This window comes from Miscanthus floridulus, chromosome 14 (assembly GCF_019320115.1).
Source record: "Miscanthus floridulus cultivar M001 chromosome 14, ASM1932011v1, whole genome shotgun sequence".
NCBI lineage: Eukaryota > Viridiplantae > Streptophyta > Magnoliopsida > Poales > Poaceae > Miscanthus > Miscanthus floridulus.
The window spans coordinates 11,337,418-11,409,506 of NC_089593.1; the positions used below are offsets into that span (position 1 = coordinate 11,337,418).

Here is a 72,089-nt window from a genome sequence, read left to right on the forward strand (position 1 = left end):
CACAGGTGATTAGTCCACAGGTACATGTGTGTGAGCAACATATGCCATGAAGGTGAAAATGGCTTGGAGATGTTGCAAAGCTCACACATGTGATGATGAAGGAGCTTAAATGCACATGAGACATGACATTGAGTCATGTGATCAAGGTGGAGAAGATCAAGACAAGACTTGGCTTGATGGACTGGTTGCAAGCGTGAAGGGCAAGTCGAAGGCTTTGGAGTGATGGACCGCGTGGCGGTGAAGCTTGAGCAAGACTTGGCGCCGATGGACGATGGCAATGGTGAAGAGCAAGTAGAGTCAAGATCGATGAACCAATATGATCATGTGATGATATGAAGTGGATCATATCATTGTTGATCATGTTGGTGCATGTGTTGCATCAACATTGGAGGAGATGAAATGGAATGCGCAAGGCAAAGGTATAACCTAGGGCATTTCATTTCACCGGTCATAGGTGTGTAGAGAAGTTTATGACCGGGTTTAGGATAGATGGCCGTACTATCAAGAGGGGCAAACTTGTTTGCATATCGGTCATCTAGTGCCACTCGAGTGATCTAACTTTGCATTGTCGCTAGGATCGAGTGGCGTGGCAAGTTGAGTGGCTAACATCCTTTGGGAAATGATTGTGAAAAGCTAACACACATACACATGGTGGTGTACACTTGGTGGTGCTGGCACATTTACAAAGGAGGTGGTGTTTGCAGGGGTGAGATGGGTTTTGGGTCCCTCTCTCCCTCCCGCCGAGCTTGCGAGGCGGGATTCGGCGCTTTCGGGAAAATGGAATGCCTATTTTCTATTGCGCCGGATGCAAGTTCGTGTGGTTAGCACACTTGAGCAAGGGTGAAGAGAATGGAGAAGATGCTGGCGTCGGTCAACTGACCGGACGCTGGATCTGAATGCACCGGACGCTGGCAGGCTGCGTCCGGTCGCGCTGACGTACGGTGACGCAGTAGCTGGAGAGTGACCGGACGCTGGCTGCGTCCGATCGCGTTCGACCGGACGCGTCCGGTCATGCTCGGGAGCTTACTGGAAACGACCGGACGCTGGGGGTTCAGCGTCCGGTCAGTTGAAGCTGGAGCGTCCGGTCAGGTCAAGTGACCGTTGGAACCGGGACACGTGGTCGTCTGTGGGCGACCGGACGCTGAGGTCCAGCGTCCGGTCAACACGACCGGAGCGTCCGGTCGTCCCGACCGTTGCCCAGTGAAGGGGTAACGGCTAGTTTAGCCCTTGGGGCTATAAATAGAAGTGGCCCTCGGCCATGGCTGGAGTGGAGCACCTCAAGGGACTTAGTGTCCATGCTTGTGAGTGCTTGGGAGCCCTCCATCACACACATACTTGATAGTGATCATTCGATTGTGTGAGTGAGCGATTCTAGTGCGATTGCATCGTGAGGTTGCATCGAGTGGCACTAGGTGATCGAGTTGCAAGCCGGTGGTGCTTGTTACTCTTGGAGGTTGCCACCTCCTAGACGGCTTGGTGGTGGTCTCCGTCGAAGCGCGCAAGAAGCTTGTGCGGCGCTTCGGAGAAGTGCTTGTGAGGGGCATTGTGCTCGCCCCGCGGGAGTCGCGAAGAGCAACTCTAGTAAAGCGTGTCATTGAGCTACCCTCACTCAAGGGGTAGGTTCTTGCGGCGCCCGACGTGCGGGCTTAGCGGGTGATGCTAATTAGCCGCCGAACCACCAAGTGAGCGGTCGACACAACGGGGACTAGCGTGTTGGCAAACACGTGAACCTCGGGAGAAAAATCATCGTGTCAACCTTGTTCTTCCCGTTGGTTTGCATCCCCATTACACAAGCTTGCAATTACTTCTATACATATTAAGCTTGTGTAGTTGCTCTTGTAATTAGATAGCTTGTGTAGCTTGCTAATTACCTTCTTGCTTGTGTAGCATAGAAGTAGCTCCCTTGCGTGGCTAATTTGGTTTTAGTAACCTTGTTAGTCACATTGCTTAGTTTGTGTAACTAAGTATTTGCGCTCTCTAATTAGGCATTGGTTGCCTTGTTATTGAGCATTGCTAGTGAGCTTAGTTAGCTTTGTGCTTTTGCTTACTAGCATGTGTAGGAGCTCCCTTGTTGTTTAAATTACTAGTGGCATAGGTTTGTGTGACCTTGCTCCTAGAATTATTTAGGAGAGCTCTAGCTAGCCCGGCACCTTTGTTGCATAATTGTTATCTTTGCAAGGTGCTAGTGAACATATATAGTGGGGTGTAGTCTTGGCTAGACCGTTAGTTTAAATTCCGCATTTGTATCGGTTAGCCAACGCGATTAAGTTTTAGAAAAGACTATTCACCCCCCCCCTCTAGTCGCCATCTCGACCCTTCAAGTGGTATCAGAGCCCGGTCTCTCATTTGTGGTCTTTACCGACCCGAGAGGATGGCGTCTAATGGGCTAGATGATTGTGAGAATCACATTTTTAAAGGCACCAACTTTGCACTTTGGAAAAATCATATGCTTGATCATTTTCGTGCAAAGGGACCTAAATTTTGGTGGGTTGTCACTAGTGGTCTCTCCCATGTCTTGGATCATAGAACTCTAACCAAAGCTCAAAGAGTCCTCTATGAACTTGATGCAAATGCTTGTTGTTTTCTATTGGATGCTTTACATTTTGATTTGATGAAGCAAGTAAACTACAAGGGGACCGCTCGTGAGATATGGGACTCCATCAAGGACACCTTCGGTGATTCCTCCACATGGGATGATGGAAAATTCAAGAAGGAGGATGAGCCCAAGAAGGAGACACATGAGTGTGTTGAGCATAACCACAATTTGGTGATTGTGGAAGATTGCTCCACCTCATTGTCAAGTGAGGATAATGATGATCAATCCGCTACAAGTTCACTTGACAAGGTTGATGATGATGCCACAAGTGTTGCAAGTGATGATGCTACCCCATGCACACTTGATGGTGATGATGGTTCATGCTCAAACCATGATGATGCTACTACAAGCCCATCCACTACACCACATTGCTTCATGTCACAAGGTGACACTAAGGTATCAAATGATAATGTGGTTGATCATGTTGATTCATATGATGAGCTTGTTAGTAGACTTGCTAGCATGACCATGTCTTTAGAAAATGAGAAAGCTAAAACAATGAAATTAGAAAATGAAAACTCATTTCTAAAGAACTCTTGTGAAGAACATAAGAAGTTAAATAATGCTTATAAATCTTCACTTGATGAGCTTAAATTGAATCATGAGACACTACTTGCATCTCATGATGAATTATTAGAAAAACAAGCTTCTCTCATTAAAATATTTACAAAGAAACTTAAAAATAATGAGAGCTCATCACATGGGTCAATTGATCAATCACATACTATTGCTAACCCTTGTGATGTAGGCAAGAAGCATGTATCCACCTCTTGCGATGATTTATTAGATATGCCATGCTCTTCACATATAGATGCTTGTTCTACTTCCATGTCTTGTGAGACTAACCTTTTGAAGGAGAACAATGAGCTCAAAAATGAAGTGAAGAAATTGAGCAACAAGTTAGAGAGGTGTTACAACTCAAAAGTCACCTTTGAGCATATGTTGAAAACTCAAAGAAACTATGGTGACAAGTGTGGCATTGGCTTCAACAAGAGCAAGATCAAGGGCAAAAGATGGGGCAAGAGAAGATATGAAAGAGAGATGAAGAAGCAAGAACAAGAGAAGCTCTCTCATTTCATGTGCTTCAAGTGCCATGAAGTGGGACATCTCGCAAATGGATGCCCCAATGAAGAAAAGCTCAAGTTGAAGAAAGAAGAAGAGAGGCTAAAGCATGTCAAGTGCTTCAAGTGCCGCACTTGGGGTCATCTTACCTCAATGTGCCCAACCAAGGAATTGGTGAAGCAACAAGTAAAGCCTCAACCAAAGCCACAAGTTGAGCAAAAGAAGACACCCCAAGTTCAAATCAAGATCAACCATGAAGATGGTGGTGATTTGATGATCAAGAAGAAGAAAACAAGAAGGGGTGGAAAGGCAAGGCATCCAATGCAAACTCAAGATGCCAAGATGATAAGCAAGAATGAAGATGAAAAGAAAGTCTATGCTCACATCAAGTGCTTCAAGTGTGTAAGTACGGGACACTTTGCCTCTAAGTGTCCTAACAAGCTTGAGAAGAAGGCTCAAGCAATCCATGAGAGGCAAGGCAATGAGAAGCACCACATGAGCAAAGAAGAGAAGGCTCAATCAAAGAGAAAGTGCTACTCATGCCGGGAAAGGGGACACATGGCACATTCATGTCCCCTAGGTAAAATTTCTAAGCCTATTTCAATTGATGATCATGATATGCTTAGAAAGGATGGCAATGATACCTCATTGGTTGCAATTGCAAAACATCCCGCTATTCATACTAAGGCTACGCCTAAGTATGTTGCTCCTAACTTGAGAGGACCCAAACTTGTTTGGGTACCATCAAAAAGTGGATGATTGTTTGTAGGTACCATTGGCATTGGAGGCTTGATTCAATTAATCTCACATTGTTCATCATATGTTGAATCGAGTTATGAAGCTTAGTGCATATCCTATCCCAATGCCATGATAGTTGAATGAAGTCCAAGTGCTACAACATACAAGTGCTATAATTCAAGTTGTTGGTGATTCATTGGATATATTTGATGGCTTGCAAATAATTGAGATAAAGCTTACTAATTGGATGATCATGAGCTAACTAAGGTATATCTCTTGTTGATCATTTCATTTGGGTGCATATGAGTTGATTGAATTAGATAAATATGCAATGTTGCTTGCTATAAGATGTTTGAATGGATAATTGCTTAGTAATCAAGTTTGGATTGATTTGTGTTGGATAAATTCATGAGATGACATTTAGTAAGTGATTTGAATGGATATATGTCTTATGGAAGTATTCGAACAAGTTAGTTTCAAGTTTGATTCATATGTGATGAAGAATAGCTCAATTGCTTGAAATCTGTCCTATATTCAAAATCTGAGCTAGCTGTGATCATAGCCATGTTTGAGTATTGAAAACTTATTGGATTGGCATGAAAATTGGTGTACATGCTCTAGACTTATGGTATAAGATGCTGTAGAAATTTCATGAAAATTGGATAAGAAATGCTTCGGTTTTGGAGTGGTTCTTGTCAGCTATAGTGCAGCAGTTTTCAGCATGTAGCATTGGTGGAAGAATTAAAATTTTGGCAGTCATATGAGATCAAATGAAGCTAAAATTTTTATGGCTGCTAGATAACTTAGTGAAGCTCATCTCCACCAAATTTCGTGGTATTTGGATTTGTACTTTGAGAAATATGCTTAGTTCTTTGAAGAGTACAGAATCTGCCATAAAAGTGACAAGTATTGGATTGATCTAGAGTCACTTTGATTGAAAGGTCCTCAAGTTGGAAACATGTTTACAAGTGTTTGAGGTACCTAAATTTGGTTTTGAATTGATCTAGAAGCATTACAAGCAAAGAGTACAAGGCCATTTGATTGTGGAGTGTAGTTTGCACATATTTGGTACTCAAATTAGAAGATCAAGATAAAACTCAAGATAAAGATGAAGTTTAAGTTCTAGTGACTATTGGAAATCTTTTGGTAGAAAGAAAAGGACTTAAACAAGTAGAAAGAAAAGGACTTAAAAGAAGGAATCAAGTTTACTCATCAAGTTAAGTCCATCACTTGGATCAATCATTCAAATCATTTCAAGTGAGTATCAAGAATGGTTCTTGGAGAGAGGTCACTTCTCCCTAGTGTAGGGGCTTGCCGCCTATGTGTAGGTAAACCAAGTGTGGTACTTGGAAGGCTAACATGGAAGTGGTGATCCGAGGGACATTTAAGATGCTTAGTTGAGGCAATCAAAAGGATTGATCAAGAAAAGCAAGCAACACCCAAAAGAGAGCTAGTCATGATATTTCAAATGGTATTCTCAAATTGATGCTCTTATGCAAGCAAAGATCAAAAGATAAAGAAAGTCAACCACAACAAGAAAGTGCACTTGATCATAAGTGGTATTCATTTCATATGGGTGAAGAATGGAATTCAAAATTGGTATCTATTGGTCTTCACCAAGCTTTTAATTGGACTTCACATTGCTATTGGAGTAATGAATTGGAATCTATGTGACTATCCTCTACTCCAACATAGCAAAGGTATCATTGTAATGTGCATGATCATTTCATACCTTACTAGTATACGGTTAGTGCATATAGTACATGCTTCATAGGATCATGCATTACAAATGAAATGTTTGAAATTCATAGCCTACCACTATTGCTTGAATGATTACTTGATCTAGTGGTTAGTACATGAATTTGTTCATGAGCTAGTAAACCCAAGTACTTGACTTAAATTGGATTGCTAACAAGTGACAAGTACAACATTGGCAAGATAACCCTTGCAAGAGGTGTGAAGAAGCTTGTCATTGGTTCAAACCGGACTTGAAAGCTTAAGCAAATCAATTTAGTTCAAGTCACATAAGAAGCTCATGATAGTGATAAGAGTACAAGCACAAGACAACAATGCAAATGGATATCTAGTTAGTATGTTTCAACTCACATGTGATATCCTATAAGTGGTACTCATGAAGATAGCAAATGTTCAAGAAATGGTCTTTATTGATAAATCAAACAAGTGGTTCCATACTAGAAGATTCTTTCAAATGGTATTCACTTCCTACTAGTGATATCTATCATACAAATGATGGTTCCACAAGTGATCCTCAACTTTAAGTGATCATCAAATAAAGAATGCATCCCTCACCTACAAGAACTTAAGTGTATAAAATGGATGACCCATGCATAAGAATGATAAGATACAAGTAGTACAAGTTGCAAATTTTAAATGGTATCTACATGTGGTGTCATTCCAATATTCAAGTAATGTCCATCAAAAATACAAGTCTCAACCATCTACCCCAAAGAGCATACCTTTGCATCAATAAGAAGCACACCTTTTATGGAAATTGATGACAAAGGGGGAGAGATTGTACAAAGATATGAAGCTTGATTGAATGGGGGAGAGAATGTACAATGGAAGAGATGAGATACAAAAGAAATAGAGGGTGGACATGGACAAAGAGGGAGCAACATTGGAGAAAAGAATGGATCACAAGTCTTGGACAAGAGAAGCACACAAGTAGGGGGAGCAAGCTCATAAACTTTGATTGATTGCATTTGATATGTGCATAATCATGTGCTTGCTTGCATTGCATAAGCTTTTAAATTCAATATGCATGCTTGTGTGGTGTATGCTAGTTATAGAATTTGGATGATGATTTGATAACTAGCATGCATAGGATGATAGCTAGACACTTGTTATGCTTTTCAAGTAATGCTAGTACCATGATTTTAATATTGATCTCATGAGGTATCTAGTGCTTTTATTTCCAAGTGAAATCTAGCTAACCATGGTGCTAAGGATGAACTTAAAGGTGCAACTCCGATTGGTACACTCTTCAAAGGTTTATTCTATACACCTTAGCATCATTTTGTAGTATTTACTCTCCCACATTTTTCAATCTATGCATATGTGCAAGCTTCAAATTAAATACTTTAGCACATATGTAGGGGGAGCTAATACTACCATTTCGGGTTTATGGTACTTGTCCAAAATCATTTTGACATGGTAAAATTGCTTGGGCAAGCAACATGAATCCAAAAGAGCTTAATTTATATATCTTTGTAGAGTTGTCATCAATTACCAAAAAGGGGGAGATTGAAAGGTCCTTGTTTGGTTTTGGTAATTGAGTGACAACTTAGGTGGACTAATTGTGTTTATGTGAGATACACAGGTGATTAGTCCACAGGTACATGTGTGTGAGCAACATATGCCATGAAGGTGAAAATGGCTTGGAGATGTTGCAAAGCTCACACATGTGATGATGAAGGAGCTTAAATGCACATGAGACATGACATTGAGTCATGTGATCAAGGTGGAGAAGATCAAGACAAGACTTGGCTTGATGGACTGGTTGCAAGCGTGAAGGGCAAGTCGAAGGCTTTGGAGTGATGGACCGCGTGGCGGTGAAGCTTGAGCAAGACTTGGCGCCGATGGACGATGGCAATGGTGAAGAGCAAGTAGAGTCAAGATCGATGAACCAATATGATCATGTGATGATATGAAGTGGATCATATCATTGTTGATCATGTTGGTGCATGTGTTGCATCAACATTGGAGGAGATGAAATGGAATGCGCAAGGCAAAGGTATAACCTAGGGCATTTCATTTCACCGGTCATAGGTGTGTAGAGAAGTTTATGACCGGGTTTAGGATAGATGGCCGTACTATCAAGAGGGGCAAACTTGTTTGCATATCGGTCATCTAGTGCCACTCGAGTGATCTAACTTTGCATTGTCGCTAGGATCGAGTGGCGTGGCAAGTTGAGTGGCTAACATCCTTTGGGAAATGATTGTGAAAAGCTAACACACATACACATGGTGGTGTACACTTGGTGGTGCTGGCACATTTACAAAGGAGGTGGTGTTTGCAGGGGTGAGATGGGTTTTGGGTCCCTCTCTCCCTCCCGCCGAGCTTGCGAGGCGGGATTCGGCGCTTTCGGGAAAATGGAATGCCTATTTTCTATTGCGCCGGATGCAAGTTCGTGTGGTTAGCACACTTGAGCAAGGGTGAAGAGAATGGAGAAGATGCTGGCGTCGGTCAACTGACCGGACGCTGGATCTGAATGCACCGGACGCTGGCAGGCTGCGTCCGGTCGCGCTGACGTACGGTGACGCAGTAGCTGGAGAGTGACCGGACGCTGGCTGCGTCCGATCGCGTTCGACCGGACGCGTCCGGTCATGCTCGGGAGCTTACTGGAAACGACCGGACGCTGGGGGTTCAGCGTCCGGTCAGTTGAAGCTGGAGCGTCCGGTCAGGTCAAGTGACCGTTGGAACCGGGACACGTGGTCGTCTGTGGGCGACCGGACGCTGAGGTCCAGCGTCCGGTCAACACGACCGGAGCGTCCGGTCGTCCCGACCGTTGCCCAGTGAAGGGGTAACGGCTAGTTTAGCCCTTGGGGCTATAAATAGAAGTGGCCCTCGGCCATGGCTGGAGTGGAGCACCTCAAGGGACTTAGTGTCCATGCTTGTGAGTGCTTGGGAGCCCTCCATCACACACATACTTGATAGTGATCATTCGATTGTGTGAGTGAGCGATTCTAGTGCGATTGCATCGTGAGGTTGCATCGAGTGGCACTAGGTGATCGAGTTGCAAGCCGGTGGTGCTTGTTACTCTTGGAGGTTGCCACCTCCTAGACGGCTTGGTGGTGGTCTCCGTCGAAGCGCGCAAGAAGCTTGTGCGGCGCTTCGGAGAAGTGCTTGTGAGGGGCATTGTGCTCGCCCCGCGGGAGTCGCGAAGAGCAACTCTAGTAAAGCGTGTCATTGAGCTACCCTCACTCAAGGGGTAGGTTCTTGCGGCGCCCGACGTGCGGGCTTAGCGGGTGATGCTAATTAGCCGCCGAACCACCAAGTGAGCGGTCGACACAACGGGGACTAGCGTGTTGGCAAACACGTGAACCTCGGGAGAAAAATCATCGTGTCAACCTTGTTCTTCCCGTTGGTTTGCATCCCCATTACACAAGCTTGCAATTACTTCTATACATATTAAGCTTGTGTAGTTGCTCTTGTAATTAGATAGCTTGTGTAGCTTGCTAATTACCTTCTTGCTTGTGTAGCATAGAAGTAGCTCCCTTGCGTGGCTAATTTGGTTTTAGTAACCTTGTTAGTCACATTGCTTAGTTTGTGTAACTAAGTATTTGCGCTCTCTAATTAGGCATTGGTTGCCTTGTTATTGAGCATTGCTAGTGAGCTTAGTTAGCTTTGTGCTTTTGCTTACTAGCATGTGTAGGAGCTCCCTTGTTGTTTAAATTACTAGTGGCATAGGTTTGTGTGACCTTGCTCCTAGAATTATTTAGGAGAGCTCTAGCTAGCCCGGCACCTTTGTTGCATAATTGTTATCTTTGCAAGGTGCTAGTGAACATATATAGTGGGGTGTAGTCTTGGCTAGACCGTTAGTTTAAATTCCGCATTTGTATCGGTTAGCCAACGCGATTAAGTTTTAGAAAAGACTATTCACCCCCCCCCTCTAGTCGCCATCTCGACCCTTCAGGTGTGTTGAAGGAGCTCCTAGTACTCACAGCGGCTCTGGCCATGGTGGTGGGGCAAAGCGGAGGCGGTGGTGCTCCGACGAGGTGCGGTGCGGCAATGCGGGGCTCCGGTGGGCTTCATTCTCGGCTAAGGTGAGCGTGGTGTGTCTCCCGTCATGGCGGAGCCAGTTAGGGTGTCAACGTCGCCTTTACCGCGACGTAGAAGACGCGATGGCCTCGCCATGGTTGTGCTCTAGCCATGGTGAGCGCGTGCGTGCGTGCGATGCGTTTGCCTGGCATAAGCAGAGTGCTCGGCGCTGGCGTTCCCGAGCAGAGGGCTCGGCGTTGCCCCCTTTCTTCCCTTTGCTTTGCGTTTCTGTTTGGCTCAACAAGAGGGTCGTTGTGGTCCTTCTATGCTACCGGTTGGCTAAGCCGGAGCAAGAGCTCGTGCTCCGACGTGGTCCATTCATGGCGCCCGAGAGGCTAGGTGTGGTCGTGCTGGTGTTCCTGAGCTGCTAGGGGTCGGTGAGGTCAGGCCTTGGGCTGGTGCGCGTGTGGTGCGTGTGCAGCGTGTCCAGGAGTGGGAATGCTCCGCCTCTACGTTTCCCAGGCGTGGGGACGTGGTGGCGTTCATGGCGAGTACGACGAGTGACGAACGATGTGGCTCACCGTAGGGCTCATGGCGGTAGGATGGCGGTGCAGTGGCGAGGCAAGGCTGTGATGAGGCGATGCAGTGCCGTGCTGAGCAGCTACGTCTCCGCAGCCGATCGGGGCAGCGCTCCTGGCTTCGGCGAGGTCCGGTCCCACAGCGGCTTCCTTCCTCCTCCTTGCTTCTTCCCCTTCCCTCTCTCTCGGCTTGACGTGGTGTGGTGCTGTGCCACCAGCGGCGGCGGCGAACGGGTTGAGGGTTAGGGCTCGCGGGCGTTGGCTTTTATAGCCGAGCTCCAAGGGCTCCAATGGCGGACGGTGATCGGGCGGTGGTGATGCGTGCGACGCATCCAACGGCTTGCGTGTGGTAGCATAGGCGCGGCGCAAGGGGGAACAGGGTCATGCGATGTGCGTGACCCTGGGCCCACGTCTGCTTTGTGGTCGGCTCCCGATCGCGGAAGAGGTTGGCGTGGGGAGGAAGATGATCCTGTTGCTGGGTGGCTGACGCGTGGGGTCTGGTTTGTCAGCTTGTCCTGATGCGGTGGCGTGCGGTGCGTGACGGTTGACGGGCGGGTCCGGTTTGTTAGAGGCTGCACGCGTGAAAGGGTAGGCGAGGCTAGGCTGGGCTAACTGGGCCAGTCGAGGCAGGCTGGGCTAAGCTGCTGCCTCCTTCCTTTTCCTTTCTCTTTTATTTCTTTTCTATTTTGTTTGCCTTTCTCTTTCATTTGTTGCCAATTTGGTTAGGGTTCGATTTATTTAGTTAACATCACATAAGGCAAAAGAATCCAAATCACAAGTGGGGTTAAGGATGCATGCATGATTTATTTATTTAGGAATTTAATTACACATGTGGCATAAAACCAAGCTATGCTCATGGTTTTAACCTAGTTGGGTCACATCCAATCCAAAACTAGGGTTTGGCTTCTACATGTGTCACTCAACATCACATTGGGTTAAAAACAAAAATTTTGTAGTTGTGATTTTTTTGGTGTGTGGATTTTTGGGTTGTTACAGTCCTTCCCCTTAATAGAATCTCATCCCAGAGATTAAAGCGTAACGTACTCTTCGAAGAGGTAAGGGTATCGTAGTCGGAGGTCAGACTCTTTCTCCCATGTTGCTTCTCTTTCAGTGTGATTGTTCCATTGGATCTTGCATATAGGAATAGTTTTGCTTCGGGTTTCTTTGGTGTCTCTACCCAGAATTATGATAGGATGTTCTTTATACTCAAGTGTATCTTGAATGTCAAGTGTATCAGTTGGAACTACTTCATCGGGCACTCTCAAACACTTGCGTAGCTGTGAGACATGGAATACGGGATGTACACCCGCGAATTCCTCAGGTAGCTCAAGTTTGTAAGCGAGTTTTCCAATCCTCTTGCAAATCTTATATGGGCCAACAAATCTAGGGGCAAGCTTTCCTTTCACATGGAACCTAACGGTTCCACATAGCGGGGATACCTTGAGATAGACAAAGTCTCCCACATTGAACTCAAGTTCTCTTCTTCTTTTGTCAGCATAGCTCTTGTATCGACTTTGAGCAATCTTCAAATTCTCCTTCACTTGAGCAACTCCTTCTGCATCTTGGATCTTAGCGGAATCAAAGAATGATCTTTCACCTGGTTGAGACCACATCAAAGGTGTCTTACAAGGTCTGCCATACAGAGCTTCAAATGGCGACATCTTGATACTGGCTTGGTAGCTGTTGTTGTAAGAGAACTCTGCATAGGGTAGGCATTTCTCCCAATTAGAGCCATAACTCAGTACACTAGCGCGAAGCATGTCTTCTAAGATCTAATTTACTCGTTCCGTCTGTCCATCTGTCTATGGGTGATAAGCGGTACTGAAATCAAGTTTGGTTCCAATGGACTTGTGCAGGGCTTCCCAGAATCGGGACATAAACTGAGGACCACGATCAGACACAATTCTAGAGGGAGCTCCATGCAGTCTGAGAATATGCTCAACATATAGATCTACTAATTTTTCGGCATCGGTCTTGGTCTTAACGGGTACAAAGTGAGCAATCTTGGTCAAATGATCAACAATCACCCAGATGGAATCATTGTCTTTCTGTGAATGGGGCAACCCGACTATGAAATCCATGGATATGATCTCCCATTTCCACTCAGGAACATCAAGAGGCTTCAGCAATCCTACAGGCTTTTGATGTTCAGCCTTGACTCTATTATAGGTGTCACATCGTGCCACATGTCCCGCAATGTCTGCCTTCATGCCTTTCCACCAAAAGTGTTTCTTCAAGTCTTGATACATCTTTGAACCTACAGGGTGAATACAGTACTTAGAATCATGAGCTTCTGATAGAATTTCCTCTCGTAGTGCTGGATCAGAAGGGACACAAATTCTGTCCTTGAACCAGATGGTTCCTTGTTCATCTTCTTGGTGGTTGGTCTTGTAGCCTAGTTTCATCAGACCACGGAGATATTCGATCTCTTCACAACTTTTCTGAGCTTGACGGATACGATCTGTGAGATCATACTGTATGCGAAGCTCATTCAACAAGCCATGCGGTAGTATCTCAAGTTGAAAATCTTCAATCTCTTCCTTGAGCTCTGGTGGTACGGATTCAGTGATCAAAGTGTGACAGTAACTCTTGCGACTGAGAGCATCTGCGACTACATTAGCTTTTCTCGGATGATAGTGAATTTCCAGGTCATAATCTTTAATCAACTCTAGCCAACGGCGTTGCCTCATATTCAAATCTTCCTGAGTGAAAAAGTACTACAAGCTCTTGTGATCGGTATAGATATCACATTTGTTGCCTATCAAGTAGTGCCTCCAGATCTTCAAGGCATGCACAACTGCTGCTAACTCAAGATCATGAGTAGGGTAACGCTTCTCGTGTTCTTTCAACTATCGAGAAGCATAAGCTATAACTTTTCCACCTTGCATTAATACGCAGCCAAGTCCTTGACGGGATGCATCACAATAGACCACGAAATCTTTGCTGATATCAGGCAATGCTAGCACAGGAGTTGTGGTAAGCTTCTGTTTCAACTCTTGAAAGCTTTGTTCGCACTCGAGCGTCCATTCAAATTCCTTGGTCTTCTTTAGAAGATTGGTCATCGGATGGGCTATCTTAGAAAAGTTCTCGATGAATCGCCTATAATATCCTACCAATCCCAAGAAACTTCTGACTTCTGTCACATTGCGGGGTTGATCCCACTCTTTCACAGCTTCAATCTTGGTAGGGTCAACTGCAACACCTTCAGCTGATAGTACATGGCCTAGGAAGGCAACTTTCTATAGCCAAAACTCGCATTTGCTAAACTTTACGTAAAGCTGATGTTGGGCTAGTTTCTCAAGTACAGTTCTCAGATGATGTTCATGTTCTTCGACGGTGGGTGAATAGACAAGGATGTCATCAATGAATACTACCACGAACTTATCCAGTTCATTCATGAAAACCTTATTCATCATGTTCATGAAGTATGCGGGAGCATTCGTGAGTCCAAAGGACACCACAGTGAACTCATACTGTCCATACCTAGTCACGAAAGCTGTCTTCGGGATGTCACTCTCTCGAATCTTCATCTGATGATAGCCAGATCTGAGATCAATCTTGGAGAAATACTTGGCACCTCGAAGCTGATCAAGCAGATTATCAATCCTTGGCAGGGGGTACTTGTTCTTGATGGTGACTACGTTCAAGTTCCGATAGTCAATGCATATTCTCATCGAGCCATCCTTCTTCTTAACAAACAGAACAGGGGATCCCCAGGGTGAAGCACTGGGTCCGATATATCCCTTCGAGATGAGCTCATCAAGCTATTTCTTGAGCTCTGCTAGTTCATCCACAGACATACGATAGGGTCTCTTGACAATGGGTCCTATTCCCAGCAAAATATCAATGATGAACTCTACATCACTGTGGGGGTATGGCCCCCAAGACATGGGCCGCACTATCGGAGGTGGCCCGGCCCACAAGATCAAGGCATGCACGGCGCTGCTCGGCGTGCACCGCAAGACATTGTGTAGTACCAAATAGGATACTTTACTTGTAACCCTACCCCTCCAGAGTATGTAAGGAGAGGCAGGGGGCCTCTACTCGACATCATGTATTCAATACAATATACCAAAGACACAGGACGTAGGGTATTACGTTGATCAGATGGCCCAAACCTGTCTAAATCGCTGTCTCTGCGCCTTGTGTCACCATCCGGTTTCTGATTACGCGCACCCCCACCGACAAATCTACCATCATGGGATACCCCTTGGTGGACTGCCGATGATATTCTATCGACAGTTGGCGCGCCAGGTAGGGGTGTGCGCTTGATCCATGGTGAGCCAGATGGACCTCAAATCAACAACACGTTCTCGTCATCAATCTCGTGGAGATCCATCCCGGTCCACGACGATGATTCATCGCTGCTACACCAGCCCCTGCGACAGCAGATCCGATCTCAGAACCACCCCCGAGGTCGTCTTCACCAACAACTCGCCGCCGCTGCTCTGGTTGACCCTCATCGATGACTCGCCACCGATGCTCTCGTCAGCCCTCGTTGACGACTCGCCGTCGATGCTCTCGTCAGCCCTTGTCGATGACTAGCCGCCGCTGCTCTGGTTGGCCCTCGTCGATGACTCGCCACCGATGCTCTCATCAGCCCTCATCGATGACTCGTCGCCGATGCTCTCGTTAGCCCTCGTCGACGACTCGCCGCCACTGCCCTCATCAGCCCTCATCGACGACTCGCCGCCGCTGCCCTCGGCGGCCTTCGCCGGTGGCCCTCGCCGACATCTTTCGCCGACGTCCCTCGCCATCGACTCATCGTCACCGCCCGATGGCCTTCGTCGACATCCTTCACCGACATCTCTCGTCGTCGACTCATCGTCACCGCTCGGCGGCCTTCACTGACATCCTTCGCCGACGTCCCTTGCCGTCGACTCATCATCACCGCTCGGTGGCCTTTGCCGATGGCCCTCGCCGCCATCCTTCGCCGACATCGCTCGCCGTTGTCTCGTCGTCATCACTTGGCGGCCCTCACCGACATCCCTCGTTGCCGCCGAGCTACAAGCGAGCTGCCTACGTCACTGACCAGATAACGCCATACGCCGCCGACCAAACATTCTGTCTAAAGCTAAGTCACACTTTAATATTCTTCTAAATATTCTTCGATCTTCATATAACACCATAATGTTTCTCCGAACTGTTTTCTCCATGTTTGCTCTCCAAACGATTTTCCAAACCCTCGAACAGTCATGTTAATGCTCGAACGCCTCTAGAGACGGACCTGTCTCCGGCTCCTCCCTACACGTGCTACGGGCTCCGCGCTCTGTGTTATGGGTGGTCGGCAGCGGCTCCTTGGTCACGCCTGTTCCTCCTACACGTGCATGGGCTCCGCGCTCGACGTTATGTACTATGGGCTAGCAAGGGCTGGAGACTCAGCTACACACTAACTGTTCGGACGGTTTATATTAAACATAAATATATTTTCACACCAACTGATCGTTGAACTACATATGTCGTTTCATCACCATTGCTGATTTTTCTCCGGAGTTTATTTATTTTTACATCATGTACTACCCGTTCTACATGTTTGTATTGCAAGGTCATCGTCCAGGTGATCGGACCACCTGGTGTCCAGACTTCTCCACCGATCAACTAGTCGGACCGCTTGGTTCATGGACTCCGTCGCCGACCAGTTGATCAGACTGTTCGCCGGTCGCTTCTACTCAATGCTCACTTCGCCGCCGACCAGTTGACCAGACTGTTCGTCGCTCTTGCTTCATCGCCAGCTACGCCGATTACTCCTCGGCGCACGGATACTTCATGCTCGAGGACAAAGTGGGCACACTTCACCGCACGAACGTCGTCAGCTACATCGGTGCTCGGACCATCGCCGCCTACGCCAGGGACTCCTCGGTGCTCGGACCTCGCCGCCTACGCCGAGGACTCCTCGGTGCTTGGACCTCGCCGCCTACGCCGAGGACTCCTCGATGCTCGGACATCGCCGCCTATGCCGGGGACTCCTTGCTCCTCGATGCTCGGACATCGCCAGCGATGCCAGGGACTCCTCGCTCCTCGATGCTCGGTCATCGCCAGCGACGCCGGGGACTCCTCGCTCCTCGGTGCTTGGTCATCGCCAGTGACGCCGGGGACTCCTCGCTCCTCGGTGCTCAGTCATCGCCACCTACGCCGGGGACTCCTCACTCCTCGCTCCTCGGTGCTCGGTCATCACCACCAACGCTGGGGACTCCTCGCTCCTCGGTGCTCGGTCATCACCACCGACGCCGGGGACTCCTCGCTCCTCGGTGCTCGGTCATCACGAGCGACACCGGGGACTCCTCGCTCCTCGGTGCTCGGTCATCGCCGCCAACGCCGGGGACTCCTCGCTCCTCGGTGCTCAGTTATCACCCGCGACGCCGGGGACTCCTCGCTCCTCAGTGCTCGGTCATCGCCAGCGACGCCGGGGACTCCTCGCTCCTCAGTGCTCGGTCATCATCGCCTACGCCGGGGACTCCTCGCTCCTCGGTGCTCGGTCATCGCCGCCAGCAACGCCGGGGACTCCTCGCTCCTCGGTGCTCGGTCATCGCCGCCAACGCTAGGGACTCCTCGCTCCTCGGTGCTCGGTCATCGCTGCCAACGCCGGGGACTCCTCGCTCCTCGGTGCTCGATCATCACCGCCAACGCCGGGGACTCCTCGCTCGTCGGTGCTCGGTCATCACCACGACGCCGGGGACTCCTCGCTCGTCGGTGCTCGGTCATCGCCAGCGACGCCGGGGACTCCTCACTCCTCAGTGCTCGGTCATCGCCGCATACACCGGGTACTCCTCGCTCCTCGCTCCTCGGTGCTCAGTCATCGCCGCCAGCAACGCCGGGGACTCCTCGCTCCCCGGTGCTCGGTCATCGCTGCCAATGCCGGGGACTCCTCGATGCTCGGTCATCACCAGCGACGCCGGGGACTCCTCGCTCCTCGGTGCTTGGTCATCGCCAGCGACGCCGGGGACTCCTCGCTCCTCGGTGTTCGGTCATCGCCGCCTACACCGGGGACTCCTCGCTCCTCGCTCCTCGATGCTCGGTCATCGCCGCCAGCGACGCCGGGGACTCCTCGCTCCTCGGTGCTCGGTCATCGCCACCAACGCCGGGGACTCCTCGCTCCTCGGTGCTCGGTCATCACCAGCGACGCCGGGGACTCCTCGCTCCTCGATGCTCGGTCATCGCCGCCTATGCCAGGGACTCCTCGCTCCTCGGTGCTCGGTCATCGCCGTCAGCGACGTCGGGGACTCCTCGCTCCTCGATGCTCGGTCATCGCCGCCAACGCCGGGGACTCCTCGCTCCTCGGTGCTCGGTCATCACCAGTGATGCCGGGGACTCCTCGCTCCTCGGTGCTCGGTCATCGTCGCCTACGCCGGGGACTCCTCACTCCTCGCTTCTCGGTGCTCGGTCATTGCCACCAACGTCGGGGACTCCTCGCTCCTCGGTGCTCGGTCATCGCCGCCGATGTCGGGGACTCTTCGCTCCTCGGTGCTCGGTCATCGCCAGCGACGCCGGGGACTCCTCGCTCCTCGGTGCTCGGTCATCGCTGCCTACGTCGGGCACTCCTCGCTTCTCGGTGCTTGGTCATCGCCGCCAACGCCGGGGACTCCTCACTCCTCGCTTCTCGGTACTCGGTCATTGCCGCCAACGCTAGGGACTCCTCGCTCCTCGGTGCTCAGTCATCGCCGCCGACGCCGGGGACTCCTCACTCCTCGGTGCTCGGTCATCGCCAGCGACGCCGGGGACTCCTCGCTCCTCGGTGCTCGGTCATTGCGCCTACGCCGGGGATTCCTCATTCCTCGGTTCTTGGTCATCGCCAGCTACACCAGGAACTCCCTGGTTGGTCGGACATCGCTGGCTACACCGAGGACTCCTCGGTGCTTGGATCTTGTTACGTCTCGTCGATGTGCTATCAAGCTGCTCCATGCTGTTCGGATCAGGGTGCTGATCTTGGGCAGCACGTCTGGGGTCTTGATACATGCATGTCAGACGACGTCGGCAAGCTTTCAGACTTATTTTTCTTTGACCCTGCTACAAGATTCATTCTTTATCTTCTAGCAGGCTCGAGGACTAAGTGGGCATCCTTCACCTTGCGGTGAATGTGCTTGTTCTCATCTCGAGGCTACGCCCGGGGACTGGCTGCCTGCTCGACTGGTCTTCTACTTTATGATCCTGGCACCATGTGACTGCGTCACCTACAATCAGGCTCAGGGACTAACTATGGGGGTATGGCCCCCAAGACATGGGCCGCACCATCGGAGGTGGCCCGGCCCACAAGATCAAGGCGTGCACGACGCTGCTCGGCGTGCACCGCAAGACATTGTATAGTACAAAATAGGATACTTTACTTGTAACCCTGCCCCTCCAGAGTATGTAAGGAGAGGCAGGGGTCCTCTACTCGACATCATGTATTCAATACAATACACCAAAGACACAGGACGTAGGGTATTACGTCGATCAGACGGCCCGAACCTGTCTAAATCGCTGTCTAAATCGCTGTCTCTGCGCCTTGTGTCACCATCCGGTTCCTGATTACGCGCACCCCACCGATAAATCTACCATCGTGGGATACCCCTCGGTGGACTGCCGATGATATTCTATCAACAATCACGGTCTAGGGGCATACCCGGTAATTCTTTAGGGAATACATTAGGATAGTCTCTGACCACAGGCACATCATGAACTGTCTTCTCCTCTTTTTGTGATTCTGAACCGGCTTTAAGGGCACATAGGATAGAAGTGGACTTTCCGGACTGAGGTTCACACCTAATAGCTTGCCCTGATGGGTGGATCACTTGGACGTATCTAGGTGAACATGATATGATGCCTTGGTGAATGGTTAGTCAATCCATACCTAAGATGACATCTAGGTTTGTGGAAGGTAACAAGGTTAGGTCGGCTTTAAAGGTAAGACCTTCAATGGTAAGACTCACTCCCTTACAGATGTGGGTGCACTTTAGGTCTCCTAACGGTGAACTGGTGATGAAAGGCTTTCCACGTGGGGTTACAGGCAGGTCATGCTCTCGTGCAAACTTGGATGATATGTAAGAACAAGTTGCTCCAGAGTCAAATAGAACTGATGCAGTATTGCCATTAACTAAAAACATACCGTACACCACATCAGGGGCAGCCTGTGCTTCCTCAGCATCCAGATGGTTGAGACGTCCACGAGTAGCAGATCCCTTGAACTGAGACTTCTGAGCAGCTGAGTTCTGTGGGCACTCAGCGGCTTTGTGACCTGGTTGGCCACAAGCGAAGCAGGTGAAAGGCGTACCGCCTGTAGGGGTTGGCGTGGGTGCCTTCCAGTTTCCAGTGCCTGGTGCAGAGCGGTTCTATGCTAGGCGTTCATTCACAGAGCAAAAATGGTTGAAACGGTCCTGAGTGTTGCGGTCCTGAGCATAACGGTCCTGAGTGTAACGATCCTGAGTAGGGCGAGAGTATTTGGTGGTGTAGCCTCCACTACCCCTACTCGATCTAGGGTTGTCACCCCTGTTATGGCGAGAGCGTTCCCTGGGTGGTGCACCTCTATGGAACCTCTTGCGATCACGTCCACGGAAGGTCTCCTTAGGCTTATGCTTCCTCTCCCTGTACTCCTCTCCAGCTTCAGCATGGTCCTTCTCAATCTGGATGCAGCGATCCATCAGAGCACGCAGCGTGCTACTCTCAATACCGCCAAACTTCAGCTTGATGTGCGGGTTAAGTCCCTTGCGGTAATAGTACAATTTTTCCTTCTCAGAGTTCACAACATAGGAAGGTGCATAGCGCAGAAGGTTGGTGAAACGGGTAGTATACTCAGTCACCTTGTCCTTTCCCATCTGGATGTTATGGAACTCCTCGGCTTTGGCCTCCATAATACCCTTGGGAATGTGATACTCAGTGAATGCTTCGGCGAACTCTTCCCACATGATGTTGGTAGGGTCCTCATGGGAATCACTGAAACTGTTCCACCAGGCACGTGCTGCACCTGTGAGCTGGTGTGTGGTAGCTCCAACACACTCATCATCAGTGAATGTAGTGAGGTCAAGCTTCTTCTCCATCTCATTGAGCCAGTCATCGGCTACAAGCGGGTCAGGGTCGGTGCCATCATAGGTAGGTGGCCTTAGCTTCAGAAATCCCTCCAGCTTCCTTTGGAAATCATTCTGCTGACCTCCCTGGCGACGGTTTGCTTTGTCAACAAGAGCTGCAAGAAGTTGGGTCTATTGAGCCATCACCTCTGCCAGGGTCGGTGGTGGTGGTGGCGGAATGTTCTCCTCATCAAGCGGCAGGGTATTTTGAAGGGTATCCCTCCTCGTCCACGGCCACGGCCACGACCACAGTTGTTGCCACCACGCCCCCCATTTGGTTCAACTGGTTCAGGGGTGGGCGCACGTCCATGGTTCATTAGGCGATCAGATCGGCGGTTCGGCATCTGTAGCACGGATCATAGGAATTTTAGTGTTTGTGCCATAAGTGCTTATAATTTAGTATGATTACATGATTTTGATGATTTAAAGAAAATCATTTATTCTATCCAACACTCATTATAAAGAAGCAATAAGATCCATAAGATGCAATAAGATCCAAAATATTCATTACATGGGTTTTATTACATAGCATCATCTCCAGTAGCTACACTTGAAGATTTGCAAGAATCGTACTACGCACAGGGTCTCATATTACATCTCATAAGGGATACATCATGGGGTACAGCTTATGGAAGCCACTGACATGACTCATGATCACGTAGGGTCATCTACTCTAACTCGTACACTGTAGCTGGGATACGACTGTTCTCGATCTCGATCTCCTTGTCAGACTTGTGAAGTCGGGACACGTACTTCAAGGCCTCGGCGAGCTCCTCAGTAGGCTTGGCTCCAGGTAGGGTAGGGCAGGCGTCTAGGTTGAGGCGAGTCGGGGCCAACTCAAACTCCTCTATCCTAGGCTTCATCTTGCTGCGAATCTCCTTGGGTAGCTGATCCCACATACCCTTCATCTCCCTGAGGCGCTTCTTATCGGACTTCTGCCAAGCCTGCCATGTCCTCTCACACTTGTCCTGTAGGTACTCGTTCTGCCTAAGTGCCTCGATCAGGTGACCCTGGTTGCAGACGGCCTTCTTCCTGAACTCCTCTAGATCCTGAGTCATGGTCTTGTTCTGAGATTGGATTTTCAGCATATCAATCCCCTTGGACCTCTCTCTGTCTCCTCTATGGTTGAACTCGGCCTTCTTGTCGTCCAACTCTCTCTGCAACTCCAAGACCTTGCTGTCGAGGTAGCAGTTCCTGTTGCCTAGGTCGGCGGCTTTGTCCTGTAAGTCTGCGACCTCGGTTCTGTGGACTTCTTCACGACGGTTGAGCTCGTCCTGTAGCTTGGCAACTGTCTCAAGTAGACTAGCTCGCTCCTGTGCTCCTTGTGAGTCTCGCTCCTGGTTCTCCCACAGAAGGGCCCGGTCGTGACGTCTCCTCTGCTCCAGCTAGGTCACATACCTGTCCTGCTCTAGTAGGTGGATAGCCGAGACACGAAGGCATCTGTCCTCCTCGGCAAGGATAACTCTACCGGCTACGAAACTCTACTCACTAGGGGTAAGGCTGAGGTCGAGGGCCTGGGGAAGTAGATGGAACTCTGTTGTCTTTAGGTGCTCGTAGTGGTCCCTCATCACTCTGCGAAGTGCCTTGTGTGAGATAGCTTGCAGTCCCTCCTCGACTGTGTCCTCTATAGTCAACTCGATGAAAGCGAGGACTGAAGGTAAGGTAGTGCTAGCTAGGAACTCGACTGAGGTGACAATCGGTCCTTCGATTCCTCCTTCCTGAGCTGGCTTCCCAGTGCAGGTGACCTTGACAAGCTCGTCAGGGACTCCTAACGTGATGAGAACTCGGCAGAGGGTCTGTGCAAAACCCCCGAGCTCACGTAGGTTGAAGGTAAGCTTGGCGTGGTCCAGAGGTAGCGGTCCTAGAGGCGGCCAGTCGACGTTCGTTGCCATCTGCATGTTTTTAAGGGACAGGTGTTAGCAGGTCAATAATAGATAAGCCTTGCATAAAAGTAAATGCAGGGTCAGTATATAACCGAAAGAAGGGCTGTTCACGTCCTATTCTATCGTCCATTTCTGAGGGTTTTGTCCTATGGTCAAGTATGGCTCTGAAACCAACTGAAGCGACCTGATTTCCGTGAAGGGAAAACCACAGAGTCGAAGTATAATAAGACCGTGGTAGATCATATTACCCAAATTCCAGTCGAATATCACATCCATACAACGTAATATCATAGTACAAATAGTGCGGAATTACATAAATTATTACATTGCCGCATTGGCGGAATCAAAAGTAGCATTCATTCAGAACAGCTTGAAGATAAGATCGCCAAACTCGAGCGTAGGCACGAACCCCTCAACCATCAAACTCCTCGGAGCTATACTCCTCAACAGAACATGTGTGCCAAAATTTATCAGTACGATGTGTACTGGCCACTCCCACCCTATGAGCATTGCTTTGTGGAAATTGGATGCAAGTTGGATATAATCAAAAGGAACCTATAAGGCTGGGGTTTCCTATGCAATAGCATATCAAGTATATAATAATAGTCGGTCAAGTTTTAACACCATTCCCACACCCATTCCACCCCATTTCCATCCAGAGCCAGGTTTCGATCCTGGGATCGATTTACCACCATCTCCACACCATCACCACATCACACCCATACCATCGCTCAGTCGACAGGCCAACTCCCTCTCGGCACTGTCTCAAGGCCCATAGCCCCTAGCTACGACTGACACTCTCTCCCAGGGAAAGAAGAGGACTCATCTCTCTATCTAGTTTAAGCGAAACCTAGGAAAGGTCCATAACCGACAAGTCGGCATATGTATCGATCGATCAACCAAACACTCTGCAGAGGTTTTACATACCACAAGATTAGCCATCCTCGGAGCCATGTATCTCCTAGGTAGAATTCCGGTCGCTTGCTAGCCTAGAATGATGCCACCCTACCTCTCAGCCCTGGAACATCCCAAGTCTAGTCTGGATGGCTGATACTGTGAGTCTAGACGAGCCGGGCCCTCCGGATGCCAAGAGCTAGGTCCACAAGGCCTCCTAAAGTCTCGGAAGAGTGTGGGGGAAACCGCGCGCCCCATACCTCCTTGCACATGTTCGCCTAGCAGTAGTGGCATCGTCTACCAAGTAGTCCGACCGTCCCGCACCATATAGGGTGAGTGGGATGTAAAGGATTCCTGGTGAGTCTGAGTACTAGTAAGTCCTTAGGGATGACCAAGCCAGAATGTCTCCATCAGGGTTTCCATTTACCGTACCACCACAGCACCTCTACCCCGGGCTCCACCTCTCCGAGGTTCACACCCAAGGCCACCTCCAATTACCATTTACCCGCCACAGGTATTCCATATCCAAGTGCCCAGGTAGCACCACATGGCAAGACTTGCCCTAGGCTCATCATATACTCCAACTTGGTCGACACAACCCTCACCCTCCACACACCCAAGTCACACACGCAGCACTCTCCCCATAGTTCAGATAACGCTAATTTCCACCATGCATCAATGTAGTACAAGCGTAGTAGAAATAAGTAATGAAATATAGCAGCAAGCGTGTGACTAGTCTAACGGCAGGGTGAGCAGGGGTAAGGTTGCGTCAAGGTAAAGGCCATCAAGAAAGCATACTACCATGCAAGTCCTATCATAGTGAGATCATAACAATAAAGTAAAGCAACAGCAGTTCTATATTAGCCATGTGTAATAGGTGCTACGAGGTTGGGTGGGATGTGGCACCTTCAGTGCAGTCGTCTCCGTACTCCTCACGGTACTCTCGGTCCTCGTCCGTCTGGTTCTCCTCCGAGTCTACAAACGATCGCATTATAGTCACGTTAGCGACGTCTATTGATTAGCACAAAGAAGCAATGAAAATTCAAAAGAGCCAAATGCACTCAAACATAGGTTCATTGCGTAGAGCTTGATTTTAGATGAATTTTGGTCCTAGTCTTGTATTTTTCTGAGGTCGTATGAATTAGTTATGTATTTCCGAAGATTAAATTAAGGCTGATTAATTCAGGGCTGACACGTGTCACACTGTGACTGGTTCTCGTGGCATGCAGGGATACAGCTGGTGTGGTGGTCAGAGTGGTCGCCGAAGTGGTCAGAAAGGTTGCAGCGGTGGTCGGAGATGTCACCGAGGTGGTCGGTGAGATCACCGTCGTGGTCGGAAGGCTGGTCGAGGTGGTCGGAGAGCTTCGCCGATGTGGTCGGTGAGATCGCGGAGGTGGTCAGAGTGGTCACCGAGGTGGTCGGTGAGATCATCATCGTGGTCGGAAGACTGGCCGAGGTGGTCAGAGAGCTTTGCCGACGTGGTCGGTGAGATTGCCGAAGTCCCCAATGCTGGCGTGGTCTCATCATCGGCATGACGTCAGCATGGCGCCATCCGAGCTAAACTATGGCTGACAGGTGGGTCCGGGGTCAAATGGTGTCTGCCAGGTGAGGCGCGGTTCATGGTGAACCCGCCTACATTGGTCCATAGACCACAGAGCTGGTCTATGAAGGATTTGTTCCACTTACTCCTTCCCAGTGTTCGATTTACGTGCACCAAGTGCACGGACGTGTGGCCGGCGAGGGGAAAATCCCAATCTTCTTCCCCGTCGTGCTCCCGCCGGTGGTGAGCTCATCGGCGAGCCCCTCCAGCGGCGCGGGTGTGCAATTAAGGTGGGCAAAAGCTTGGCCATGCCATAGCGAGTGTCTCGGTGAAGTTAACGTGGTGGTCGGGTGGCTCTAGTTGGCTGGCCGCGGTGAACGGCGGCGTGGGTTCATCGGCATGCATGGTCAGGGCTGCAGTGATAGCGAGGGCCCAGTTGGAGGAGCGTGTGAGCTCCATGGTGCTTCTATGACCATGGTAGGTGTGTTGAAGGAGCTCCTGGTACTCCTAGTGGCTCCAGCCACGGTGGTGGGGCAAAGCGGAGGCGATGGCGCTCCGACGAGGTGCGGTGCGGCAACGCGGGGCTCCGGTGGGCTTCATTCTCGGCTAAGGTGAGCGCGGTGTGTCTCCCGTTATGGCAGAGCCAGTCAGGGTGTCAACGTCGCCTTTACCGCGACGTAGAAGATGCGGTGGTCTCGCCATGGTTGTGCTCTGGCCATGGTGAGCGCGTGCGTGCGGGCGATGCGTTTGCCTGGCATAAGCAGAGCGCTCGACGCTGGTGTTCCCAAGTAGAGGGCTCGGCGTCGCCCCCTTTCTTCCCTTTGCTTTGCGTTTCCATTTGGCTCAACAAGAGGGTCATGGTGGTCCTTCTATGCTACCGGTTGGCTAAGCCAGAGCAAGAGCTCATGCTCCGACGTGGTCCATTCATGGCGCCCGAGAGGCTAGGTGTGGTCGTGCCGGTGTTCCCGAGCTGCTAGGGGTCGATGAGGTTAGGCCTTGGGCTAGTGCGCGTGTGGTGCGTGTGCAGCATGTCCAGGAGCGGGAATGCTCCGCCTCTGCGTTTCCTAGGCGCGGGGACGCAGTGGCGTTCATGGCGAGTACGGCGAGTGACGAACGACGTGGCTCACCATAGGGCTCGTGGCGGTAGGATGGCGGTGCAGTGGCGAGGCGAGGCCATGATGAGGCGATGTAGTGCCATGCCGAGCAGCTACGTCGCCGCAGCCGATCGGGGCGGCGCTCCTGGCTCCGGCGAGGTCCAGTCCCGCAGCGGCTTCCTTCCTCCTCCTTGCTTCTTCCCCTTCCCTCTCTCTCGGCTTGACGCGATGTGGTGCTGTGCCACCAGCGGCGATGGCGAACGGGCTGAGGGTTAGGGCTCGCGGGCGTTGGCTTTTATAGCCGAGCTCCAAGGGCTCCAATGGCGAACGGTGATCGGGCGGTGGTGATGCGTGCGGCGCATCCGATGGCTTGCGTGCGGTAGCGTAGGCGCGGCGCAAGGGGGAACAGGGTCATGTGATGTGCGTGACCCTGGGCCCACGTCTGCTCCGTGGTCGGCTCCCGATCGAGGAAGAGGTTGGCGTGGGGAGGAAGATGATCCTGTTGCTGGGTGGCTGACGCGTGGGGTCCGGTTTGTCAGCTTGTCCTGATGCGGCGGCGTGCGGTGCGTGACGGCTGACGAGCGGGTCCGGTTTGTCAGCGGTTGCACGCGTGAAAGGGCAGGCGAGGCTTGGCTGGGCTAACTGGGCTGGTCGAGGCAGGCTAGGCTGAGCTGCTGCCTCCTTCCTTTTCCTTTCTCTTTTATTTCTTTTCTATTTTGTTTGCCTTTCTCTTTCATTTGTTGCCAATTTGGTTAGGGTTCGATTTATTTAGTTAACATCACATAAGGCAAAAGAATCCAAATCACAAGTGGGATTAAGGATGCATGCATGATTTATTTATTTAAGAATTTAATTACACATGTGACATAAAACCAAGCTATGCTCATGATTTTAACCTAGTTGGGTCACATCCAATCCAAAACTAGGGTTTGGCTTCTACATGTGTCACTCAACATCACATTGGGTTAAAAACAAAAATTTTGTAGTAGTGATTTTTTTGGTGTGTGGATTTTTGGGTTGTTACATGGTGGAGAACCGATATAACAACGGGGGGCTGACAGATGAGCCCTAGGGGCCGGTCGGCCTACAGGTGGGGTTGGTTGGCTCCATCTGGTGGTGTCTCGCTTTCCGCTTCGGTGTGGTGTCCTCTCGAGTCTTCTGGAACCTTCTGGTGTTCGTTTCGCCATGGATAAGCGCATTTAAATCTGACATCTTGGTCCACCTTGACAGTTTTATGGATAAACCCTGCAGAAAATACAGATTCACCAAAACTCATGAAATTTGTTAGTTTAAATCCCTAGTCCTTCGTTGGTGATTATATTTATGCCCTTCTGCATATTTTATAATGGTTGTTAACTACCGTCAACAGACATCAATGCTACAACGACTTGCCTACATCGCCAAGTTAATTTGAAGGGCCACATCAACTCCTTTGACACCAAGTTCTACAACACCTTTGTCAGCGTCTACATCGGCACTTGGGTCTGAACATCTACTTTGACTAGTACGACTACATCGACCGCACCAAGAGCGGCAGAGGATTCAGTCACGAGCACCAACCAAGAGGGGCTAGGGGATCACACCGGAAGGACCAGCCACTCCGAGGCACGAAGTCTTTTTTGCCCGGGGGCTCATAAGCGAAGATTGAAGGCCTCACAACAACCTTCGACCATGACTACTTCGACTACATCAACTACTCGAACCATGACAACTACATCCATCTCCAAAGAGAAGACACATCATCAAGTGAAGCTCCCGGCATGAAGGTCCTGGAGGCGAAGACGTGCGCGTTGAGAAGGTACTAGAAATGAAGGCTTATGCATCAAGAAGACCTTAGAGACGAAGGCCTACGCGTTGTGAATATGCCAGAGGTGAAGCCTAGGAGACGAAGACTTGCACCCCGAGAAGACAGAGATGAAGACCCGCGCATCGAGAAGGTCATAGAGATGAAGACCTGCATGTCGAGTAGAAGGAGCCGAAGCCCGAAGATAAAGACATCCGAAAGATGAAGGCACTCGGACCTTGAAGCCTCAGGGATTAGAACATGTATAGGTTTGAGTCGTGCACGTGCTCTTTTCTCCATGCCTTTTTTTCCCACGGGGTTTTTGGGATGGAGTTTTTAGTGAGACGTGCACGTGTGGTTTGCGGAGGATAGTCCTGCAACCACGGTTTGAGTTGTGTTGTGCCTCTTCTAGTATGAGCATCTACTAGGTCATGTAGTACCGACCATAACCTAGTAGATGAGGGGCTACTGTTGAGAGATGCCATATTCATATGGGCCAAATCCCCTAGAAGGGGCCCAATTAGTGTCATTGGAGTGGCATGTGAAACCCACCCCCACCGGGGGACGCTTGTAAATTTTTGCTTGCCTATATAATGCTTGGAACATGAGGGCAAGGGGGGCTCTCCCTTCCGACTCTCATCAACAAACCCTAGCCGTTTTTTTCACTCTCCTCCCCTAAACCTGTTCGGGAACCGCTTTCCCAACATCTTGCTTTTGTATTTCGAACCATTGTTGGAATGACATGAATCCGGGCTGATAAAGCTGCTAAATCTTGTACAAGGCAGAAGTAATTATTTTTTATAAGCATGCATGGTATGTTATAATGTATACGGAGTCTAAATTGAGAGGAACAACCAGTACAAACAGTATGGAGACATATTTTTTTCCGAATTGAGCCAACTCCAGCTTGTCTCCCAACAGTGATTATAGCAGATTTCTTTTCATCTTGGATATACATTGAAACCTTTTTTCCTTCCTGTTCAATATTATATTGTTCATCAACCAAAGAAAAGAAATAAGCTGTATTGAATTGAATCATGATATATAGCTCTTGCTCTAATTACCTTTTCACCAATATTGTATGCTGATTTTTTTGGCATGAGCCATAACATTAAAGACCATTTTGTGCAGTCATATATGATATATTGGTATCCTTGAAAAAGTAGGAAATAATACCAATGAGTTAGTGGAGACATAAGAAATAAAGAACGATTATAGATGATGTTAATATTTGTTTTGAAGATTACATCACCTAATTAATTGTTGAGCACCTCTTTGTAGACAATATTTTTCGTGTATGACTCACTCATACCAATCTCATTTTCCATCTTCTCCTCATCATGTGTACCTATTAGTATCTTTATGTTCTTTGTCGCGGTCGCTCTAGAAAGTGCGACATATAGTTGGCCATGAGAGAAAACTGGTTCAAGTAGGTAGACACCGACATTTGATATTGTTTGACCTTGTGATTTGTTTATTGTCATTGCAAAGTTGAGTTTGACCGGAAATTGTCTTCTCTTAAAACGGAATGGGAACATCTCATCTTCAGAGGGACACAATAGGATCAGAGGCAAGAAGACTCGCATCCCAGAATGGTGTCCTACTACAATTTCTGCATCAATTGTATTTTTCTGAAACCCACGTACCACCAACCTAGTGCCATTAAAAAGGCCATTAGCAAGATCGATATTCCTGAGTAGCATGATTGGACAATTAATTTTAAGCTTCAGTATATGCAGAGGAAGTCCGTTCGGTGTAAGGGTGTTTAGGAATTCTTCAGGATACTAGTTATGAGGGTCATCTTCTATAGAATTGAAGCTATGATATACCATCTCCTCTCCTTGTAAACGCTCAATCATTTTTAGGTTGATGATGTCTACACAAGCATTGTCTATTTGATAGACATTGTCGATTAGTCTATCAAGGCTACTGTCATTTGGCATATGTTGCACACACATATTTTTGGGTAGACGTATTTGTCCATTATCATTGGTCTCCTAGGTGCCATTTCCAATACGTAGTAGGTATTCTGCAAACCATGGATCATTTTGAACCCTCATATTGCCCGATGCCCGGTGCCCGAGCCCATGGATCATTTTGAACCCTCATATTGCAAACCATGGATCATTTTGAAGCCGGCCCGGTGCCCGAGCGGTCAAATCCAGGCCCGGACGACTGGATCTAGCTAGGGGCCGACGACACGTGCGGGAGCGGCCGGCCGAGGTTGTGGCTACGACGGCGGCGATCGGGCTCGTGAAGGCGCTGGGGGCGGTGCTCTCCTTATCTGCCTGCCCCTCCCTCTCACGGCCTGGGTTGCTGCGGCGGCGTCCTGATGGGCTGGCCTGCCCGCGGCGCGGCCGGGCGACAGTTCGCCCCCAACGCCTAGTAATGGCCAGGGTGGTCGCGGTTGCGCCGGGCTGGCTACGGACGGTGCCGCGGTTGTGGTCAAGACGGAGGCGGCGGTATCAGAAAGGGGCGCCGGGCTGATAACATGAAATTAGAAGCTGCCACAACATGGCTATCCTGATTCCTGGCCCCTACTTTCCTCTTCAAGGAACAATTGCTCCAGGTCGCCACCACATTCCCCATCGTTAGCAAAAATTTCTGAAACATAAGACAATAACAAGCACCTGAGATCAATGAACAATCAACTAATAATGATAACATGAATCCTTCACAAAAAAAAAAAAAGAATAACATGAATCAACCGGGAACAGTGAGTTACTAATTCTGAAAATGTTTAGAAATTTTAAATCAACTTCAAAACCACTCACACTCTGACAGTGACTTTATAGTGCTAGGAGCCATGCAAGAATATAAAATTCAGAAAGACAACATTTTTACCATATCCACCAGAGATCTTGTAAAGAACAAAAGGGTATCTTTGGGATCAATCAAGATCACATTTAATTGGAAAAGGTGATAGTTGACAGGTCCGACTTTTGGGGTACCAAGTTACAACCAATCACAGTCCATCCACAATGATGCTTTCGGGGAGGCAGGAAAATTAGTCCAGGAATGAATGCTCAGTAGCTCACTGTCATGGAGTAAATGAAGCATGAAAAAGATATATCAAAGTGACTCGCTTGGTTGGTCACAAAGAAAAAAGGCAGGGTAGTTTTCAGCATCACTCAAAGACAGAAACAATGCCTAATTATGTGCATATAATAATAGTGAGTGAAGATAAAGAAGAGTTCAACGAAACACTCACTTAGGCATAAAGTTGCATTGGCATGGAGTCAGTGACAGTGGGGCAATCATTTATTCATTTCAATGTACTAACCTAAGAGACTGAAATCCAAGCTGTTGACATCGCCTATTTTGCTACAATCTCCTTGTGGGCTTTAAAGGACAAAATCACATTCCATGCAAGAGCTACGAAGTTAGCAGCAAGAACCTGAGAAAAAAATGGAGTGATTTAGGTGAGATCCAAACATACATACATAATACAAAAACAAAAGACACTTTCCAGAACACTAAATACTATATTCTAAATATCTCAATGTGCATTTTAAAGGACCTGAAGCTTTTGTGGGACAAAATAAAAATTCAGAAACTGAAAGGATATCCACAATTGCTTATTCGCCAATACTGATGACAACCATTCCTGCAAATATTATTAAAAAATTAGGTAGCAGAAAAAGAGACCATACCCAATTGCCAAGTATTGTAAACATGAGAGAGTGTACAAAAAGGGTTCATCTCACCTGCTTAAGTTTTGGCACTACAAGTGATGGATTTCCCTCCAATGTGACCAGTAAGCTCATAAAAACTCCAATAAAAATGGGAGAGAAAATAAACTGCACAGAAGGAGCAGTTAGAAGATATGTTAAAAAAAACAGATGATGTAAATGTGGAAACTAGGAAGAGCAGCACATGATATCTATCCTTGTGGTTTGGAGAGAGAGACAGATATGACGCATAGTCACAAACCTGGTCAAGTAAAAGGCGAGCTATAGCACCAGATGCTCCACTGATTGCCACTAATTTACTCAAATACAAGTACCTGCAAATGGAAACTTATTATCTACTACTGGAGGGGGGTGGGACAACACTGACTTTCTTTTCTTTTCTTTTTGAAACAAAGAGAACACTGACTACTAGTAGCCATTACTTCTGAAGGTGGTAGCATAGATAAGATTACCAGACATGTAAAGTTGGTCCAACAAGGGCAAGCCCCAAAAGTGTGAATACAAATGTTCTCTTCAAATCGAGCTCTGGCACTCGATCAACAACAAGCTGAAACATAATACAAATTTGGTTGTAGGATTACACATTAGGTAAGTAATAAACAGTAGCAAAATAGCAATATCTTCAAACCAAAACAGTTAAGTGAACTAATTGCCAATATATGAAGAAATCCAGTTTACTGCCAACAAGCTGAACTATATACAAAAGAGTATGACTGCACAAATTTATTGTCAACTAGATGTTCAGACCATACATAGTGCATAGCAAATACAAACATTAACGAACTAACGGTCACTATGAAATTCAGTTTATTTTTGCAAATGGTCTTAACAAGGTCCGATAGCACTGTCAGAAAATTGCAACACCAATCATACTTAAGTTAAGTGATCTCTGCAGCTCTAAGCTCCTGTCTGACCTCAGAGTCAGCAGGGCTTGGCAGTGGGTTAACTGTTCAGTGAGCACAACTAGGAGCATCTTGAAAAGGAGTATGTAAACAAGCCGAGCATGCCTCAAAACCATGGTTCACTAACTTACTAGTACACGTTATGAATTCCGTCCCGCATAGAATAGTATATATCAATGCCATGTGCCACAAATTCAGAATAGAGTTTTAAGTGAAAAAATAAGTGAGGCACCTGGCAGATGAGGTCCCCGGCTAGGGTGAGGACAGCAGAAGTGACGGCCTTAGTTGCAATCGGGTTCTTATCGAGAGCCATCAAGTACCTGTTGTTACAATGCACAAGCGCGATTCGAACGGAGTGAGGTACAGTTGGATCGGATTCTCGATTTCACGCGGAAAGTACTGAAGCGTGGTTGAATCACCATGCCAAGAAGACCCGCCAGCCTTTGGCGACGCCACCGCTTCCTGCCGTTGCAGCAGGCGGCGGCACGGAGCAGGTGCAGGCTACCACCGTGTTTGCGCGGGCGGGTGGCGGCTGGGGTGGTGGTGGTGGAGAGGGCGGCCGGGCGGGGAGGACGAAGCGCGAGGCGGCGGGAGTGGAAATGAGGCGGCGTGAGGTGGGCCCTCGCGGAGATTGGGATAGGCCGGGGCGCCGGGAGCAGCATCCGGAACCGGAAGGCGGAGGCCATCGCCATGGATGCCGGCGAGCTCTGCTGCTGCAACGGAAGAGGACGGGGGTAGAGGAGCTTTTGGGCTTTCCTCGCTGGGTTTCTGCGATGGGCTCTCAAGCCCCGTGCCAGCAATGGGCTCGTTTGGGCCTTATCTACTGCGGCCCATTTACCTGCACACATCTACACCCAGCAAGTGAGACTTGCCATCCATTCCATTTTGTCGCGGTTCGTCTCAGCGGCGGCGGCGGCGGCGAGGCCTCTGCGAGACTTCCAGATCTCTCCGACGGGGAGGGAGCCCGCAGCGGAGCGGATCGTCGGAGATGTCGTACATGCGGGGGGACCTGCTGACGAAGATGCGGAAGCTGGTGAAGGGACTTGCCAGGCCCGAGCCCAGGTGGCTCAAGGCCATGGAAGAGTCGGTGCTCTCGCTACTCCAACCTCTGTTTTCCCGTCCCTAGCTGTGCCCTTGCACTTACATTTCTCGATTGGTCGATCCATCCGTGATGCCGTTAGGGTCAGGACAGCGGACTGTTGATAGCTCCTCTTAGGGTTGTTTGGATTCTGTGAATAAATGACTTCTCTACGAGCAATCGTGTAGGCCCCATTTGATTGCTCATCCATGGACAATGGATCTATAATTTGTAGTGATGTAGTAATAATTACATGATTTTGTGCTGGAACCGCTGTGGTGGTTCCTATATGTTCTCCAAATAAAACCCTGAGCCCCATGGTATTGCATATAGATGTGATTCTCGACTGTAGTTTCTGTTGCCGTCAGCTGGTTTCCTATGTGTTATGGTGCTTCGTTTGGTTCAGTTGTGCTAAATTTGTATATTTGCATAAACCGAAGATGGCTAGTGAGTCTATATATGCTTAGTGACTTAGTGACTTGTTTAAAAGTGTCTTTATAATTTGTCTCATGTAACATTTCCGTTCTTTTTCACCATGCTGCTTTCTGGTTAACTGAAACAAGTGGCGCTTGTTCATTAGGGCACCGCCAGTGACATTTCCTCGCCCAGAGGGGAAGATCAAGAAGATCGAGTTTCCTGAGGATGTGTATGTTAGGAAGTTCAACAAAAAACATCCGGATTCGCTCTACCATGATACAATCAAGTAAGATCCTTCTCTTTTCTTATGTTATTTCCTTATAGAAACGTGATCCGGCAACGCTGTATAGTTAAAATAGTATTCGAGTTTTAAATTTTCATGTTTTCGTTCCGCTTTTCTGTTTGGAGATTTGCATGGGTTCCATTTGTGTTGTACATCCTTATATGGGGCATGCTTGGCCTTCTCATCGAAGCCTGATTGTATCACTCAATTTCTGAATGCTGTTATATACTTGTTGGATTAGTGAAAACAGTTGATTATTACGAAGGATGCACAGTTGCAAATAGATTAATGAGGTTCTTGAATTTGTTGAGTAGCGTGGTCCTTTTGAACATTCTAGTATTAGTTTGGTACCTTGGCGACTATCTTCAGCTTCCATCTGTAGGCTACCGCTTGATAATTCACTCTTTTTCGGTCCTACTACTGATGGCATTACTGTTTTGATCCTATTCTCTGGAATATTTCCTCTCTATTTCTTGGACTTGATTTATTTGAGTTTCTCGCTTTGAACACAAGATGTATTGTTTATCCATCCTTTTCAGGATAAGTGGATTTGATCCCCCACCAGCTCGAGTTTTTGCTTGGCGTGTCCTGGAGCTGAAAGAGCAAGGAGTCAGTGAAGATGATGCGATGGCTGTAGCCGATGTAATTTTTCTCCTCTATAACCCTTTTGCTTATTTTTATCAAACGCCATTAAACAGAAAATTCAATTCTGGGCCTCACTGTACTTAAATTTGAAGTTACGCTACCAGTTTTATTACATATATCTATTGTATAACCACCATCTTTTTTCTAGATGGAGTATCGGACACAGAAGAAAGCAAAGAAAAAAGCATACAAGGAACTGAAAGAAATCGCCCGCAGTGAAGGAAAGAAGCCACCTCCAAATCCATACCCAAGTGCCATAAAAGAAATACAAGCAGAGGAAAAGAAATATGTTATGGATCGTTTATTTAACCCGAAGGTAATTGAGATTGCGAACAAGATGAAAGAGGAGAGAGACAAGTTGCGTCAAGAGAGAGCAGCAGGTCAATGGTAGTAGCAGGTATTATTTGGAGTTTTGGACTGGTCGACTAGGTATGTTTATGACATTGGTCAACTGGCATCATACATAATAATTGTTGCTTATTTGAAATGGATATGGCAAACATGAAACTCTTTTTTTTATTCGTATTTTTGCGATTGTAGATGGCCTCTGAAATGAAATATTTGTCCATAGTAGCTCATTCCTTTTGGCTCTATTTCCTTGTATCTTGTTTTTCAAACATCATTTTCAGTATTTTCTTAGAAGTTCGTGAGTTCTGCCCTCCATTTTGCTACAATGCAATGGTCTGATGCTATTTGGATGGTTCTTGTGCACTTAGCATGACTGGTTGAGAAATACTATGATGCTGTGGAAGTTTAATCTGATCATAATCCAATTGTGTCAAGATTAAATGGCATCTTTTTTCTACAGTAGCAACTAGCCATAATATGAGCATATAATCCTGGCCTATCATTTGGAAATTCTCTAGTTACAGACGGGGAAAAAGTTTCTTAGCAAGCTGATAAATTGAGATGTATTTTGCTTGCTTCGGGAAGTTTTGCTTATAGCTGATATAAGACTAGATCAAATCAGCAGTTGCATTGTGACATGTTGGCAGAATGTCAGTTTCCCTTTTTCTTGGCTCTTGTATATTGTGCGTGTAATTTCTGCATATCCCTGTGATGAACATTTTAGTAATCTGAGTGCTCATTCAGTTGGTGCTCCCTCCTCATCACACTGATGGGAGGTTGAAGGAACCAATATGTCTGTATACACTGTTGAGACGTGGCATTCTGAGGGATATGCTTGATTTGTTGATTGCTCTTAACATTCAAGACATTTTTTTTTTCATTTTGACTTTAAGAATTTTGCTTAAAATATGGCATAAAGTTTGCTCATGTATTGTACCTCGAAGATGACTATTTCTTGATTCTGGTGTGACCTCCATATATCTGTATGCTTAATTGCTTATATCTTGCTGTAATGCTGACATGATTTGGGTGTACTATGTGCAATGGATGCTGATGACCTTCTATTTAAACGACTGACATACAGCGCCAAACAGATGTTTAAACATAAATAAATGGCTGATTAAATAAAAATGACTTAACAACACATAACGTTTAAATTAGCGAAAGAGCTGCTTGGGCAAACAGTGGTGTAACTGAGGAGCCCAGCTTGGTAGAGCTCACTATTCCAACCGGCCTTAGTATTCAGCTAGTTAACTGCATCAATTTGTAAACGTTAATGCTATGATTAGGGCGTCTGTCCAGACGTGTGCATCTGGACGCGCCCCATTCTTGGGCTTGCGCAGCGAACCGGGCCAACAGCAATCAGCCTACTTCCCTATATCATCTCTCCTTTATCTCTACCAGTGACAACCCCCATCACTTCAACGCATTGGACGTCCGCCCCACTTTGCTCGGCGCCCCCATCCCTCTCCACGCTGCTTTTGCCTCCACACCGTGCCTACTCCTCTAGAACCTCGTCGACACCGGTGTGGTTGACAAGTCGGACGTCTTCGGCGTCGCGGGGGACGACAGCGACGAACTCCTCCGGGCGTTCATCAACGCGGACCTCCCTGGCGGGGACCTCGCCCTCGGCGTGTGAAAGCTCCTGGCCGTTGCGACGCTCTCCTTCGCCATGCCCACGCTGCTCGAGTACCTCGTCCAAGCAGCAAGGTGACATTGCGCAGCGCATGTTGCAAGCTTACATTTCAAGTGTTTCAGATGTTTTATCTGGATGTTGCAAAAGTTTCATCTTGATGATGCAAAAGTAGATCGTGATATTGCACATGTTACAATTGTTATAGACGTCCGTTTCAAGCGTATGTTCTAAATGTTTCATCTGTTTTTTTTAGACGTTCATTGCAAGTGTTTCAATTGAATGTTGTATATGTTTTACACGTATGTTGCAACTATTTGATCTGAATATTGCATATGTTTGCAAGTGTTTCACACGCTTGTTGCAAGTGTTTCAGCTGTTTCGTACGAGTGTTGCAAGTGTTTTTTTTTGGATGTATCAAAAATAGATCGTGATGTTGCACATGTTGCAAAGTGACTCACCTATCACAGCCGCCTATCGCAGCTGCTTGGGCGCCGTGCATGCGCGTGGGGGAGCGGAGGGATGGAGCGCTGCTCGGCAGCTGGTGCGGGAAGCGAAGGGCGATGGCGGCAGGGGCACAGGCAGTCCTTGCACGGCATGCGGGTGCGGCAAGCGAAGGGGGCGCGGGCAGGAAGCGGAGGGGGTGTGGGCGGACAGAGGCACAAAGTGGGGGCACAATTTCTTGGGAGCAGCAGCCGCCACCGTTAGGCGCAGAAACATACTGCAGCCACGGGCAGACGTTCGGACGGACGTCCGGGCGCTTGTCATGCCGATTTGTAAACAAGATTGCGGCAAACACACATATACCAAGGGCAATGTATAATGTTTTTGCAAAAAATTGCACTATGTGATTAAACAATTACAGTATATATTTGATAAAAACAGTCTTCAAGTCTTGTAACATCTGTCATTCCCCCTCGCTACAAATGATTCTGATTCAGAGAGCCAAAAAATGGAGTATACCTGTAACTATAACAATGCTATGTTTCTAAATGGGAAGAGTTCAGCTGCTGCGGTAGAGCCTTTCCACTTTTGTTCCGTCACCTGAAATTTAGTTTCTCATCTATATCCATTCCAACAACAGCTAGGACGGCCTTCCTTGTCAAAGAAGAGAAACCCAAGGGACAGAAGAAGCACGGTCTTCATGTGGCCCAGGACTTGGAAAGATACTACACCAGAAAACCGCCCGATGCAGATGAATTGGCTCAGATTGACGCCAATGGCGATGAAGCATGATAGTGTGAGGAAAAACTGCAGAAAAGCCGCTCACAGTGAGGTCTCCGGTCGGAGTTGGTACGAACAGCCAGACACACACGCCGATGAAGTACAGCCAGCCCCCTTTTCGGATGGCTGAAAAAACGTCCCTGTGACGAAGCCAGAAAAAAATTTAAGAAGAACTGAGTAAAAGAATAGAGGTTTTTTATTTTCTCTTAACCTTAGCCCCTTCTACCTAATACATATATGCATAAAATTTTAAGAGATGACTTAGGAGGGCTCCACGTGTTCAGGATCGATGAGTCCCCTTAGTCCCACCGCTGGCTTAGTCACTGCTGATATATTGTAAAAGAAAAAACAGACCAAAATCAACGACGGGCTGCCGGCACGGGCAGCCAGACAGAGCAGCAGGGAACAGAACACGCCCGCCATGGGTCAGTGTTCACTAGTACGGAGTACTAATCTACTTCTACAGTCGAGTGCACGCAGACGACGACTCCCTCCCCCGCTGACGACACTCTCACGTTACAAGGAGCATTGCAACATCATAAGAAAGTACTTGCAACAGTACAATAATACTAGTTCAACATGGTCCACCCGACATTCTCATGTTATAAGGGGCATTGCAATATCATAAGGAAGTATTTGCAACCGTACAATAAGGGAGTGTTTGGTTCGAGCTACTAAACTTTAGTAGCTACTAAATGGTTTAGTCATTTTTAGTAACTCCAAAGTTTCTAGAGAGGACTAAAGCTCTTTTAGTAGCTTTTAGTCATAGCGTTTGGTTGAAAAGTTACTAAAGTAACTAAAAACTACTAAATTTAGTAGCTACTAGTCGAACCAAACAGGCCCTAATACTCGTTCAACATGGTCCATCAGACACTCTAAAGTATAAGGAGCATTGCAACATATTATTTTGGAGCATAGCAAACATAAGATGGAGGTACTTGCAACATATTATTTCAAACCACTGAAACAACTTAACTGCAAAAACGTATTAATCTGGATTTTCAGCATTGCAACATATGATTTAAGTAGTTGCAATAGACCATACCAGTTCAACATGGTCAATTACAGTCTCAGAAAATGGTATAATAGAAACTCATGTGCTTTTGCCATACTTCACACGCAACTGTGTAGTACCCAAAACAAGATCCAGAGATGAGAAACCCAACTACAATGAACTCTAGTATCACTAGATGAACTACACACTAGAAAACACAGGGCGCGGCAACAGTCCAGTGTTGATTAAATCAGAGAGAGAAAAAAACTGTGAGGCTCGAAACTAAGTAAATATACTCTCCATCTATCATGTCTTCTTTCATCCGTGGTTTACCTAAACTTTAAATAAGGACCGTAGATAATTGTTGAGCATCACTTGGAGCATGCAAAATATATATCAGTTCAGACAGGGCGGACCAATTGGACAGCTCAAGAGCATGGATCAATTGAACAGCTGAAAAAAGGTGCACATCATTAGAAAATAATCCAAGATGTGAGCCGCGACTACAACTGGTTGAGAAGGCATAAAATTGTTATCCATGAAACTGAAACATGTGCTAAACTATTTGGCAAAAGGCATTCGAACTATTACCCATGAAATATATACTAAATTATTACTGAGGTGGTAGATATATAGAAAATATCGTTAAAACAATAACATATCTATTCATTTATTAAATACTTCATATGGCTAGCTAGAAATCTTATTTTCAAACTTACAATAAAGTTACAAAACTAATACAATGAGAGTGTCAGGAAAGCTCAGCACTAAGCTATGTCATCTTAAATGTCCCTATAGTAGTGCAACAGGTTCACCTGCGGCTGAGTGTATGAGCATAGGCTTCCTCTTCCTATGTTTTAGGCAGCCATTAAGTGTGGATGACCTAGAAAGTCAAGGCATGATTTGTGGAGAAACGCAGTTCGAGCTGAGATGAATCATTTAAGCAATTAAGGAATGATGAGTCTCTTAAGATTCCAATCACAGTAAGGAAACTTTGTTCAAATTCTTCCTCAAAATAACATTCTAATGATGCCTACACAGGTAAGTAGCTTGTCCCATATATGCAGTGATCAATGCTGTACACAGCATGGATCATGGATGTAAAAGCAACCTGTCTAAGAAATTTTATCAGAGAGAATAATTTACCATATATTGCTTGTAGGATGAAATACAGGGAAAATGAGTTTGCATTAGATTTTATTCACCTATATGAACAGCTGAAACCTAATAGTAAACAGGTACCCCAAAGATGAAGGCATATGAAATTATGATGTCAAAGTTGTCAAAGGTAGATAAAGACAGCGTCCAAGGGTAACACCATCAATGGCACCACAAATAGTATTAGAGTAAATATAGATGATACTGAACAGTGTGGATTGTGGAGCATCCTAAGTAAATTCTGATGGCAACTACATAAGGTGTTCCAAACGCAATAAGGACAGAATCCTGATGTTGAAATGCAGTATATAAGAACTCATCATCACTAATGAGAACACATGTTGCATTTGCAGGGTATTTATCAAAATAAATTTTGGAACACAATATTTAGTAACTTATTCAACACTAAAAGTAAATGCAGGTAATCTGTAGCAACAAATCTAGGTAAGTGCAAGTAATTTGTAGTGTAAATAATTTCTCTATGATAGCAATTCCAATAAATTGAGAATAAAATACCCAATACTTTTAAGAGAAAATTTGACGTGGTGAGAGTGTTGGCAATCTCAGCGCAGAATCGCAGTGGCGGCGACGACGACGTTTGCATAACAATAGAGATGGGATTCTGTAAAGGAAAAAGGAGGAAAAGGAAAAAAAAGATACCTTGTGCTCATTTTATCGAACATATTCACTACAGCTTCATGGAACAAAGCCTGTTCGTTTGGCTGTGGCTTGTCGTAAACGATCGTAAATTTCCAGCCGGAACAGTATTTTTCTCTCACACAAACCAGCCAGCAGTACTTCTTCACGAACCAGCAACGATACGAACCAGCCAACCGAACAGGCTTGTAGACGCCGGCACTGAATTCGATGGCCGATGGCAACGTCGAGCACATGGGAGCAGGAGGAGGCATGGAGGCTGCAGATGCCCCGCCAGAGTCGGCACTGTTTTCTTCCCCATCGCCGCAGCGGGATCCATGCGGACTGGTGCCACGAGCGGCAAGCGCCGGGATGGAGATAGCACGGGTGCGGCGGCGACCGCAGGCGACCATTTTCGACGTGGCGTCGCGTAGGCCTGCACGCCGCCGCGGTCGAGGTCGAGCCACGCCACCTCCGCGTTCACGCACCGCCGCAGGCCCTGCTGGGATCGCGCGCCGGGGTACCACGCTCGCCTGCGCTAGGTCCAGCACGTGAACCAAGGACGCCGGGCTTGCCCGCGCTGGGTCCGGCTGCACCAAGAATGGCACACCCACCTGTGCCTGCCGCCTGGAATGCTGCCGGCCCTACCGACAACGGGGACGCCCGTTCACACGCTCGCCCACCAAGCTGCCGCCCGGCCATGGCAGGGCGAGGCGCCCTCTGCCACCGGCGCGGCGGTGAGGCGCCCGGCGCCCCCGAGGTTGGCCTCTTCTCGGCCGGAGGGAGCCAGCGGCGCTGAGCGAGCGAGTTGGGGCAAGGCCGGCGCTGAGGATAGTGAGCGCCGCCGTGCGCGGAAGGCCGAGGCCCGAGACACGAGGCGTAGCGTAGCCACGAGCTCAGGGGAAAGCTCTGGAGAGGCTGGTTGCTGTGCCTGTTTTAGACGTCAGATCAAAATCGGATGGACCAAAACTTAAGAGTGACGTGGGCCAATCACGTGCTCGAGCTTGTCTCAGGATTAGAAGTAAAGAGATAGAGTAATGATATCTTTCGGCTAATTCATCAATTCTCCTTGATGAAGTCATCAATTGAGATTTGGTTCATCGGCGATTGGAGGAGGAGGCCAGCCACATGCTTCCTGTAGTGGACCATCATAACCTGAAAAAACCATGAGGCTAAAACTTAAGGTGGTGCCAAATGTGAACGAGTGAAATGAAAAAAAGAAATGGACATTGGAAAACACGAACCATATCAAATTGAATGGTCTTCTTCCCATCCCAGAAATCCATATAAATCATCACACAAAGACCACAGCCATACCTTGAAAGGAACCACAAAAGAAATAAATTATAATGAGGTAAAAATAACAGTAGGTCAATGATTTAGAAAAAAAAATTATATTCACACATTGCCAAAGAGGTGCAGCATGCACTTATAGTGGCCCAACATCACACATGCTTGATCATTTTCGTGCAAATGGGCCTAAGTTTTGGTGGATTATCACTAGTGGTCTCACTCATGTCTTAGACCATAGAAATCTTACCAAAGCTCAAAAGGTTCTCTTTGAACTCGATGCACATGCCTATTGCTTTCTAATGGATGCTTTGAGTTTGGAGATTTATTATAGGTTGGATTACAAAGGAACCGCCCGTGAGTTGTGGGAGACAATCAACCGCCTCTATGGTGACTCCTCCACAAATGATGATGACAAAGTCAAGGAGGAGGTGCATGAGTGTCTCGAGCATGACCACAATTTGGTGATTGTGGAAGATTGCTCCACCTCATGGTCAAGTGATGATGATGATCGATCTACCACAAGTTCACTTGACAAGATTGATGATGATGCCTGAAGTGATGCAAATAATGATGCTACTCCATGCACACTTGATGGCGATGATGATGGATCATGCTCGGATGACATTGCTACTACAAAGGTCACCCACTACATCACATTGCTTCATGTCATAAGGTGACACCAAGGTATCTAATGCAAATATGATTGATCTTGATTCATATGAGGAGCTTCTAGATAGGTTTGGAAGCATGATCAAAGCTTTAGAAAAATAGATGGCTAAAACCGAAAAATTAAAAAATTAAAACTCTTTTCTAAAGGAAACATGTGAACAACAAAAACATCTACTTTATGTTACTACTTGTTCACATGAGGAGTTAAAATTAGCTCATGAGGAACTTAGTGTTGCTTATGGTAACTTGGTACAGGACCATGCTTTTCTCACTAAAGAGTTTTTTAATGGAAAAATTAAAACTAGTGAGAGCTCATCATATGGGTCAATTTATCAATCACATATTGTTGCTAACCCTTATGATGTAGGCAAGAAGCATGTATACACCTCTTGTGATGATCTATTAGCTATGCCATGTTCTTCCCATATAGATGCTTGTTCTACTTCTATGTCTTGTGAGACTAACCTTTTGATGGAGAACAATGAACTCAGAAGAGAAGTGAAGAATTCACTACAAGAGATGTGTCGGTTTATGATGTTTATGGCATGACATCTCATCAAAAGGTCACTAAATCAATTAGTTTATGACTTATGTTTTGAAGGTGAAAGCATCTAGGCCCCTAGTTGGATTTCGGTGATTAATGTCAATACAAGATTACTATGACTAACGTGTGTTTTGCAGAGGCAATTAAGTTAGGTCATGGTAATGGAGATCGATTGGGCAATCGAGGTTGTCATACCCCTACGATGGAAATCGTTTCGGTTTTTAAAGGATGGACGACAAGGTTAAGGATAACTAGTTCTAAGTATCGATTGGAGTTGGAGAGACACTTAGAGTAGTTTAGGACTTTGTTTTTCCTTTGGCCGTACTATTAAGGGGGGTATGAATGGGTAGCTTGACCTAGTTGAGTCTAGTGAGTTAGGTGTGGTGCACACTTGTTAAAACTAGCTCTAGGTAGCTCCTATGAATGCCTAAGATCCTTTGGAGCAAACTTCATTCACATATGTTCGAAAGTTGGAAGTGAATGGAGGGTCAAACACTGACCGGACGCTGGCTCCGGTGCGACCGGACGCTGGCCGTAGGGTCCGGTCAGTTCATTTGACCGTGAAGAACAAGTCTGGTGTGACCGGACGCTGGAAGGTCGTGTGACCGGATGCTGAGGGCTAGCGTCCGGTCAACTCCAGTAAGGGTCCAGACTTGGGAAAAAGTGACCGGACGCGTCCGGTCAGTGGTGACCGGACCCTGAGTATCCAGCGTCCGGTCGTTTACAGTAAGCATCCAAGAGCGATCGAACACGTCCGGTCGGTACTGACCGGACCCTGACAGTGTCCGGTCATCACTTGAAAACTGTTCGCGGGTTGAACTGACCGGAGCATCCGGTCAAAACGATCGGAGCGTTCGGTCATCCCGCAGAAGCTCATAACGGTTCGTTTTTAGGCTGCCTTATAAATAGAAGCTCCACTCGTGAGTGGAGTAACTTTTGCTCATTCCAACAGCTGAGAAACACGTTTATGAATGCCAAGAAGAGCAAGGTCCTAGTGAGGTGTTTGTGATTTGAGAATCCAAGAGAGTAGCCTCACTAGCAAATCAAGAGTAGCAAAGTGTGCATCCATCTTCTCATTAGGCTTCGCATGGTCAAGTGAGAGTTCGTGCTTGTTACTCTTGGTGATTGCCATCACCTAGACGGCTTGGTGGCGATTGGGAGTTTGGTGTTCACCCAGCGGAGCTTATGGGTGACCCAACTCAAGTTGTGAGCGGTTTTGGGTGATTCGCCGCGACGGAGTGTCGAAGAATCAACCCGTAGAGAGCACTTGATCCTTACGCGGATCAAGGGGGAGCTACACCCTTGCGCGGGTGCTCCAACGAGGACTAGTGGGGAGTGGCGACTCTCCGATACCTAGGCAAAACATCGCCGCGTTCCTTTCTCTCTCTATTTACTTTGAGCACTTACCTTGAGTATTTACTTTGAGCAATTCAATACTTGTTTTACATCCATAGAATTGCTTGCTAGAGTAAGTTTGGAACATAGGTTGCGAGTTCGTTGTGCATTAGTTTAATAGAAACATTTTTCTAGGCACAAGGGGTTAATTGGGCTATCCGTAGGATTTGATTATTGCAAGAGAATTTCGAATTAGACCAATTCACCCCCCCCCCCTCTTGGGCATCTTGATCCTTTCAGAAGGAATTTAAACTCCTTGACAGAAGTTGGCTGATCTCAAGGCTTATCGGCGTGCCCATGGATTATGTGATCACTGTGGAGAGAAGTGGAATCATGACCACAAGTGTGCGCAGCAAGTGGGACTCCATGTACTGGATGAGCTCTACGCTCTTTTCTCTGACGACATGGTAGACTATCCGACACCAGATGGCGATAATGGGCCAGAGCCAAAAGAAACCTGTTGTTGTCTATCCTCTGACACTATAGCCCAATCTGGGGTAAAGACATTGCAATTCCAAGGCATGTTTCAGCAGCAGCCGGTCTTGATCCTACTGGACTCAGGTAGCTCCTCCTCATTCATCAGTCAGCAGTTACTGTCTCAACTGTATTTCAACCTAGTTCAGTGCCCTTCACTAGCTATTAAGGTAGCCAATGGTGAGCTTATGCAGTGTTCTGCTCAATTGCCGGCAGCAGTATGGAGTATTCAGCAGTATCAGTTTACTCATGATTTGAAGGTCTTGCCCATCACACACTATTGAAGGGAACTGTGACGCCTAAGAGGGGGGTGAATTAGGCAACTTAGAAAATCTAACTCTTAAACTATGGCCTCTTTTTCTAACCTTAGCAAAACCTATGCAAAAGATAAACTATCTAAATATGCAACTACGGTTTTGCTAGTGTGTTGCTATCTATACCGCAAAAGAAGTAATACAATCAATGTAAATGTGGAAGCTAAAGAGCAAGGTAGAGATATGCAAACTCTCATCGATGACTCTGGTATTTTTACCAAGGTATCGAGAAGCGTGTAAGCTTCCCCCTAGTCCTCATTGGAGCCCCTCGCAAGGAATCCCTCACAAGGGCCAAGCTCTCGGTCGAGTAACTCCGTGGATAGCCTCGGGCCTTCTCCGCGCACAAGTGGGTCTCCGATGTGCCTTCTAGCAAGCCTCTCCTGGATGCTCCCCGCTGTCTTCACTATCAAGCTTCCGGTCGAAACACCGTGGGTCTTGTTCCCCCCGGTACATGGTGGCGCCCACACCACAAACACGGTTGGTGTGATCTCGCAAGACTACAAGCCCCTCCGATGTACAACAATGGTGCGAGCAAGCACCGAGTGGTAAGAGGTATGCAAACCTCACTAAACACTAGGCCTAAACCTAGAGCAAGCGCATAAGCGGTGGTCTAATCAACCTAAGCACTTTGCATAGCACCTATTCTAATCACCTAATGAATCACTAAGTACTATGCAAGTGGAGATCACTAAAATAGTGTATCAACACCCTTGATATGTTTCCTCAGCTCCACTCATCTCAAATGGCCGGTTGGGGGTTGTATTTATAAGCCCCACTGAGAAAGTAGCCGTTGGGGACGGAATCCCACTTTTCTGGTACTGATCGGACGCTGAGGTCGTCCTGATCGGACGCGTCCGATCATCCCTACCGTTGGAGCCACGATCCACTGATTGGACACTGCCAGTGTCCGGTCATATGCCACCGGACGTGTCCGGTCGCATTTTCACCGCTCTGGAACCTCTCTGTACTCGACCAGACTCTACTGTCCTACGTCTGGTCGATCTACCACCATCGTTCAGTCCAATGTTCGGTCGCTGCTGCTGACGCCTGTTGTCGAGCCTTTTGATCGGAGCGTCCGGTCGCTTCTGTGAGCTCGTTTCTTTGTGATCTTGCGTACGTCTTGGTTCCTATCTTTGTGCTTGGACTTTGCTTGATATCTTGGGTCTTTTCTTGTGCTCCTAGGGTCTTGCTTATGGTGTTGATCATCGGATCATCACGTCGCCTTCGTCCAAGTCACGTCTTGCATCCTATTGAACTATAAAACAATCACTTGCAAATTCATTAGTCTAATTTGGTTGTGTTGGTCATCAAACACCAAAATCCAAAGTAAATGGACCAAGGGTCCATTTTCCTTACAATCTCCCTCTTTTTGGTGATTGATGACAACACAACCAAAGCAAGCAAATAATAAAAATTTGGAATTTAAAAACTATCTACTTGCTAGGATGCAATGCAAGGGGCAAGGTTATACGACGTTAAAAGATACTACATGTAAGACTAAAAGATACTACATAAAAACTTATCTTGCCCTTGCAAAATGTCCCCATGTGGTATTATGGATTTAAGCCTTGTTTCTTACAAATTCTCTCCATTACATAGGCAATCCATAATACACTATCCTCCATTTCTCGGACTATTACCACTTGTAAATTATTAATGCTTGCTTTTGGTCCTCTAAATTCTCCTCCTTTGGAATCAAACGCCAAAAAGGAAGATATTAGTAGCACAAGGGAGGGTCAAACTTTGTGATCCTTTATGTGGAGGGTGGAATAGGTCATAAAATTTGACTCTCACATTATATAGACTAAGCTCTCCCTAAATATATGCATACATATGGTAGAAGGCAAAGCATATGCATAGTTGGCAAATTATTGCTTAAGGGAATTTAATCCATATAATGCATGGAGAAAGCATATAAATATCAAAATGAAATCAACATGATGATATCGGTTTAGAAATACCACATGTGGAAACCAATTTGATTTCTACCACTTGCAATAGATGGTGGATATTTGTAGTATGATGCTTAACTCTGGGGACTCCATTTTCCTTGCAATGAGACTACTACACACATGATAAGCTTGGAAATATGTTAGTCTCAAAGCATCCAACTTGTAGAGTAACTTCCCCCTAAATTTGTGCACACAAGTATGGAATACTTGTAGGAAACATGCACATTGATTTAGAATCAAAAATACTACTTGAAAGATGACATCACATGAATGTGAGAGTCATTTTCGAAGGCAATATTCGGGAGAAACTATCTACAAGTTGGACTATGGCACATATTAGATGAACAATCAAAAGATAAGCTATGTGACGTGCTCCTAAACAATTTTGAACCATGTAGGTTTGCTCCAAGGGTTAAGAATAAAACCGAGCAGGCCTACCATAAGATATACCTAGTGTATGCATGACAAAAGATATAAGCATGCAAATGCAAACATAGGCATGAAAAAGTAACTAGATGCTTAAAGATACCGATTTGTAAGAAATACCACTTATAGGAAATGCAAATTGATACTACTTGAAGGAAATTGAATCTAGTTACCTAACATGGGAAGAGAAATTTGGGTCCATAGTATTCACTAACCCACTTGACAATGTTTTTGTCCATCATGATGCACCCCATGAAATGCACCCATACTTTGCCAAGTCTCCAAATTCCCCGAAGTCCATTGGACTTCTCACTTTCCTTTCGGGATCCAAACCTTCTTAGTGCTCTTCATATTGGAAATTATTTCCTTTGGCACCCAAAAGCATTTGACCCCATTGTTGGCTTGCTTGTTCACCTTGATGGCCACCACCTTGTCATTTTTCTTCTTCTTTAACAAGTATGGTGTGGAGGCCTTCTTGTCCACCTTGTTGGTGTAGGTGTTGGAGAGCTTGCTTGTTTGCTTCTTCTCTTTCTTCTTTGCTCCTCCCCCATTCTTCACCTTGCACTCATAGGAGTTGTGACCTTCCTTGTGGCACATGTAGCAAACCACGGGCTGTCCTTCATCAAGCTTCTTCACTCCCTTTATGGTGTTATCTTGATGAAGTCGGGCTTGCTTCACCTTGCCTTTTACTTGAGTCAAGTCCTTAGTGAGGTGAGCTACTTCTTGCTTGAGTTGCTCATTCTCCTTTGCAACCTTTTGTGTGCATGTGTCTACAACAACTTTCTTAACACAAACTTGGTTGCACAAAGATGAGTCTAAACATAAATCATTGCAAGAAGTACAGGCATCCTTTTTAGACATGTTTAAGATAGAACTTTTCTTTTTAGATGCCTTGGTGGAGGTTGTACTAATGGCTTCAAGATTAACAACTTTATTAGTTAGCTCATCATAATGTTTGCACATGGTTTCCATTTTAGCAAGCAAACTTTTATAAGCATCTTGTGAGCTAGCTAACTTTTCTTTTAAGTTTTCATTTTTCTTTACAAGTTACTCATCATTGATTGTGCATGCATTTGTTGTTGCACTAGCCTTAAGTTGCTCAATTTTAGTAGATAGTTCAACATTGAGATTTGCAAAGTTCTCATATTGTTCAAGCAAAGTTTTGTTTGCTTCTTGTGAACTATCTAGCTTTTCTTTTAATTTTCCAAGCTTCTTTTGTTGACTAGTGCAAACTTTAGCATAATTAAGATTTTGTTGCATAATTTCATCATAAGAAGGCATTTCATCATCACTATCACTCTCACTAGAGGATGAGCTTTTGTTACCTCGTGCCATAAGGCACACACGAGAAGAGCTTGATGATGAGTGCTTGCGGCCTCGCCTCTTGTGATGGTGTTCTTCTTCACTTGAAGAATCATCCCATGACCTTATTGATGTGAGGGATTGGTTCTTGCATGTCTTCTTGTTTGTCTTGGGTGTGGGCTTATTTGGACAAACTTCCACAAAGTGCCCTAACTTGCCGCATCCATAGCATCCTCTCTTTCTTTGCTCATTTCTTTGATTGGTGAAAATGAGATCTTGAATTTGGATGGGTACACCCTTGACATTGAGCATTTGGATCATCTTCTTCACCTTGTTGATTAGTTTGATTGATTCTTCATTAAGGTCAGAGGTGGAGGAGGAAGATTCATCATCTTCACTTGAATCTTCATCATCATCCTCATCTTCTTCTTCATCTTCACTTGAGGAGCTTGAGCTTGAGCTTGTCTCAACTTGCTTGCCCTTCATCATCTTTTTCTCGCTACATGCAAGATCTTTGCCTTTGCTCGATGAAGAGGCTTCGCCTTGACCCATCTTACGTGACATTTCAAATACCACTATCTTGCCAATGACTATGCCCGGGGTCATGGTGCTCAAGTTCTCCATGTTGTGAAGGATGATGATGATGCTTGCATATTTCTTTTGTGGTAGCATGGAGATGATCTTCCTCACGATGTCCACATCATCTAGCTTTGTTAATCCTATTGAAAGGAGCTCATTGATAATTAGATTCAAATGAGAATGCATATCACAAACAAGCTCATCATCATTCATTGTAAAGGAATCATAATTTTGTTTAGCTAGACAATGTTTTTGCTCATGGACATTAGATGTGCCGTCATGGAGCTCTTGAAGTTTTAACCAAATTTCATGTGTCGTATTTAAAGTGAACACTTGGTTAAACACATCCATACTAAAAGATTCTAACAAGCAATTTTTAGCTCTAGCATTGAAGTGCATTTCTTTTTCATCACTCTTTGTGGGTTTTCGGGATTCTTAATGGGTTTCATCCCATCATGAGTGACTCTCCAAACATCTAAATCAACCGCCTCAAGGTAGCAAGCCCTTCTAGCTTTATAATAGGGGAAGTTAGTGTCGTCAAAGTGTGGAGGCCTAGAGGTATCCACTGTCGACAGAATATGCTCGGTAGTCCACCAAGGGGTATCCAGCGATGGTAGATTTGTCGGTGGGGGTGCGCGTAATCAAGAATCGGATGGTGACACAAGGGGCAGAGATAGCGATTTAGACAGGTTCGGGCCGTCTAATCGACGTAATACCCTACATCTTGTGTCTTTGGTATATTGTATTGATCTATAGTAGATCCGATCTGATAGATCCTATCCACTAGGGGACCTCTACCTCTCCTTATATACTCTGGAGGAGGTAGGGTTACAAATAAAGTAGCCTATTTGGTACTATACAATGTCTTGTGGTGCACGCCGAGCAGCGCCGTGCACGCCTTAATCTTGTGGACCGGGCCACCTCTGATGGTGCAGCCCATGTCTTAGGGGCCATACCCCCATAGCTAGTCCCCAAGCCTGATAGTAGGTGATACAGTCACATGGTGCCAGGGTCATAAAGTAGAAGACCAGCCAAGCAGATAGCCAGTCCTCGGGCGTAGCCTCGAGATGAGAACAAGCACATTCACCGCAAGGTGAAGTGTGCCCACTTAGTCCTCGAGCCTGCTGGAAGATGAAGAATGAATCTTGTAGCAGGGTCAAAGAAGTATGAAAGCTTGCTGACGTCATCTAACATGCGCGTATCAAGACCCTAGACGTGTAGCCCAAGATCAGCACCCTGATCCGAATAGCATGGAGCAGCTTGATAGCACACCGACGAGACGTAGCAAGATCCAAGCACCGTGGAGTCCCTGGCATCGCTGATGATGACCGAGCACCGAGGAGTCCCTGGCGATGATCGAGCACCGAGAAGCGAGGAGTCCCCGGCATCGCTAGCGATGATCGAGCACCAAGGAGCGAGGAGTCCCCGGCGTCGCTGGCGATGTCCGATCACCAAGAAGCGAGGGGTCCCCGACGTCGCTTGCGATGTCTGAGCACCAAGGGGCGAGGAGTCCCTGGTGTAGGCGGTGATGTCCGAGCACCGAGGAGCAAGGAGTCCCTAGCATCGCTAGCGATGACCGAGCACCAAGGAGCGAGGAGTCCCCGACGTCGCTAGCTATGTTCGAGCATCAAGGAGCGAGGAGTCCCCGGTGTCACTGGTGATGACCGAGCATCGAGGAGTGAGGAGTCCTCGGTGTAGGTGGTGATGTCCGAACACCGAGGAGCGAGGAGTCCCCGGTGTCGCTGACGATGATCGAGCACTAAGGAGCGAGGAGTCCCTAGCGTCGCTAGTGATGACCGAGCACCGAGGAGCGAGGAGTCCTCGGCGTCGCTGGCGATGACCGAGCACCGAGGAGCAAGGAGTCCCCGACATCACTGGCGATGACCGAGCACCAAGGAGCGAGGAGTCTCCAGCGTCGTTGGCGATGTCTGAGCATAGAGGAGCGAGGAGTCCCTAGCGTCGCTAGCGATGACCGAGCATCGAGGAGCGAGGAGTCCCCGGCGTAGGCGGTGATGTCCGAGCACCGAGGAGCGAGGAGTCCCCGGCGTCACTGGCGATGACCGAGCACCGAGGAGCGAGGAGTCCCCAACGTCACTAGCGATGACCAAGCACCGAGGAGCGAGGAGTCCTGATGTCACTGGCGATGACCGAGCATCGAGCACCGAGGAGTCCCCGACGTAGGCGGCGATGTCCGAGCACCGAGGAGCGAGGAGTCCCCGGCGTCGTTGGTGATGACCGAGCACCGAGGAGTCCTCGGCATAGGCAGCGACATCTGAGCACCGAGGAGTCCCTAGCATAGGCGGCGATGTTCGAGCACCAAGGAGTCGAGGAGTCCCCGGCGTCACTGACGATGACCGAGCGTCGAGGAGCGAGGAGTCTCGGGCGTTGCTAGCGATGTCCAAGCACCGAGGAGCGAGGAGTCTCCAGCGTCGCTGGCGATGACCGAGCACTGAGGAGTCCCTGGCATAGGCGGCGATGTCCAAGCATCGAGGAGCAAGGAGTCCCCGGCGTCGCTGGCGATGTTTGAGCACCGAGGAGCGAGGAGTCCCCGGCGTCGCTGGCGATGACCGAGCACCGAGGAGCGAGGAGTCCCCGGTGTCGCTGGTGATGACTGGGCACCGAGGAGCGAGGAGTCCCCAACATAGGCGGCGACGTCCGAGCACCGAGGAGTCCCCGACATAGGCAGCGATGTCCGAGCACCGAGGAATCCTCGATGAAGCTGGCGATGTCCAAGCATCGAGGAGTCCTAGGCAAAGCTGGCGAGGTCTGAGCACCAAGGAGCGAGGAGTCCTCGGCGTCGCTGACGATGACCGAGCGTCGAGGAGCAAGGAGTCTCGGGCGTCGCTAGCGATGTTCGAGAACCGAGGAGTGAGGAGTCTCCGACGTCGCTGGTGATGACCGAGCACCGAGGAGTCCCCAGCGTAGGCGGCGATGTTCGAGCACCGAGGAGTCCCCGGCATAGCTAGCGACATTCATGCGGTGAAGTGTGCCCACTTAGTCCTTGAGCACGAAGAATCCAAGCGCTGAGGAGTAACCGGCATAGCTTGCGATGAAGCACGAGCGGCGAACAGTCCGATCAACTGGTCGGTGACGGAGTGAGCATTGAGTAGAGGCGACTGGCAAACTGTCTGATCAACTGGTCGACGATGGAGTTCATGAACCGAGCAGTCTGACCAGTTAATCGGTGGAGAAGCCCAAGCACCAAGTGATTTGATCACCTGGATGATGATCCTGCAATACAAACATGTAGAACGGGTAGTACATGATGTAAAAATAAATAAGCTCTGGAGAAAAATCAGCAATGGTGATGAAACAGCGTATGCAGTTCGACGATCAGTTGGCATGAAAATATATTTATGTTTAATATAAACCGCCCAAACAGTTAGTGTGTAGCTGAGTCTCCAGCCCTAGCTATCCCATAGTCCATAACGTCGAGCGCAGAGCCCGTGCACGTGTAGGAGGAACAAGCGTGACCAAGGAGCCACTGCCGACCACCCATAACGCAGAGCGCAGAGCCTGTAGCACGTGTAGGGAGGAGCCGGAGATAGGGATGTCTCTAGAGGCGTCCGAGCATCAACGTGACTGTTCAAGGGTTCAGAAAATCATTTGGAGAGCAAATATGAAGAAAATAGTTCGGAGAAACATTATGGCGATATACGGAGATGGGAGAATATTTAGAAGAATATTAAAATGTGACTTAGCTTTAGATAGAATGTCTGGTCAGCGATGTATGGCATTATCTGGTCGGCATTGACGGCGAGCACCTGGCGGGCGGTGAGTTGTTGGTGAAGACGACCTCGGAGGTGGTTCCGAGATCAGATCTGCTGTCGCAGGGGCTGGTGTAGCAGCGATGAATCGTCGTCGTGGACCGGCATGGATCTTCATGAGATTGACAACGAGAACGCATTGTTGATTTGAGGTCCATCTGGCTCGCCATGGATCAAGCGCACACCCCTACCTAGCACGCCAACTGTCGACAGAATATGCTCAGCAGTCCACCAAGGGGTATCCCACGATGGTAGATTTGTCGGTAGGGGTGCGCGTAATCAGGAATCGGATGGTGACACAAGGCGTAGAGATAGCGATTTAGATAGGTTCGGGCCGTCTGATCAACGTAATACCCTACGTCCTATATCTTTGGTGTATTGTATTGATCTATAGTAGATCCAATCTGATGGATCCTATCCGCTAGGGGACCCCTATCTCTCCTTATATACTCTGGAGGAGGTAGGGTTATAAGTAAAGTAGCCTATTTGGTACTATACAATGTCTTGCGGTGCACGCCGAGTAGCGCCGTGCACGCCTTGATCTTGTAGGCCAAGCCACCTCCGATGGTGCGGCCCATGTCTTGGGGGCCATACCCCCATAGGTATCCATCCCAACCACTCTAAATAGCATCGGCTCAACGGCGGTTAAGCCAAAGGTCCAAATTGAGCCAACCGGCTCTGATACCAATTGAAGGGGACCATGATGCCTAAGAGGGGGGGTGAATTAGGCAACTTAAAAAATCTAACTCTTAAACTATGGCCTCTTTTTCTAACCTTAGCAAAACCTATGCAAAAGATAAACTATCTAAATATGCAACTACGGTTTTGCTAGTGTATTGATATCTCTACTGCAAAAGGAGTAATACAATCAATGTAAATGCGGAAGCTAAAGAGCAAGGTAGAGATATGCAAACTCCCGTCGACAACTCCGGTATTTTTACCAAGGTATCGAGAAGCATGCAAGCTTCCCCCTTGTCCTCGTTGGAGCCCCTCACAAGGAATCCCTCGCAAGGGCCAAGCTCCCGATCGGGTAACTCCATGGATAGCCTCAGGCCTTCCCCACGTGCAAGTGGGTCTCCGATATGCCTTCCGGCAAGCCTCTCCTGGATTCTCCCTACCATCTTCACTATCAAGCTTTCAGCCAAAATGTCGTGGGCCTTGTTCCCTCCAGTACACGGTGGCGGCCACACCGCAAATGAGTTGGTGTGATCTCGCAAGACTACAAGCCCCTCCAATGTACAACAATGGTGCGAGCAAGCACCGAGTGGTAAGAGGTATGCAAACCTCACTAAACACTAGGCCTAAACCTAATACAAGCACATAAGCGGTGGTCTAATCAACCTAAGCACTTCGCAAAGCACCTATGTTAATCACCTAATGAATCACTAAGCACTATGCAAGTGGAGATCACTAAAATAGTGTATCAACACCCTTGATATGTTTCCTCAGCTCCACTCATCTCAAATGGCCGGTTGAGGGTTGTATTTTATAAGCCCCACTAAGAAAGTAGCCGTTGGGGACGAAATCCCGCTTTTCTGCTATTGACCGAACATTGAGGTCATCCTGATCGGACGTGTCCGGTCGTCCCTACCGTTGGAGCCACGATCCACTGATCGGACGCTGCCAGCGTCCGGTCACATGCCACCGAACACGTCCGGTCGCATTTTTGCCACTCTAGAACCTCTCTGTACTCGACTAGACTCTACTATCCTGTGTTTGGTTGATCTGCCGCCAGCATCTGGTCCAGCGTTCGGTCGCTGCTGCTGATGCCTGTTGCCGAGCCTCTTGATCGGAGTGTCTGGTTGCTTTCCGCCAGCGTTCGGTCCAGCGTCCGGTCACTTCTGTGAGCTCATTTCTTTGCGATCTTGCGTATGGCTTGGTTTCTATCTTCGTGCTTGGACTTTGCTTGATATCTTAGGTCTTTTCTTGTGCTCCTAGGGTCTTGCTTATGGTGTTGATCATCAGATCATCATATCTCCTTCGTCCAAGTCACGTCTTGCATCCTATTGAACTACAAAACAATCACTTGCAAATTCATTAGTCTAATTTGGTTGTGTTGGTCATCAAACACCAAAATCCAAAGTAAATGGGCCAAGGGTCCATTTTCCTTACAACTATGACATAATCCTTGGCATGGATTGGTTGTAGCTTTTTAGTCCAATGAAGGTGGATTGGTTGCATCGCTGCTTGGTCATCCCTTACAAGGGTACAACTATCAGGTTATAATGCAATCTACCATTGGGAGTTACTATTGATGATGAGCTGTTAGTGCAGATATTCAGTGTCACTCAGCAACCCACTATTGCCAAGGTTCAGTTACCTCAGGCCATCAGTGCATTACTAGACGAGTTTCCTTCAGTGGTTTGTCCACCTGACCAACTACCGCCCAAGAGGGACTGTGACCATGCGATACCATTGATTGAAGGTGCTAGGCCTATCATAGTGCGACCATACTGTTACCCACCAGCCCTCAAGGATGAGATTGAATCTCAGGTTGAATCTATGCTGCAATAGGGAATCATACAACCTAGCACTTTGCCATTCAACTCGCCTGTGTTGCTGGTACATAAGAAGGATGGCTCCTATAGATTTTGTGTGGACTATCGCTACCTCAATGCCCTCACTGTCAAGACTGCATTCCCTATTCTAGTGTTTGAACAACCGATGGATGAGCTCATGGGTGCCTGGTATTTCTCCACTCTGGACCTCCTGTCAGGCTATCACCAGATACAGTTGTGTGTCTAGGTGAAGAGCATAAGACTGCATTCTCCACTCATGTGGGCCATTATGAATTCAAGGTCATAGCCTTTGGACTTTTTGGTGCGCCAGGCACTTTCCAAGGCACCATGAACAATACTCTAAAAACTTGCCTCTGTCGGTGTGCTATTGTCTTCTCTGATGATATACTCATTTATAGCAAGTCCTTTGAGGAGCATATCGACCATCTGTGTCTGGTATTTTCTTTGCTAGCCAAAGATCAATGGCGCATCAAATTATCCAAGTGCAAGTTCACGCAAACTGCGATCTCTTATTTGGGTCATGTCATTAGTTCCAAAGGTGTGGCTATAGATCCGACTAAAATTGAGGCAGTGGTATCCTGGCCAACGCCGACTATAGTCAAAGAACTTTGTAGCTTTCTTGGCTTTGCAAGCTTCTACCACCATTTCATTCGCCATTATGCAGTCATCTCAAAGCCACTGACAACGTTGTTTAAGAAACACTCTCTATTCGTTTGGTCTTCTGAACATGAGACGACATTCCAAACTCTAAAGAAGTGTTTGTGCTCAGCTCCTGTTCTGGCACTGCCTGATTTCAAGAGCCAGTTCTGCATTGAGACTAAAGCTTCTCACTATGGGGTTGGTGCTGTGTTCCTTTAGGAGGGATATCCACTCGCTTTCCTTAGTCGAGCTCTCGGCCCCAAGAACCAAGGATTGTCAGCCTATGAGAAAGAGTACATGGCTATTCTCATTACTATCGATCAGTGGCGCTCATACTTGCAGCTTGGTGAGTTTATCATCTTTACCGATCACAAGAGCCTCATCCATCTGAGTGATCAGCGCCTTCACACTGCATGGCAACAAAAAGTTTTCACTAAACTATTGGGGTTGCAATACCGCATCGTCTATAAACTGGGCACTAACAATCGAGTTGTAGATGCACTATCTCGCCTTGGCCACCTAGAGGAGCTATCTGCGGTGTTAGCTCTAGTGCCCTCCTAGCTCGATGCCATTATCCATAGTTATAACTCTGATGCTCGGGCTCAGGAACTATTGACTAAGTTAGCTATTTTAGAAAACTCTGAACCTCACTTCTCTATGCACCAAGGGCTACTTCGGTACAAGGGACGCATTTGGGTTGGGACTGTTGTGATCTTCCAACACAAGATTATTGAGGCTTTCCATTCTTCGCCAGTGGGTGGCCACTTGGGATTCCCTACAACCTACCATTGTATCAAGCCACTCTTTGCCTGGATAGGTCTGAAATCCTCAGTTCACCAGTTTGTTGCTGCATGTCCTACTTGTCAGCAGGCCAATGAAAGCTCTAGTTTGGTTTTGGTTAATTGATGAAACCCTAAGTGCTAACCTAGTTTATCAAAGTGATTATGAGATAGGTAGCACTACTCCAAGTGATGAAGCAATGACGAAGATCATGACAATGGTGATAGCATGGTGATGATCAAATGCTTGAACTTGAAGAAAGAGAAAAACAAAAGGCTCAAGGCAAAGGTATAAAATATAGGAGTCATTTTGTTTTAGTGATCAAGACACTTAGTGAGTGTGATCACATTTAGGATAGATAGCTGTACTATTAAGAGGAGTGAAACTCGTATCGGAATGCGGTTATCAAAGTGCCACTAGATGCTCTAACTCATTGCATATGCATTTAGGATCTAGTGGAGTGCTAACACCCTTGATAATATTTGTGAAAATATGCTAACACATGTGCACAAGGTGTTTGCAGGGTTGAGATGGGTTTGGGTCCCTCTCTCCCTCCCGCCGAGCTTGCGAGGCGGGATTCGGCGCTTTCGGGAAAATGAAATGTCTATTTTCTATTGCGCCGGATGCAAAATTCTTGGTAGTTGGCACATTTGAGTAAGGGTGAAGAAGTTAGAGTTGAAATGGAGTTGGTTGAAATGATGCTGGCGTCGGCCTACTGACCGGACGCTGGGTCACTCAGCGACCGGACGCTGAAAGGCTGCGTCCGGTCGAGCTGGCAGAGAGGTCGCCAGTTTCGGTGTTGCACCGGACGCTGGACCTGAGATGCATCGGACGCTGGTTTCTGTGTCCGGTCAAACTGACGGGTCTGCACAGTCGCTAGGGTTGAGCACCGAACGCTGGTCTGTGTCCGATCAAGGTGGACCGGACGCGTCTGGTCGAAAAAACATGCCTCGGGGAGCTTACTGGAAACGACCGGACGCTAGGGCTTCAGCGTCCGGTCAGTTCTGACCGGAGCGTCCGGTCAACTTCGTAGCCGTTGAAATCTGACGAACAACGTTTGAAGCTGGTGACGCGTGGCGTCCATCGGGTGACCGGACGCTGAGGGCCAGCGTCCGGTCGGTATGACTGGAGCGTCCGGTCAGAGCATGTTTTGCCCAGTGAAGGGGTACAACGGCTCTATTTGATGAGGGCTCTATTTATAGCCCCATGGCCGGCTCAAGGGATAACTCTTGCACATTTTCATTGACATAGCATCCTTGTGAGCTTAGCCAAAGCCCTCCCACTCATCTCCATCATTGATCCATCATCATTGTGAGATTGGGAGAGAATCCAAGTGCATTGATTGAGTGATTGCATCTAGAGGCACTTGGTATTCGTGTTGTGCTGCGGATTTCGCTTGTTTCTCTTGGTGGTTGCCACCACCTAGACGGTTGGAGCAGCGGTGGAGGATCGGCACGAGTTGGTGATTGTTCATGGCCGTCTCCGGTGATTGTAAGGGGAGTTGTACCTTCCCCGGCGGAGTGCCGAAAGGTAACTCTAGTAAATTGCTCGTGTCATTGAGTTACCTCACTTGTGGGTCGATTCTTGCGGTGTCCAATCGTGTGGATGAGCTTTGTGAAACACCTCTTAGCCGCCGAACCACCAAGTGTTGGTCGACACAACGAGGACGTAGCATGTTGGCAAGCACGTGAACCTCGGGAGAAAATCGATTGTCTCTCTTCTTTGGCATTCTCCCGGTGATTGGCTATATATTCATCTTGTGATTGGTTCATCCCCTATGCGTCGGTATAATCACTCTACTCACTCATTTACATTCTTGCAAACTAGTTGATACAAGCTCTTTAGTGTAATTAGAATTGAGAGCTTGCTTTATTATTTACATTCATCTAGTTGAGCTCTTTAGAGTAGCAAGGTTGAGAGCTCTTAGTGAGTAATTACATAGCAAGTTTGTGTGCCTAAGTATTCATTGCAACTAGAATTGTTGGATAGGTGGCTTGCAACCCTTGTAGAGCTAGAGCAAGTTTGCATTACGCTATTTGTCATACTAATCAAATTGCTCTAGTTGATTTGTAGATTTTTAAATAGGCTATTCACCCCCCTCTAGCCATATTAGGACCTTTCAACCAAGCCCGATCGTGCCAGGTACCCAGGTCTCCTTCAGCCTTTACCGGTTCCCACTATGGCATGGCAAAGCATTTCAATGGACTTTGTGGATGGACTTCCACCGTCTGGGGGCAAGAATTGCATTCTGGCGATTATGGATCATTTTTCTAAGTATGCACACTTCATCCCAATGGCTCACCCATTTACTACTCTTATAGTGGCCAAGACATTTATCACCAATGTGTACCGCCTCCATGGTCTACCATTGTCCATTGTTTTTGACCGAGACAAGGTGTTCATGAGTCAGCTACGGCAGAACTGCCCAAAATAGCACACTTACGGAGGCGCTCGTCTTCCATTAGACACTAAGCACCCCGAGAGCAAGCTACAACGGGCGGTATCCGTCGGGCACACCCCAAAGGAGAACCCGAAAGATCCACATTTTTCCCAAGGATCTAATAATGAAAACGAGTTACAATACTTGTCCATTTCATACATTAGAGTTTCTTAAAAAGTACATTATTACAATACCAAATGTTAGAGTGCGGAATGATAAACAACAGAATTTAAATAAACATCTCGTGAACGGAGCGAGGATTCCGTCTGAGCCCACCAGAAAGATCCTCCACACAAAGGTACTTTTCATGCATCACCTGCAACAGGGGTAAATAAACCTTGAGTACACAATGTACTTGCAAGACTTATCCGACTAGTGGGAATAATTTCCTGACTTCAAGGAATATGATAAGCTTTATGGTTTGTTGGCTTCTTTTGGCAGAAAGCAATACTAATAGTGAGTCCTTATTTATGTATTATTATTAGCTAGATTAAGTTATCATCTAGCTAGTCTATATAAGCACCTATTCTACTTTCACACAAGAGTTGAGCAATCAGTTCTATTTCTTCTCGGTGCTAAACCATAGATAAGTCATACCAGATTTCCCGGTGATTCGTGAATCAATGTGCCCAGCTGGGTGCACTGAAAACACACGCCCCGCTTGTACCTAGGCACAAGCAGGACTAACCCATCACTTTCCTATCCTGGGTGTCTAGGTCCCCGTCCAAACTTGGACTCCAAGACCCCACTCCTACGTCCCGGACTCAGTGTGGAGCAAGGACCTCCACCATCTCTGCCTCCAATCAGTCGGTCTGGAAAAAGCCGGATCCACGACAAGAGAGCAACAAGTCTTCCCTACGCCCATACCCAAGTATGTGCTCGGGACAATAAATCTATGACTTGCCTAGAGTCATATGCAATGACCGGTCCTTAATCGACACAGACAGAGAAAAAGTGTAACTGAGCTATGCCCTGTTGGCCACAGGACACAACCCTTTACACACACCAATACCCAAACTATATCCCTGCTCGGTCACCAATTACCTTTACACATTTTTATCATAAGTGATCATATTTATCACCTACTTGCGAGTAACGGCAGGTTACTCACGCTATCGATATCCTGAGCATAGCAGCTACTCGACCTGTACTAGTAGGACTCATGGGTAGATATATTTATGCATGTAGTTTCCATAAAATGCCTATAGCTTAAATGCACATCACACACACACACAACACACACACACACACACACACACACACACACACACACACACACACACACACACACACACATATATATATATATATATATATATATATTCAGTGCTCATTAAAATAGGGGTTATGCACCGGGGCTTGCCTTGGACAGGCGATGGGTCAGTAAGGTCAGCACCAATAGGCTCTGAGGCTCCCTCCTACACGAGGATCTCCTCCTCGTACTCCTCAATCACCTCGTCGTACTTCGGCTCACCGACGGGCACGAAGTCTACCAGCTCATGATCTACCTGAAATGATGATGCAATGCTTAGGAATATAACAACAACAATTCTTAAAATAAAAGCATGTTGATTTAGCTACTAAGCTAGTCTACAGACCATGGTGCTAAGCTATCTATTGTTACCAATAACAAGTTTGAAATATGACATTCATTATTATTATAGCAACTACAGATGTTCTTACTCCTAATGCTAATTTATGCTATATACGATAAGGCAAGGGCAATAGCTACTCTATTTAGCATCCTATTCTAGGACTACGAAATTTACAGCAAGTACATAATAACCTAGCGAGCCCACTGTAAAATTTTTATATCTATAGCTATCACCAATTTTCCACAATTATTCCTACAATATTAATCTACATAATATTAGCTCTCTAGTTTTTGAATGTACGAACCTACCATTTGCATGGCTAACTTTAATCTAACTGCACTAACAGGTAGATGGAAATTTTGCGAACCTAACAAACTTGGTTTCACTATTTTTGGACATCTACCGAATTTACTATAATTTATCAAAGTTCAGCTCATAACTAAATTAGATAAGCATTTCTATTTTACTAGAAATTGAAGAAACCAATTTCTAACCCGTGGTCCAACTCGCGTGACTCGACCCACAACGGTGCGACACGCGCGTGCAGCGCGGCCCACGCGCGGGCGTGGCCTAGCCGGACAATGGTCCGCAGCGGGAATTACCCGCGCGCGTGCCACAATATGCAAAAGAGCCCTTGGGTTCCCATCAAATGACAATGCAGTCCATTCCACTATTCCCTCCTCTCACTGACTCTAGCACTTAACCCCTTTGTTTACTTCAAATTTGCGTTGCGATGCCCCTGACCGGACTTAATTGAGCCGCGGCCTCGTCAGCCAAACGTCGGCGAGCACCGACCACGCCGGCACACACCAGCATCCCCACGAGCTTCCACGTGCCACGCGCAACGGATTGAGGTAACACACGCTTAGAATGGCGCACCACGCATGCATGGCCACATGCTACGGCGGTGACTGGCCGCGGTAGCCCGACACCGGCAAAATTGAATGCCTCAAATACTACTCGGTGACCACCAGCAGGCTGCATTGAACAAAGTAGCAGTTCTAATTGGTTCGCTACTACCTTCAAATGCGTCGGCCATGAAAATGGCACCTACCTACATCCACCGGGGATGGCCATGCGCTCCGCGCACTTCTACCCTAATCGAGTCAACCAGGTACTCTAGGAGTGAGAGGACCTCACCAGCGGTGTGACGGACGGACTGGGTGAAGGCACGGGGCTTGGCAAGATGGTTGGCCATGAACACGGGGTGACGCTGGTTCCCGGCGAGCACAGCGACGGCGTCTCCGATGACCCACTACTCCGCCGATGAAACCACTACACGATTGCGATAACCAAGTCAACTATTACTCAAGGCACATCCTAATTGAAACAACGAAGCACCACACGACGCTCTGGTCGTGCGCCCGCTCAGGCAGCCATGGCGGACCACCGTGAGGGAAACGCCCCATCTCACCTCGTTGAAGGCCGAATGAAAGCCGGGATGACTTCACTCACATGCTAACTATTTGGGCTCGCAGTGGGCACGGTTAATTGGAAAACGGTGGAGTGGTTGAGGCCAATTTCAGTGGTGACCCCTAAGGACTTATGGCGGTCGGTGGTGAAAGAATTCCAAATTGGCGTCCTTCCCATGTACCACCGCCACAGTGACCGGTTTGGCATGATGATGTCCTTCCACGCGACCACCACACGTGCACGATACACAGAAAATGGCAGCGCGTCGATTTGGTTGCTTGGCGTGGCTCGGGTGGTCAACGACCTTACAAGCGAAGTGATTGGTGCCTTTGGCGTGGCCTTGAGCGCAAGCACGAGAACGCAACAAGCTGGATGAGCCCACGCATGCGCATAGCTGACGTCAACGGGAGCAGTACTAGGACGACAGTGCCGGACGGCACGCAATGTGAGCGACGTGACGCGACACGAGCAGTAGCCATGGCGGACGTGCTAAAGGGGAAGCAGAGCCGCCAGGATCCAAGCACAGTGCGCTTATGTGCGTGCGGGTGCCGGGCAGATACGTCCACCCACAGCAGCAGCGCAGGACCCGGCGCACAGCCGGCCAAAGTAGGGTAGGGCATGAGTGGCGTCCTAGACGTAGCGTGTCAGCCGCGGCGACTAAACCGCGCACCAGCGTGTGGCAGCAGGTAGCTGAGGCAGCAGCGCCAGGACCATACACGCGATGTGCTTGCATAGGGTGGCAGTGAGGACGTGGCTGGTGCTACGCCGCGCACTGAGCGAGCCAGCAATGGCGCCAAACCGAGCAACGGCGGTGACCGCGGCCAGCGCGGGCTCTGTTCAAAATAGGTGATGTGCACGGTTTTTAAATCTATCACAAAACCCTACCGAAAGGTCCAAATGCCAAACCAATTCTTCTATACGCTAGAGGGTACTTAGATCTATCGATCTATGCCACGACATCACGCTACTTCTTAAGCCGATCTCTCTACAAAAATTGCCAAACGTGGCTTCTTGATATGCTAGCTAGCGAACCTCGTCCTCGACCGTACATATTTCATCATCGCCTACGAAGTACGTACTACCAACTTTTATTAAAGTTCACATACACATTCTACATCATGTTATTCGATAATAATTCGCTTAGAATACTAAACGATATAAAGCAGCATGAAACGTAACATTTGTTTCTTGTTTCGGATGAATGTTTCAAGTGCCGTACATTGATTTATACTTTACATTACACACATTTACACATAAGTATGATGCTCATGCAGTGTTTTAGCAAAAAAACTATACAATGTAACACCGAGGGTGTTACATCAGCTATGGCAAGAGCTCTTCCGTTTGGCTGGTGTCACTCTCAAGATGTCTTCAGCTTACCATCCACAAACCGATGGGCAAATGGAGCGCATGAATCAATGCATGGAAACGTTCTTGCGTTGCTTTGTCAGTGCCTGTCCAGCTAAGTGGCTCGATTGGATTTATCTGGCCGAATATTGGTACAACACCACATGGCATTCTTCGCTGAGCTATTCACCATTCTTTGTTCTCTATGGTCATCATCCTCAGCACTTCGGGATCTCTAAAGACACTACAGTTTGCTCGGTCCCTCTCGATGATTGGATGAAGAAGTCCCTGATGAACATGCTCATTTAGCAGCACCTCGCTAGAGCTCAGAAGCGAATAAAGACAGGCTGACAAATCTCGCTCTGAACACCAATTCGCAGTCGGTGGCTGGGTGTACCTCAAGTTGTAGCCATATGTCCAAACATCCTTGGCCCCATGCGCTAATCAAAAGCTAGCGTTCAAATTCTTTGGCCCATTTCAGGTCATTATCCGTGTGGGCGATGTCGCGTACAAGCTCAAGCTTCCGGAGGATTCAGCTATCCACCATGTCTTCCATGTGTCCCAGCTCAAGACGACGGTGCCTACATCTCACTCGGTGGCTGATCTCCCCAACACTCTTGACGGGCTACAGATTCCAGTGAAGGTCCTACAGCGGCGCGTCCACGCCACCAACCATGACGTCGTGCCACAGGTGCTCATGCAATGGTCAAATCTCCCACGTTCACTAGCCACCTAGGAAGACACTGAAGCTCTATGCAGCGGTTTCCATGCGCCCCTGCTTGGGAACAAGTAGGTCTTCGTCGAGGAGGGGATGTTAGCATCGCCAGGGGAGCGGAACATGATCCAGCCACCAGCCAGGCGGACGACGCTGGACCAGAACGCGTCGTGGTCGCTTTGAACCAGAGCGTACCAGAACTAAGGAGAAGCGACCGAGCCCGACGCGCTAATGTGCGATTTGGTGGACATGAGTGGGCGTGAATCCTAGGCTAGACACAGCTACGCCTGTGTGATTCACGCCGAGGCCAAGGCCTTGTATAAATACTGGGAGAGAGACAGAGGAAAGGGGGAGAATACAATCAGAACCAAATCAATACTAAGCTTCCTCCTCCAACTATCTTGCGTGTTTCCCCTCCTGCTCCCTTTCTTCTTCTCCAATCCTTCCCAAATTCTACCCGATCCTTCCCCTCCGATCTCTGATGCTAACATAGACCTACTTCCATAGCGATTCTAGAAAAGGCATGATGAATTTGCAGTGCCAGAGCTGGTAACAAGATCTAACTGGTGGTTAGTCTTTTTATTTAGTATGTGTCATGTGCCACTACTATACAAAAGAAATGTTTCGCCTATGAAAAGATTGGACATTGCAGCTTCTGTTTTTCCTAATGCCTTTTGGTATTAGTAAATAGAGCTAATGGTGCAAAAAAAACTGAGATTAGATAGACCTCCTTGAAGTGTTTCGGCCCTATATTTATGGTTGTTTCAGCTGCTTGCTACTTAAACACCTGTATGTGTATTTTCTCTTTATCCCAGCTTGTTTTTGATTGGGTTCCAGAGCTTGATTTAAGGAGAACATTTGTATTCACATTTTTGGGCCTTGACCTTGTGGGGCCAACTTTACATGTCGGGTAGTCTTTTTCTGACCTTGAAGACTAATTATCAGTATGTAATATAGCTAGCTTTTTCTGCCACTGCTGGTTGACAATAAATCTCTATTTGCAGATACCTGTATTTGAGCAAGTTAGTACTCTATGGTCACCACTTATAGCTATTGCCTTCAAAGCGATGCAGCTCTGCAGCAGCTTGCACTAGCTATGTCACCCTGAAATCTCTCAGCGTGTCCACGTCAACCCAAGTTCGCTCCCGTGGACACCGTTGAGCCACGTCGCCCGGAAATCCCCGTCCACAGAAACGCCCCACGTAAATATCCTCCAGCGATGCAAGTTGCATTGCATGAGCAGATTATGAGGCTTCCCTTCCTTCCTCTTTGTTGTGGCATGAGTGAGAGCTGTCCACGCTTGTGTGTGCTGGGAAAGACCTTTTTCTCATGTGCCTGCTCTCCTTGCCATCGCCGGGCCAGGTATGTGTGTGGATCTAGCTCGTTGGCCTTCATCACTGGAGGAGCCCCACACCAGCGCATCTGGCCTATTGCACATGGTGGAGCTGCACTCTCCTTGTCCCCCTCCCCTTCCCTCAGCTCTCTCTCTCCTCACTGCGAGGATCTTGGCTCCCCTCCCCTTGGAGTCCGGCGACTCCTGCCGCCCTCTTGTTTTTAAACATGCGGATCATGTCTACAACTAATATCCTTTGTTGTACAATGATGATCAGTTGTTTCATTCTTCATGTTATCTACTGAGGTTTTGGGATTGTGCAATGATGAACATTTTTTTAAACTGAGATAATGGAATTGTGCAGTGATGATTAATTGTTTCATTCTTCCATGATTCTTGCTATTTGCATTGGTTTTGTGATGACAATGTCATTAGGGCCTACCAATTCTCTTTTGCATGTGTTGTTTTGTTTTTATTAGTTGCTACGTTTTTGTGCGTTTGTTGCTGAGCACAGGTCCATTGTCAATGATGTCTTTAGTTCACATAATTCGCTGGTTGTTATGTTACTGAGCACACCCATTGCCAATGATGTATTTACTCAGCATAGATTCATAGTTGGGTGGCTGCAATGGGTGCCTCTGTTTCAGTTTGGTACAGATCTATCCTCTTTGTTTTTTCCCTTATATGTTTTGGTCTTGTTCTTCTGGTCCATCAAATAATACATTTGGGCTTAGGCTACATTGTGCCTGCTGGTCAGTGCAATTTCGAGGTTAGTATATAATGTGCCTTTTCTGCTACATCTTCCTTTGTTTTTGCTTAAATTTGATTGGTCTATTTTTTTTGTTATTGCTGTTTGTTATAGACGTAGGATAAAGTATTAGAATTGGAATTTCCAAGCATAAAAAACAATTTACTATGCTCCAGGTGAGGCGTTATCCCATGCCTATCCAGTTTCCTTTCTTTGTGCTTTTTTTATTTGCCCAAACATGTGACCATGTATTGCGAGCCTATGCAGCCTTAGATTCATTCAAGTATTTGAAAGGGACATTTTACTCTTTATATTGCTGCAGCCAAATCATGTGAATTATTAGGTTGCTGTGTGTTACCAGGAAACGCATCTGCAGCCTTCCAAGCTGTGTGACTACATACCTTCCCACCTTTACATGTTTAGTTGATGAAGTATTTGCTGATTCCTTGTTGCCTATTGGCATGCCATGTTTACATAGTATAAATGTGCTTGCTGTATTGTCACTACTGATGGTTATAGTTACAAATATTTTTTTAGTCTACACATGGGTACACCATATATTAGCCCTTTCTTCTGCAGAATGAAACTGCAGCATACCATCTATGGATTTTTCCTTATCTTTTAGAGGTGTTATGTTTAGACCTTCTGTCCACCCTCCTCCTTCGGTTATGTCTTCCTCTTCAAACGATGACCAATTATTTTTGGGAGTCCACCGCACCTTTCTTTATTTATTCAACCGCCGAAACCATTATTTCCTGGTTTTCCCTATCTTATTCCCAAGGCTCTCTACACAATAAAAAGATGCATGACTTCTTCTTAACAACACTTGGTTCTTTTATCACCAGATTGGGTAATACATTTTTCCTATTGCGATGTACCTACCAGCACAGCTCATGAACCAATCATTTACCATTTCCTAACAAACATATTGCTGTTTGACAACTGTAATGCTTTATCAGCAAATTATCTGATTATTTCACTCTCAGCAATTGATTTCTCTATGCAAGGCCCGTTTGTCAAATTCTTTTCTCCTTTCTACCAGTGTTGGTAGAGTGCAGATACCTGTCAATGGCATTGTGTCTCTATAGTCTGGCTTCATGTGATTGATTCGAAAGTTTTATGCCTCAAATATGATATTTTTTTGTTCCATTTTTTTGTGCTATTACCATGGATTCTGTGACATTTAGATTTGGAGCAGGCCGTACAAGAGCCTTTGTTCTGCGAAACTGTAAGATGTAGTGCGGTGTACATTGCTTGGTGAAGCATCTCAAGCTTGTATTGAAAAATCTGGATGCGTACCTACTTACACATAGAAACAGGTTCAGGTTCATATAAAAAAATCTTTGTGGATTAATTTGCATTTGCGCATCCAAAATGATTTCGGTATTACCGGAATGGAATTTAGGTGTGCATACTTCTGCTTGGGTTCTCTGTTTTTTTCCCTACTGTATGGTGATTCTCAGAAACCTGCAGAATGAAGGTTCCTTTTTAGCAGTCTCATTTACACTGCATACAGTAAGGTTTTGTGTCATCTCCATATTAGTTTACTACTTACATGATGATAACAGGTCATATGTGCATCAAAGGCAAAGCATGCTTATTTCAACCGTCCTAGAGGAACCATGGCGGTTGATTTTTTTTATTATACTACTTTCAGAACTGACACTTGGAGTGGATATGGCAAATGAATTATGCGACCTCTAGAATAAAAGTGTTATATACGTTTAAAATGCTAATATAGAGTGCATGCATGACTGCTTAGCGTACAACGCGCCTGCCTGCATAGACCAAACAGTGGTCGTCTGCACTCGCGCGCAGGGGCGCGCGGCTCGTACTAGTGCATGCATGACTGCATAGCGTGGCAGGGTCATTACTGTTCCACCTTGTTATATGAGATTCCTTGGTACCTGTAAATCTGGCCTGCACGCCTAACAAAAGATAAGGGGAGGAGTAATTTTTAATACCTAAAAGTTAGTCAAAATTAGCCGTGACGCTTCTAAACAGAAGGGCTAATAAGATAAGCTAATTTTGTATTACTATTTGTTAGCCAACCTCGGCTAATTTGGGCTTGTTTGGTTACCCTTGCTAAAGTTTAGCCACTAAACTTTAGTCACTTTAGCTAATAAACTGTCAAACAAACTAACTAAAAAGGAACTAAAGTAGTTTAGTCACATTAGTCACCCAAGAGTAGCCAAAAGTGGGCTAAAGTGTTCAGTGGACAAGGGCTGCCTCTCATTATTGCTGGTCCCATACCTTGATTTGGACATTCATTAAGGGTAGTTTAGTCTTCGTTAAACTGTTTTAATGACCTTTAGTCACTTTTAGTCACTGAAACCAAACATGGGTGACTAAAGTTTAGTCACTAGTTTTAATAGACTAAATTTTAGTCCTAACTAGTAACTAACTACCTCTAATTGATCTAAACATGGCCTTAATTTTTTTTTAAAAAAAAATCGCATGACCGCTAGCTATGCTAGCTGATGATGGATGGATCTCGATCGCTCTCTGCTGTGAACGTGGATCGATCATTTCCTGGCGCATGCAGTACGCACGCAACCTAGCATTGCGGCCATTGCCACACACGTAACGTGCGTACGGTTGCACTATCGATGCGCATGCGTAGTGCTGCGTACGTCGATCGCGCGCGTGCCTGATCGATCTGATCGCGTACGTAAAAAACGGACGGAATGCCCAGCGCTCCTCCTCCGCCGTCAGCACCCGGTTGTGATATAGTAAACCTAAATTTTTTTTTTTTATAGTTGGAGAAAGATACACGAGAAGAAACCCATACAAGGATGACGAGCTCTTAGAGATGGTCAGCGACCTTTGCAACTTCATAATGGACCAGATTGTGTATCATAAAGGCACTTATCATCATCTTCTTTCCGAGTTAGGTAGTAATCTTCTATACCAACATCTTCGAGAAATTGATAGGCTAGCGCCCTAGGCCGTTGATGATAATGTGGATTTGTAGTATGGTTTGGATCAGACTTTGAAACGGTTTGGACTTTGTTTTGCATGTGGACTTGTGGATTTCTTAATGGACTATGTTATAATGACTTTGGAACAGTTTGGACTTTGGTGTGAATTTCATCTTCTTTGCGGGTGCATTGTTTGCTAATTATATTTGTTGCAGGACTGAGCTGCTAGTGGATTTGGTTTGGTGGCACATGTGAAGCCCAGCAGGTGTTCGTCAAAATGCTTCTGTGATTTGCCTGCTTCAGTTCATACGTGCAGGGGCAGCCGCTTCCACTTAAGAGCAGGTGGATTTGAACGGGGGTTGCTTTTTCCGCGCGTGGAGGTGAATTATTTAACCAAGCAAACTATCTAGGTCTTGTCCTATCTTGTTGTGTGCATGTCTCTCAGAACTATACGCACTGTGTATGATCATTTTTAGCTGCAGGGTTGGAATAACATCTCATAATCTATTTTAGATTTAAGTTACATTGAAATTAACATTTTCTATAAAAAAAGTGTGTATGAAAACATGTCAGTTCTTTCTGAGCACAAAATCAACATGTGTTCCTAATTCATTTAAGTTGTTAAGATATGTTCTCATGCTCAAATGAAATTGATTTGCATGAGTACGGTTGTTTGTTCATAGTTCACAGTTAACGAAAATCGTAGTACAATTCAGTTGAAGGTATCTGTACACCAAGAGTGCTCGATACAGTAGCACCACCAGACTTGGTCGTGTTTAGCACAAGTTATTCAGCTATAATTATTTCCTTATGCAAGTAGCTATAATATTTTTCCATGAATTATAAATAGAACAGCTTGTTATGCTGTTGCAAGGTTAACTATCCATCATGTGTCCTTGCAGTAATATTCTTGTGTAATTTATTTTATGTTGACATTGAGAATCTGAGAAAAAATAGATATGTATAATACATGACATTGAGAGCACTTATGTGTTGTTCCGTAACCAAGTTCTTTAGTAGGGCTGCCTCCTAGTTTTTGCTGCTTCTGGACTGATGGAGCTGTGTCAATCTCTGCCAGCCTTGTACTGCGTAGTACCATGGTTTACAGATATTACGTTTTTTGCTGTTTGTGTTTATAATTACAGCCACCTGACTTGTTGAATTATTTCTTTCTCTAGCACAAGATCCGGCAGTGAGCTGCTCTGCTATTGTTTGCTCTTGCCTCCTTGTCTGCAGGTGCGTGATTTTAGTTCAGATGTGATTACATTTGAGCCCCCTGGATTCTTACATTTGGGAGCCGTAGAAACACAGATGGTTATTAGAGCAGCATGTCACTGACTTGAGCTGCGCAATCTGTTTGGTTGCACAATCTTGCTGTAACGTATTTGAGGCATGAGGTATTTCACTTGGCTGGAGCAATGGTTTATTCTTTTCTAGTGTCAATGCAATCAATTTCAGCTGGGTGCTTCTTTACCAGTGTCAATGCAATCAATTTCAGCTGAGTGCTTCTTTACTAGTGTCAATGCAATCAATTTCAGCCGTGTGCCTGTGTAACAATATACAACTAATTGAATACAGTTAACTTATATGACAGATCACTTTGGTCACAAACAGCTGTGGATGGGTCTGTGAACTAATGCAATATCGCCCAGTGAATGATGCATTGCATGGTTTGTGAACTGTTGGTGGCTATGCTGTTGTTTGAACTTGTGCCATTTGGTGTGGCTAACTTTAAATGTAACTGATCTGTGATGATCTGTGAATTGTAATGGCAATGGGACCTCTCTCTCTATATGTAATATGTGATGATTTGTGATGATCTGTGACGATTTGAATGTGGTGTCAATTTAAATAATGATCTTGTGTTTGTGGATGTATATATGTATATTTGTGGTGATCAGATTCGAATTTGAATTATATATATATATATATATATATATATAGGGAGAGGCTATTCAGCAGCCGGCTACAAAATAAGTTATTCTGTA

At 47.0% G+C, this 72,089-nt stretch overlaps 1 protein-coding gene and 1 pseudogene across 1 annotated transcript; one reads left to right on the top strand and one right to left on the bottom strand.

Annotated features, from left to right (window-relative positions):
- Positions 1–30,549: 30,549 nt before the first annotated feature.
- Positions 30,550–33,368, bottom strand: LOC136504882 (protein sym-1-like; annotated as a pseudogene).
- A 19-nt stretch (positions 33,369–33,387) lies between these two features.
- Positions 33,388–35,563, top strand: LOC136504883 (uncharacterized). The gene is made up of 4 exons (XM_066499918.1): positions 33,388–33,603; positions 34,179–34,301; positions 34,838–34,940; positions 35,092–35,563. Exons 1-4 carry the CDS (start codon positions 33,509–33,511, stop codon positions 35,332–35,334), a joined length of 564 nt encoding a protein of 187 aa, XP_066356015.1. The 5' UTR covers positions 33,388–33,508; the 3' UTR covers positions 35,335–35,563.
- The last annotated feature ends 36,526 nt before the right edge of the window (positions 35,564–72,089 follow it).

Excerpts from the sequence above, each read along its gene's own strand:
- LOC136504883 (XM_066499918.1), top strand. The coding sequence starts at position 33,509 with ATGTCGTACATGCGGGGGGACCTGCTGACGAAGATGCGGAAGCTGGTG. Across the intron at positions 34,302-34,837 it reads CTCTACCATGATACAATCAA|GATAAGTGGATTTGATCCCC; the intron begins GTAAGATCCTTC and ends CATCCTTTTCAG. Across the intron at positions 34,941-35,091 it reads ATGCGATGGCTGTAGCCGAT|ATGGAGTATCGGACACAGAA; the intron begins GTAATTTTTCTC and ends TCTTTTTTCTAG.